Source organism: Panicum virgatum, chromosome 1N (assembly GCF_016808335.1).
Source record: "Panicum virgatum strain AP13 chromosome 1N, P.virgatum_v5, whole genome shotgun sequence".
NCBI classification, from domain to species: Eukaryota; Viridiplantae; Streptophyta; class Magnoliopsida; order Poales; family Poaceae; genus Panicum; species Panicum virgatum.
The window spans coordinates 46,107,024-46,166,542 of record NC_053145.1 but is presented as its reverse complement, the minus strand read 5'-3'; the positions used below and the strand labels follow the sequence as shown (position 1 = coordinate 46,166,542).

At 47.3% G+C, this 59,519-nt stretch overlaps 8 protein-coding genes across 10 annotated transcripts in view; 5 read left to right on the top strand and 3 right to left on the bottom strand.

The window, feature by feature from the left end:
- The first annotated feature begins 14,746 nt into the window (after window positions 1–14,746).
- On the top strand, window positions 14,747–17,266 carry LOC120656129 (probable protein kinase At2g41970). The gene is made up of 8 exons (XM_039934152.1): window positions 14,747–14,907; window positions 15,105–15,278; window positions 15,424–15,677; window positions 15,782–15,908; window positions 16,064–16,337; window positions 16,447–16,579; window positions 16,676–16,762; window positions 16,869–17,266. Exons 2-8 carry the CDS (start codon window positions 15,194–15,196, stop codon window positions 16,998–17,000), a joined length of 1,092 nt encoding a protein of 363 aa, XP_039790086.1. The 5' UTR covers window positions 14,747–14,907; window positions 15,105–15,193; the 3' UTR covers window positions 17,001–17,266.
- A 144-nt stretch (window positions 17,267–17,410) lies between these two features.
- LOC120656127 (pentatricopeptide repeat-containing protein At1g09900-like) lies at window positions 17,411–20,599 on the bottom strand. Of its 3 annotated transcripts, none has more exons than XM_039934149.1 (3): window positions 18,704–20,591; window positions 18,135–18,400; window positions 17,411–17,924 (listed from the first exon to the last, which is right to left on the bottom strand). In XM_039934149.1, the coding sequence occupies exon 1, from the start codon at window positions 20,528–20,530 to the stop codon at window positions 18,827–18,829; it is 1,704 nt and encodes a 567-aa protein (XP_039790083.1). In that variant the 5' UTR covers window positions 20,531–20,591; the 3' UTR covers window positions 17,411–17,924; window positions 18,135–18,400; window positions 18,704–18,826. The 3 variants fall into 3 exon arrangements, with proteins under 3 accessions (XP_039790083.1, XP_039790081.1, XP_039790082.1); XM_039934147.1 differs by having other exon boundaries at window positions 18,135–18,200; window positions 18,704–20,586; XM_039934148.1 differs by lacking the exon at window positions 18,135–18,400 and having other exon boundaries at window positions 18,704–20,599.
- Window positions 20,600–22,974: 2,375 nt separating this feature from the next.
- LOC120656128 (translation initiation factor IF-2-like) lies at window positions 22,975–23,738 on the top strand. The gene has a single exon (XM_039934150.1). It carries the CDS (start codon window positions 23,109–23,111, stop codon window positions 23,736–23,738), a length of 630 nt encoding a protein of 209 aa, XP_039790084.1. The 5' UTR covers window positions 22,975–23,108.
- Window positions 23,739–37,605: 13,867 nt separating this feature from the next.
- Window positions 37,606–39,368, top strand: LOC120656125 (zealexin A1 synthase-like). Its single transcript, XM_039934146.1, has 2 exons — window positions 37,606–38,521; window positions 38,603–39,368. The coding sequence occupies exons 1-2, from the start codon at window positions 37,622–37,624 to the stop codon at window positions 39,230–39,232; spliced, it is 1,530 nt and encodes a 509-aa protein (XP_039790080.1). The 5' UTR covers window positions 37,606–37,621; the 3' UTR covers window positions 39,233–39,368.
- Window positions 39,369–45,699: 6,331 nt separating this feature from the next.
- LOC120656124 lies at window positions 45,700–46,537 on the top strand. Its single transcript, XM_039934145.1, has one exon. It carries the CDS (start codon window positions 45,885–45,887, stop codon window positions 46,194–46,196), a length of 312 nt encoding a protein of 103 aa, XP_039790079.1. The 5' UTR covers window positions 45,700–45,884; the 3' UTR covers window positions 46,197–46,537.
- Window positions 46,538–51,595: 5,058 nt separating this feature from the next.
- On the bottom strand, window positions 51,596–54,122 carry LOC120656123 (probable nucleoside diphosphate kinase 5). The gene is made up of 5 exons (XM_039934144.1): window positions 53,957–54,122; window positions 53,230–53,454; window positions 52,578–52,685; window positions 52,203–52,312; window positions 51,596–52,124 (listed from the first exon to the last, which is right to left on the bottom strand). Exons 1-5 carry the CDS (start codon window positions 54,034–54,036, stop codon window positions 52,099–52,101), a joined length of 549 nt encoding a protein of 182 aa, XP_039790078.1. The 5' UTR covers window positions 54,037–54,122; the 3' UTR covers window positions 51,596–52,098.
- A 177-nt stretch (window positions 54,123–54,299) lies between these two features.
- On the top strand, window positions 54,300–55,969 carry LOC120656122 (trihelix transcription factor ASIL2-like). The gene has a single exon (XM_039934142.1). The coding sequence runs from the start codon at window positions 54,430–54,432 to the stop codon at window positions 55,597–55,599; it is 1,170 nt and encodes a 389-aa protein (XP_039790076.1). The 5' UTR covers window positions 54,300–54,429; the 3' UTR covers window positions 55,600–55,969.
- A 3,411-nt stretch (window positions 55,970–59,380) lies between these two features.
- Window positions 59,381–59,519, bottom strand: part of LOC120653580 (putative cyclin-F1-1) — a 1,140-nt gene continuing 1,001 nt past the window's right edge. Inside the window, exon 1 of the mRNA XM_039931294.1 lies at window positions 59,381–59,519. This exon is cut by the window's right edge and continues 1,001 nt beyond it. Coding sequence (XP_039787228.1) covers window positions 59,381–59,519 — 139 coding nt within the window.

Sequence of the window (59,519 nt, the reverse complement as noted above, 5' to 3'; positions counted from 1 at the left end):
GCATGGCCATCTATAGCTCCATCCTCGCTGTGACAAACCCCCTCGCACGCATCGCGACTCTACTAGGTGGGAGTGTGAAGGGTGGAGGAAGAGATAAGGAGGAGAGAGAAGACAGATGCACGAACAGAACCCAAAGAAAAAAGATATAGCTCATGAAATACAATGCTTATTTCTAGGGATAGGTGAAGGCGTCACCCGCAGTTTCATTTTCAGAGGCGGATTGGTTGCTATATATAGTAGCTCCGCTCTCTTTGTATGGTTACCTTTTGACCCGTTCCTAAAAAAATTGTTTCTATTAGTCATTTCTAGTAGTGTAATGATAATGCACCTATTAGAGAATTAGGAAAAGATAAAGGAAAAGTTAGAAGGGACGATGGAATAATGATGCCACAAGCTAGGACCAACAAATGTCGATTAGTAAACATTGATCATAGATGGTTCTGATGGTCGACGCGAAGGGAGTAGGATCATGCGTGCTAATTAACCCCAACTTGTAATAATCGCTCTTTTATATATTCAACTTGTGGAGGCCCTTTATAGGAGAAAATGTATTATATTAAGGTTGCACAACAGTTCAAGCTTCGACGCAACAAAAGCCAAATCATGATACACTAGTACATAATCGGCTAGCAGTCCGGCCGGTTTCACACCTGCAACTAAAGGATGTGTGCAAGATAAAAAAAAATCTTCGGCATCACCTAAGACTCAATCCTGAGAACTCATAGCTCGCGCATAGTTTTGTTGCCACCCTATCTACACAGCATATGTAACTTTAGTTATGTTGTTATGCTTTTTAACTAACCCGTGGATAATTCTTTAGTTCATATTAGTAATACCAACCGGGACTAAAGGTGACCCTTTAGATCTGATTTGTGTTACCAACCGGGACTAAAGGTTTGGACTTTCAGTCTTGGTTGGAGCATCCAACCGGAATTAAATGTCCATGCCCTCCCTCCTCAACCACCTAGCTTCCTCTTGATCTGGGTCTAAAACCTTCATTAGTCCTGACCCAACAGAAGCCGGAACTAATATTAAAGAAGCCGGAACTAATATTAAAGATCAAATACTAGTGATACTAAAATAATGTGCACACATACGACATGCGTGTAGTTGATCTCAAGTATTGACCAATCTTCTCCCAGTACTGCCATCAGCGTAGCACGACTAACTAAAATAACAACATAATATGCTACTAACTAAATAACATAATGTATCATAGGAAAGCCCTAGCTAGAAGCACCTTTCGGCGTGATAATCTTGAGTGCCTCCAGAGCGTATATGTGCAATGGGGACAACAACTAATTCATACCTTGACCCGGAGTCTCAAATTAAATGAATATAAATGCCAGTTCAATCTTGAATATGCTAATAATGAATAATGAACCTAGTAATTAATGAGTGGAATGAATTCTTCCATCATGCATGTGTCATCAATACATCATAGTTCTTCTCGTAAAAAATGAGAGAGTAATTTGGATTGCTAAACCGTGAAGTGGTTCATCTGAGGTTCCAAATATGCCACACGAGCTTCCGATGACTACGTGACTATCACATAGTATCACACTAGCAAACATTTATAAAAAATCTCCCCACATTATCTTATCTTCTCTTATTTGGTCTTTTCTCGCTTCCCCCCTTCTTCCTCGTTCACCTCTCCCTCTCCCCCTTTCTTTCTTCTCCAAGCTCGGACCAAGTCGTGCACCCTCTCTCTCTCTCTCTCTCTCTCTCTCCGTCCTAAGCAGTGGCGACCACGAGGGAGACGCAGCGACGACTACCTCGGTGTGTAGTCGTTGGGGAGGTGTAGCCTCCGCCGGTGTGGGCGAGGCACTGAGGCGGCCAGCGTGGGTTGCGGGCGTGGGGGTGTGGTGTGGCGGCAGCCTCCTGCCTCAAGAAGAGCACGGCATGAGCCCCTGTGGCAGGAGGCTGAGAGATCCTCCACGCGCGCTGCGCGTCGTTCCCCAGCACCACGACCAGCGGCAGGCTGGAGCGGGCCTTGTCCAAGTACGACGCTGCTTGAGGTGCGTCCCCACCCGTTGTAGGAGACGCAGGTGGGTGCCTTTTGGGACGCTCGCGTGCGACTCGCAACTGCGCCAGATTTGGGCGGACGCTGAGTCCGGGCTCCGGGTGTGGGGCCTCGACGAGGTGTTCAACGACTGGCCCGGCGACAACGCGCACACTGTGGGAAGGGGAGAGCCCACTAGTCCATGCCGGGGTGGCTTGCGCTTTGCGCTGCGGTGCCGCCGTCGCTGCTCGCCATCTAGGCCAAGCGGAATCATACGGCGCCTAGACCAAGCGAAAGCAGGTGGCGGCACAGCATAGGGTGCCTCGAGTGAGTGCGGTCGGGTGCACGGTAGCGGCGCTCATCAAGGTCGTGGAGGCCCAGATGTAGAGTGATTGAAAAGGGAGCAAGGGCAAGCCACCGGCCGGCGCCTAGGTCGGCAGCTCCTTGCCCCGGTTAGCAATAGCAAGAGCTGCCGCCTAGGTCTTCGCAGTAGGTGCAAGGATCGCGTCAGCAAGGCAACAAAGAGAGAGTGGAGATGAAAGGAATCGGATGCTCGTAGCGTAGTATATGGAGGGTGAATTTGGCAATTTAAAATCTTAACCTATGGCTCCAACTAGATTGCACAAAAACTCAAACTAAAACATGCTATCTAGATGTGCAACTATAGTTCATCTAGTGTGAAACCCTTATTCCAAAAGAGTTATGCAACCTATGGCCAATCCTAGCTTGATACTACTCTAAGAAAATAAAAGCATACAAATTGCAATATGAAATGCGAAAACGTAAAGAGGAGATGAGAGGAAGCAAACTCTCGACATGAAGATTTATCCCGTGGTATCGGTAGGCACTAAGCCACCCCTAGTCCACATTGTTGAAGCACTCTATCGAGAGTATTGCTTCTCGGCCACCAAGTCTCTTTTGAGACTCTTCTTGACTCGCCACAAAGGTTTGCCAAGTCACCATGGTCACTTGGCCCGAGTTCCACTAAGAATCTTCTCCACGAAGGATGGGGGTCTCCACGTTCCCCACACAAAATTGTCAATGCCGCTCCAGACTAAGCCGGAGGGTCGTACACGGGCCGGCGAGCCACCAAAACTCCAAGGAGCCGGTGCACCAAGTACAAGTGGTGGTTCTCTCCTAGAACCAAGGCACAAGGAACACAATCTTGCTCACTTACTCACTTAAGAGCTAGCCTAGCACTCTCACTCACAAAGCATGTGCTAAACCTAAGGATGTGATCAATTTGCACTTGGGTTGGCTTGGAGGTGTTCTTCAGTGTGTATGGGATCTCTCTGAACTCCAGCAACTTGAAAATGGCCAGGGTGAGGCGGTTATATAGGCCACCAACTCGAACTAGCCGTTTGTAGACATTGTCCCTTTTCTGCGTAGGGCATCGAAACTTCCGATGGGGGGCGTCAGAACATCCGGTCAGACTGTGCCCTAATGTAGCCATTGAGTCTTCTAACAGCTGACGTGGCACCATCGGAGCAATGCATCGGATCTTCCGATGGTGCATCGAAATTTCTGATGCTGAAGGACTGACTAATAGTGCACTGCAATGCTGACGTCATTGCTCCAGTGCAATGCTCCAACGGGCCACAGGAACATCCAGTGCTGAAGACTTAACTTCAGCGCACTTGACATCGTCTCTGAGTGATGCTCCGGTGCTTAGTTTGATGCTCCGGTGCTTAGTTTGATGCTTGTCTTGGGGACCATCGGAACTTCCGGTGGTACTTGATTTTCTTCACTTGACTCTGCAACGCACAGAGAACTAGCACCATGCTAGTGCGTCGAAACTTCCGGTGAAGAGTCATCGGATCTTCCGATGGCCACTGGAACTTCCGATGCTACTGAATTTCTTCTGTGTCTTCCTTGCGCTTGTCGAACTCGTCGTATCTGTCATTTGGACACCTCAGATATATTCTATCTCTGCTTTTTCTTTACTTTGACTTGAGTGTCTGATGATGATTTGGACATCTCAACGGCGAATTGAACATCTTAGTATGGTTTGGACTTCATCCAATGGACTAAAAATCCTACAAATATGAACTCGTAAGCTTGTTAGTTCCATTGATTGCGATGTCACTTGATCACCAAAATCACTCGAAATGATCTAAAAAGGGCTATGTTTGTTACAGACGAGGGGCGGGAAGAAGTGAACTAAAAGGTAAAAGATGATAGAAATTAGGGGATCATTTGTATCCTTTCACCATGGTGGCATGCCGCGTAATCACCGAACCCTTGCGTGGCATATCTGGGACCTGCAATCTGCGGAATAAATTTACGAACCTACTACCTCTGTCCTGAAATATAAGTCATTCCAATATTTTTGGAGAGTCAAAGTTTTTCAAGTTTGACTAAATTTTTGAAGAGTCATAACAATTTATGATATATTATAAAAATATATTTAATGGAGAATCTAATGGTACATATTTGATATTATAAGTGTTATTATTTTATTATATAAATTTGATCAAACTTATAAAAATTTGACTTCTTAAAAATATTGGAATATCTTATATTATATTTTAGGACGGAGTGAGTAAGATGCAATTTACTAGAAAAATCAGCGTGGACCAACTAACCAGCCCGTGCGAGCCTGGTGTCGTGCAGCCTGAAAGCAGTCCAGGCCTGCTTGCTCAAGCTTATCGCGCAAGTGCAGCAAAGTCCACCAAGCCCAAAAAGCCTAGAGGCTGCCGTTCCATTGTCCTGCGGTTTTTTTTATTTTTTTATTTTTATTTTCATTTTTTACAAAAATATATTTTCGTTTTCGAAATTTACAAAAATATGACCGGCAGCTCTCTCTCTCTTCACTGGGCGGCCGGGTATATTTCTGTAAATTTCGAAAATAAAAATATATTTTTGTAAAAAACGAAAATAAAAAAATAAAAAAACTGCCATTGTCCTTGCAAAACGGGCCCCGACTGGGAGGTTACAAGAGCCCACGTACGGATAAGGGTGGTAAAGGGCCCAACATTTTGAACTAGAAAATCTAAGGATCGGGCCCTAAAAGGGCCGGGCTCTAAACATATGTATTTTTGAACTAAAAATTTTAAGGGTCTTATTGGGCTGTGAAGAGGCCACTAGGGCCATGGCCCATTACCACCCCTACGTACGGACGTACCACAGTCCCCCCGGAAATTTTTATTGATCGCTCGAGCGAGCGGGCGGAGACCCCGGACTCCGCTCCCGTTGGGCTGAGCCGCTGCACGCATCGGTAGGCTAGATGGTTATCTAAATTAATTTTAGATTTTACGGTTCATTTCTTACGAGATCTTTAAAACTAGATCAAATTTGACAATATTTGTATGTACTTTTCTGTAAGTTTTTTTTGGCTTTGTTCCATAACATTTAACTTTTCTCAGAACATTTTCTATTTCTTATAATCGTGAAGATAGAACAATTTGTTTGTGAATGAGGAATAATTTATTTTTAAAAGGAGGATACTTATTCCATCTTCATAATAAAATTGTTCCATTATAACTTTATAAGACTTATCTAGGAACAATTTTGAAATGTGAAACTATTTATTTTTGAAAGAGGAACAATTGTTCCGTCTTCGCAATAAAATTGTCCAATATAAATATTATCCAAGTGTGGTCTTATTTTGAAGATTTCATTGTAAAACCACAGTGGTGCAATCGAATTTTGATTTGAATATACGGTTTGAAAAATATTTTTTTCCTTGTGGTTTTTTTTGGACCATGTGATGGACCATTCTTTCTTTTGTGATACCTTCACTGCTAGTCATACATGTGACTTCTAAATTCCATTCCATCATTAAAGGAATCCTGCGTGGGTTCATCGTGAACTTAGCTTAAGGCCAGTCTCAATTGGATTTCATGGAGAATTTTATGGCATTAAATATTATCAATTTTGCTGACATAGCAAGGAGAGAGAAAAATAGAGTTTCATAGAATGTGAGGTAAGTTTCATCACCATAAAACACATCTAGCATAGTTACTTAGTCCACAGTTTAAATAAATGTGTCATAAAATTACGCAACGAGACTGGCCTAATATAGAGTTCGTAGGCCAATCAGGGTTAAAAATACCATTGGGAACCGGTCCGGTTTGACGGTAACCGGTCAAACCGGTCCGGGCCGGTTCCGGTTCCGGCCGGTTTTAAACCGGCCCAAATTTAAAATTCAAATTTGAATTCCAAAAAATGAAAACTTCCCAAAAATTCCTAAAAATACTTCAAGTTGCGACAAATCTAATGGTGTCAAATTTTTTTCAAATATTCGTTCATTTAGTATACTTTGCGAGCATTTGAAGTTAAACAAAAAAAGCGTGCATATAAAAATATACAAATACAATGTAAAAGTCGTACAAAAGAGGGTTGAAGGGTTCATTTAGGCTAAAATATGTTATACAAATATTCATTTAGTATACTTTGCGGGCATTTGAATTTAAACAAATTTTTTTTTGAATTTAGCCGGTTACCACTCAAACCGACCTGTAACCGATTAAACCGGACCGATAAACCGGTCAAACCGGTCGGTAAGCCGTTCAGAACCGATTCAACATGCGATTTTGAATTTGATCGATTTTAACCGGTAACCGGTCAAACTGGTCCGGTAAACCGCGACCGGTGGGCGGCGGTTTCATCCGACCGGTCGGGGAAAAAAAACCCTGAGGCCAATAACCCAATATATCATCCGAGCCCTGCGGGCCCCCCGTGCTTTAGGGGGTGTTTCGGAACAGGGAGTTAAAAAAAGTCCCAGGGACTTTTTAGTATTTAGAAGTATTAAATAAAGGTTAATTATAAAACTAACTGCAGAACTTTGGGGCTAAACTGCGAGACGAATCTAATGATGTATCTTAATCTATGATTAGCGAATGGTTACTGTAGCATCACTGTAGTAAATTATGAATTAATTAGGCTCATTAGATTCGTCTCGTGAAAAAGCAATCAGCTGTCAAAAAACATTTATAAACAGATTTTATTTAATACTATAAAATAGTAAGATTCCTTTTGATGTGATAGGGACTTCTGAAAAAAATTTGGAACCAAACAAGGCCTTAGTGTTTGTTGGCTCATTTGAAGCTTGCAAAGCCTAAGTTTTTTTTTCGTTTCTTTCTTCACTTCCATTTCTCGTACTTTTTCATCCATTATGTGTTCTTCAGTCCTTCCTTGCAACCATCACTTTCTTCTGTCTTTTTATTTTGCTAATCAATTTAGTTTATATCTGTTCTATTTGTTTCTTCCTTCTTCTCTCTTATTTAGTGATTTAATTTTCTTTAATTTGCATGCATGTTCTTTATCTTATAATTCATGTTATTTTCTTTATTTATCATAATTAGATGTATACAAATTTATAATGGATAATTTGTAGAAAAGATCTACGACCTGTATGTATGCTTGCATGTGTTGCATGCAACTCATGCCTAGCGTTGTCGGTATTTTTTTTCTCTTTTGTTATTCTTTAGTTTTTGTTCATTTTCCTACATCCTTTTCTTTATTCTCTTACTTCCATTATTTTTTCTCCTAAGACTGTGTATATGTTTTTATTTCTATTTCCTTTATATTTATTTCTTTAATTTTTTATTCTTTCTTTAACTGATTTCTACTTCTTCCATAATTTATATCACTCATCTTAGATCTCAACAAATATATTCTTGATGGATTATTCATCTTAATTCGCAATGAGCACTACTACAAAAACTGATTAACAACGACTTTTTTAGGAGCTCTGAGGCGGGCACAAAAAATAACCGCCTCTGTTAATGCCCAACATTAATAGAGGCGGTTATTTCTTATTAACTGAGGCGGTTACGTACAGAAACCGCTTCTCAAAATGGATTAACAAAGACGATTACCTTTAACTCGACTGCCTCTGTTAATACCCCTATTTTCAGAGGTGGGCACATTATAGAGGTCCACCTCAGTTAATAGACTAGCCCAGTTAAAGCTCATATGAGCCCGATTTGCAAACTCTAACCCTACTCTCTCTGTCCCTCCCTCCCCTCTCGCGCAACAGCTACCCCTCTCTCCTTTCTCCCTCTCCATCTCCCTCCCCTCCCCCGCCGCCCCTCTCTCTCTCCCTTCGCAACGGCCCTCTCTCTCGCTCGGTGGCGGCGGCGGGAGCTGCGACCGCGTTCAGCGAGGGCGGCGGCTCGGATCCGCCAAGTAGGGGCCAGATTCGGCTTTCCCCGGCGACTGCGGCGGCTTGGATCGGCGAGCAAGGGCCAGATCAGCGCGACTAGGGGCTGGATCCAGCCTTCCCCGGCGGCGGCGGCTCGGATCCGCTGGCAGGAGGGGCAGGCATGCTCGTGGCGCGTGGCCGGACCGCGCTTGACGGCAGCGGCCGCGCTCAGGTTGGCCGCGGCGACGGCGGGTGGCGTCGGTGGCGCCAGCAACAGATGGGCTCAGCAGGCTCATCTTTTTTTTTTGTTTTTATTCGATTCTGCCTCTGAAAATACCTCATTTACAAAGGTGTTTATTTACAGGCAGTTGCCTTTGCCTGCATCTGAAAATGTTTTCAACCGCCTTTGAAAAGATTATTATAGTAGTGGAGAAAATAGTTTCAGTTAAATTTGCATGTGCATTAGTGCATTGCATATGCATATAACCTATGCTTGGGTTACAGGAGTAGTTTTTTCTTCTCTTTTCTTTTACTTATTCTTTTTATTCATTTTTCCTTTTATTTTCCTATTTGTTATTCTAAACCTGCATATACAAAATATTTTTACTTTCTTATTTTATTTGTACTTGTTTTCCTTTTGTATTCATATCATTAGTATTTGTTTTATGATTGTATGTTATTATATGTATGTATGTGTGTGTGTGTGTATGTATGAATGAATGAATGATTGGATTATACGCAATACAAACTATATATTTGCAATGAAGAAGGTTAAAGTATCAAAAAAATTCTTCACATTAAAGAATGATTAAAGTATAAATCTAAATACATAATTTCATAAAAAAATCTAAATACATAAATTTTGCCATGCTTCTAGATATATATTTGTATCTTGTTTTATATCTAGATACGTCGCCGGTCCTTAAACTTGTTCAGTCGTGTCATCCAGATCCATCAACTGTTAAACTACATATTTTAAGCGCCTAAACTTGTTTAGGGCGTCGTTATTGGTCCGAATGGGCCTTAGCCCAATCCACTAGCTGAGATGGCTATCCACGTGGGATCTGACGTGGATCGGGCCGTCCATATCACCAACGGTGCCGTCAACTGCCACCCGTCCGCCGTTTGCTCCGTCCTCACATCGTGTAGTCGCCGCCGCCGCCGCCGCCGGCGGTGCTACCGAATCCCCTTCCATCGCCCTTCCGATTCAGCCTCCTCCCTTCCGCATCCTTCCAATCTCTATCTTTATTCACCATCATCACCTCAATCTCCCTCCCGAGGTGACATATCGGCCACTGCTGGCACCAATTGCTTCTCTCATGCCATGGCACAGTGCTCTGATTCGTCGGCGTCGAGTCGCCGAATGGTAGAGCAGCAGCTCCCCATGCTTATGTGCTTGGAATACAACTAGATGAGGGTCGCAGACGAGTGCTTGAAGAAGAAAGGACACTCACCAGCTTTTGATGAACAGAGGTGTGCCATTGTTAAGCAGACAAACAGAGACGAGGAGGCTGGGTGCATCTGAAGTATGAGAGGATGCTGATAGCTCAGACCAATCTGTGTATGAACTAGTGCTTGGTGTGTTCTGTAAAGTGTGTAGTAGTATTTTGTGTATGTATTTGGATGACCAATCTATATGGTGTATGTTATAAAGCTTGAAATCTAGCAACCGGATGTGCCTGAATGCAGTAGTCGATGCAGCAGCTGCAAGTGCCTGAATGTGCATGAATTTAGAGTCAATGTAACAGATGGATGTTATCCACTTAGCCTATTAAATGAATTTGTAAACTGAACTGAAATGATGAGTTGACCATATAGACAATGCACTAAATTTGTAGTACATTTCTGCAACCGTAAATTGTGTTAGAGTTGACTATATTGACCATGAACTATTACAGATCAAAATGTGGAATGAGTATGCCTTATCATACAAGTAAGACTCTACAATTAACTATCTATATTGCATAACAGATCAAAAGGAAGTAAATTGATGTAGCTGTCTCGCACATCATGCCTTTTTCTTCACTAGCTTTTGTTTTTTTAGCAGGTGCATTTGTAGCCTTCTTGGGTGCCTTCCTCTTGTTTGCAGCAGCCTTGCCTTCTTTGGTGGCAGTAGTTAGTGGAGCTGGCCTTGCCATGGGTCTGTTGGAGCTGATGAACACTGAGTCTGGAACTGGACCCGGGTGCTGAGAGGGCAATGCTGATTGAGAAGCCTGAAATGGAAAAGAAATATCATGAATTAATAGCACTAAGGCAATATATGAAAATTTCTGAAGTGAGAGGTTATTTTACATGATCCATCATGTGCATCAGCATGGTTGAGGTTAATTGTGGGTACAATAGAGAGCTTGTCGAACCTTCTTGTGAAAACAATTGAGAACTTGAAGGAGCTCCTTGTGAAAACCACTGAGAAGTAGCAGGGTCTGCTTCAGGATGTGATTGTTCTTGGTTTACGACAGCTTCAGCAGCCACCATTTGAGGTTCATGTTCATCTGGCCTTAGTCCCATCTTCTTCAGCATGTATCCACCTGCATTGTGATGTTCTCCTTTACAGTAGCTGCAAGTAATTATCACTCCATGTTTCGACATTTTAGGCCCATTCTCCCCTTGGATTTCATATGGTTGTTTTCTTCTGGACTTTGGAGGCCTACCTACTTTCTTCTCATAGATAGGTGGAAGGATTGGAGGTCCATTAACCTTTTCCCAGGTGCTCATGTCCTTGCATGGCCAGATATTGTTGCCATAAGCTCTAGTGAATGATTCAACTGAGTAGCAAGGATGCAAGACACTCTCAGCTGATATTCTCTCATGCCTTAAGCATGAGATGGCATGCTTACATGGAATACCTGTCAGACCTCCGACAATCACAAATCTTAGCATTAATGTCCACAATGTACTGGAACTCTCTTTCTTGAACCTGGAATACTCCTTGACCAGATGGCATTGCATAGCACAAATTTGACCAATCTGCTTGCTTCTGCACTTTCTTTCTAATCTTGGGGCATACTTCTCCTACAAATTGTTCTGACAATTTCTTTTGCTTGGTATAATACCTACTCATCAATTATTTCTTAATCCTTTCAAACATACTAAGGATAGGTAATTCTCTAGCTTCCAATATGTATTTGTTGAACACTTCGCAACTGTTATTCAACAAAACATCGCATTTGGGGAATTCTGAGAAGAAATCCCTTACCCATGTATTAGGTGGCATTTTGTCCAACCAATCAAATGCATCCTTGTTTAGATCCTTCATCTTGTCCATGTTATCATTCCACCTTCTAACTGTAGTAGATCTTGCACAAGCCCACAACTGGTCCTTTAAGATTTGACCCTTGAAATGTTGCTGAACATTAGAGTAAAGATGCCTGACACAAAATCTGCGCTCCGAGTCTGGAAAAACTTGTTCCACGGCAGGAATGAGACCCTAGAAAAATTCACTACATCAGCTTATTTGATAAAATAATCTGGGAACAAGAAACCTCACAACTATAATAAGATCAGTAGGAATGAGAGCATACCTTCTGCTTATCTGTCATGATAGTCCATGGGAAGGTGTTGTCAATGCCCAAATCACTCTTCAGAGTTTGTAAGAACCACTTCCAGGTACATAGAGATTCAACCTCTACCACAGCCATTGCAATTGGGTATATGCAGTCATTAGGATCAATGCCAACTGCAGTCAAAAGAATTCCACCAAATTTGGTCTTTATGTGACACCCACCAAACAAATGAAGGGTCTGCAACCATTGAGAAATCCCCTCTTGCATGCGTCAAGTGAGATGTAGCATGTACTGAAATGACTATTAATTTGATTCAGATAGAATGAACTGCCTGGGTTGCTTCTCCTTATCTCATGCCCATAGTCCCATAGTTGGTTGAATTGTTCACTCTCATCTCCATATGTGGCCTTTAGTGCAATCCTTCTTGCTCTAGCCAGCTTGCTTCTTGAAGGTGTCAGGTTCAAATCTTTCTGTACTATTTTTGCAAAGTTGGACAATGTCATCTTATCATCACATCTAAATGTGTCCATATATTTCTCAGCCAACCACTTTGAGGTGCACCTTTTCAAGACCCACTCCTTCTGACAATTATGTTGTCCAAGATAGGTTTTCACCATGAATGTCTTTACTCTGGTATCCCATGAAGCATACAAATTCCATGGGCAACCATCAACACAATGTGCCTTGATCCTTTTCCTATCAATTTTAGGCATCTTGATCTCAACCCTATTCTTCACACTATATTCAGTTATTGCACATCTTAGGGTCTCAACTGACTCAAAAAATATGCCCACTTTAAATGTTGGGCTATCCATATCCTCTAGCCTTAAAGGCTTGAACTTGAGATTTACTTGACCCACCCTTAGGCCAGTCTTAGTGGGAGTGTCATAGCAGTGTCATGAACATTAAATTTGCTGACATTACAATGTTTTTATGAAGAGAAAGACTGAAGAGTGTCATGAAATGTGAGAGGAGTGTCATCACCATGACACTCCTTCGGCTCGATTACCTAGTTCATGGTCTTGGTAACCGTGTCGATGACACTCCCACTGAGACTGGCCTAACTTCATGTGGGAGTTGGAGCCCTTCCTCGTCAGTTGAAAGCTCCTCTCCATCATCATTAATTACTGATAATTCAGATACCCGCAGCCTGCTTCCTGTTGCCTTCTTTCCCTTTGCAATCTTCTTCCCTTTAGCCACCCCTTGATCTACTACATCATCATCGACATGGTCCACAAACAGATCATCGTCTCCATCCATAAACTCATAATCACTATCCGAAAAATCAGTATCATCCTCACTACCATCTCCTTTGTCAGTGCCTTTTTCTTCCACAACATGTGAGAAATCCTCATTCTGAATTGTTTTATCTCTTAATTTTCTGTAGAAATCAGGAAGATCCTCACCCTTCTTTTTCTTAATTTGTTGCACCTTCACAGGGCTCGATACCTTGGGTAGTTGTGCTACTGGGTTGGAGACAACATCATCCCACTGGACCCCTGCAACACAATCATTATGGTCGAAGTATACCACCAAATTCTTCACCCTATCCACAACTGAACACATCATATTAGTGTCCGAATCCGTAGATATTTACTCTCAGATCATCTAGAAGTTCCTTCCCTGGCAGCAACCAATACACCTTCAGCTTTGGAGTCTTTATGTAACCCAATTGCTCAATGAAGTCATCAAACCAAAGTGGTGACCAGGTGTCAACTTCACAATGATCAAACCGGTTGGTCTTCTCATTCACATATGTCCTCAAGTGACCAAAACTAACAAAAACTCCACCATGGTGAACCTCCACCGTGAACTCATCAGTACTGTAACCTACATTGCATAAGAACATCATTTACACAACATTAGTGTCTAAGCTACTTCAAATTTTAGCCAAATTTACAGATCTCGACATAATTTGACAACCGAAAATCCTAGCTAGTCAATGAACTTATCAACCGCATCTGCCTGAATGACCTCCCCATACTAATGTCTCCCCAAATCAGCGACATGATTAGCCGATCACCTCCCACGAAATCGAAATCAAAGCTTCAAACCCTAATGCAAACCCCCTAAATCCTTGTGAAATTGCCCCAAATCGGGCACCCTGCATCTCAACACATTGTGCCCAGCAATTGCCTAAAACAACTGCGATACATGAGTTGCAGTGGGATGAACTCACCATAAGCAGGTGCAGTTTCTCCCTTCCGCCGCAATATCGCCACCATCGTCGATCACGACTGCTGATGGATTGCCCAGCAGCACCAGCTTTCTTGCCCGTCCTTCCTACTTACTCAATTCACCAGGAATCGTCTCCGATCGTCGCCGCCGCCGCCGCGAGAATGAAGCCAAAGTGCGGAAAGGACGGAGCGAACGGCGGACGGGTGGCCGATGACGGCGTCGTTGGTGATATGAACGACTCGATCCACGTCGGATCCCATGTGGATAGCCATCTCAGCTAGTGGATTGGGCTAAGGCCCATTTGGACCAGTAATGACGCCCTAAACAAGTTTAGGCGCTTAAAATATATAGTTTGGGAGTCGAGGGACCTAGATGATACAACTGAACAAGTTTAAGGACCAGCGATGTATTTTACTCTAGAATTTACTCCCTCCATTCTCTATTGATAGTTCTATTTCGCCTTGACACAATGACCAAGGAAAAACAACCTTACTTGTCATCTAATTAATGTAACATAAGATTTTTTGCTAGTCCTCCAATGTCTTTGTTAAAAACTCCTCGTTACTGGTGCTATTTATTATTATGGTCCTTATCAATAGCAAATATGACTATTATTTGTGAATATTTAAGTTTTGGAAATAGGACTATCAAAAGAGAATGGAGGGAGTATATATCTAAATTTGTCAAAATAATATACAATTTGGAACTTTAGGTTTTCCATAGTGGGGCTAGTGAGTTATCATCACAGATTCCGTGGCAGGATATATAGCAGATTGACATCGTGATGGATTGTGCCTTGTCAATCCCGCTTGTGCGCGGTGCGCCCTCCGTCCTGCTAACAATAGCCGGGGGGCGCACACAAGAAATTAAAACGAGCTAGCTGTTTGTTGGATCGTGCGCCTGCCCTGGCCGGGAGGCGATCCATCGATCGATCCATCCGGCAGTTAAAACGGGCGGGGCGCCTCCTTTCCCGCGGAAAGAGGGAGCTCTCACCGCTCGCCACCACTAATCTTCCTTGCATCGTTCTCCTCCCTCCCCGCGGCCGGTCACCCACGCCACGCCGCTGCTCCCGCCGCGCGCACGCCCCCTCCACCCCTTCTCGCTCGTAGGTGCCGCCGGAGCTTGCTTTTGGGGAGGTAAGCGATGCGATGATGATCTGGCTTTGCATGCATGCCCGCATTACTGCTTTTCGATCTGAGGATCATCATCTGTCAGGAATCCATTGCATGCTGATCTTTCTTGTTCCTTAGAGAATCAATAAATTAGTTTGTGCTGTTCATCAATATAGTAAGAGAATGTTAATTATGCTGGGGCAAAACAAAAAACAATCCAGGTCGTGCGGCATGATCTGCTGACCGCCCCCAAATCAACCCCGCGCATCGTCGTCGTCCAGCCCGGCGAGGAGGAGGAGAGGAACCAGAAATGTCTTGCTGCGGAGGCGCCGAGGAGGACAGCTACGGTCCGCCGGCCAACCAGGCGGCTCCGCCACCCAATGCAAACGCCCCCGGTACGCCCTTCATGACTTCATCTCGACCGTGTAACGCACGCACGGCACGGGCAGTCGATCGACGAGCTCGATCGCGTCTCTGATCTCTGACCAGTGACCACCACCGTACCTCCCCCTTCTGAATCCATGTCCATGGATGATGCAGGCAACAGAGGCGCCCCGAGGGGCCCGGGAGCGCCCAGGCCCGGGGGCCCCGCCAAGCCCGTCAGCATCGACGTGCCCGCCATACCCTTCGACGAGCTCAAGAAGATCACCAACAACTTCAGCGACCGCGCCCTCATCGGCGAGGGCTCCTACGGCCGCGTCTACAACGCCACGCTCAGCGACGGCCGCGCCGCCGTCATCAAGAAGCTCGACCCCAGCGCCTCGCAGGACTCCGACTCCGACTTCGCCGCGCAGGTAACAATAACAACCCCACCATGCATCTTCCTATCCTACCTGATCATCAGCCTCCCTGTAATCCAATCCTGCTTGCCTGCCTCCATCGCCGCCGGCCGCCGCAGATAGCGATGGTCTCCAAGCTCAAGAACGAGTACTTCCTCGAGCTCCTCGGCTACTGCTTGGAGGATGGCAACCGCATGCTGGCCTACCAGTTCGCCACCATGGGTTCCTTGCATAACATCCTACACGGTGTGTGTCGCCGTCCCGTCCCCTTCCATTTTCAATCCATCTCTCTGACCTGAAGATCTGCTGCTGCTGCTGCTGCTGCGACGACGACAAGCATCTGGACAAGTCTATTCAGAAGATTTAATTTCGTTCTGCCATGAACAACTGTTCTGCTGCAGGGAAGAAAGGAGTTCAGGGCGCCGAGCCCGGGCCGGTCCTCAACTGGATGCAGCGAGTGAAGATAGCTTACGGCGCGGCGAGAGGGCTAGAGTACCTCCACGAGAAAGTCCAGCCGTCGATCGTCCATCGAGACATCCGGTCCAGCAACGTTCTTATCTTCGACGAGTTCAGCTCCAAGATTGCGGATTTCAACCTGACCAACCAGGGGACGGACACCGCTGCCCGGTTGCACTCCACTCGTGTGCTAGGGACGTTTGGGTACCATGCCCCAGAGTAAGAGCCCGGCAGAATGTCAGCTTCATCTTAATTTGCTTTTGTGGCATCAGCCTTACAACTGTACTCAGATTGGTGTCTGGATCATTTTTTTTTCCTTCTTATTCAGGTACGCTATGACGGGCCAAATCAACCAGAAGAGCGACGTCTACAGTTTTGGGGTGATTCTCCTAGAGCTACTGACAGGGAGGAAACCGGTCGATCACACCATGCCCAAAGGGCAGCAGAGTCTTGTTACTTGGGTAACATCACATCTTTTGTTCATCATCCCCTTCTTGAAACGCGCAAAGGTCAGTCTCCTGATGACACTTATGAAGTCTTGCTAATCATGTGAGCAGGCCACTCCAAGGTTGAGCGAAGACAAAGTGAAGCAGTGTGTTGACCCCAAGCTAAACAACGACTACCCTCCAAAGGCTGTCGCAAAGGTACGCAAGAAAAAACTTCTCAGGCATGGGTCATGATCTGTTTCCAGGAATGCCGTGCCGGATATGCTACAGGGGCGCGCTCACCTGATGGCTCTTCATGTTTCAGCTGGCAGCAGTTGCAGCGTTGTGCGTGCAGTATGAATCCGACTTCCGACCGAACATGACCATCGTCGTGAAGGCGATCCAGCCACTTCTAAATGCTCCTAAACCAGCCGCGCCAGCAGCGCCGCAATCCTGATCGATCAGATGAGAGTATTAGCCTGCGCATTGCTGATTCCTGATGAACTCGGTTTCTGATCGCAGATGTACGTTTCAGGAATCATGCATCCTTGCTCCATCAGTCCAGCGCCTATGCTTCTGTAAAAAGAACCACTAATCTACCAGTACTGCAGGATACATATATAGGGAATTTTGTAAGATGTTAATCTGATACACTGAATTCGTGTCCTTTTTTTGTATGTCTTCTGAGTTTGTGACATAACGTGTGCATTTTTTTTAAGTCAATGATGTTCCCAGCTAGAAAAATTGGCCACTGCAGACCTCCGAATCCTTTGTCACATAGTAGAATACTTAATAAGAGCCTGCTAAGTACCATCTGGTGTGGCGAATAATATGCGCAATTGTTTTTTTGTCACTCTTACAACTAGATATGTTTAATTCTTCTTTCCTGCTGAAAAATTTGACAAGCATTGCACGACTCACACTCTGATATGACACCATCTAAGTGATGACGGAGAGGAGTGAGAGCTTACAATGTTTCCAGATGAAATACAACCAGACAAGAATGAACTGAATCAAAGCGAGAGCCCATTGGCTGGTTTTCATAATATAACTACTGGGAGCTATTACAAAGTAGAAACTAGTCAGAAGGAGCAAACTCTATAACTTCAAAACTTGAGTATGCTTAACCAAACCTTTGGTTTGCAACTGGAAAAACTACTGCATCAGTTCATACAGTGGACATGCATGGTCTTGAAACTTAGAAGTTCATCAGTTGTTTGCGTAGTACTCCTAGTACGTTTCACATGCGATCAGATTACATCACTGACCAATGAGTAAGGCTCATGTTTACACTACCAAAAAAATGCTTAGGGTCAATGTTTGTGCACTTTCAGGTCGAATCCTTCTCCAAGAAAATTGTCTCTCACTGGCATTTTCAGCACTGCGATAAAATAAAAGGTAAAACCAGGTTAGCAGAATGGTGGAAAGGATAAAAATACATGAGATTTTCCTTATTAAAAGAAAATTTCAGTAGAAATATAAAAGTAATACATGCCGTAATGAAGGTTGCTCCTACATAACATAACAGGATTGACTATTGAGGCAGTGATTTGTTAACAACTTTGGATCATAACAGCAGAGGTGAACATACCATGCAATTCCCTCGATAGTAACAGTCAACAATAGAAACGAAAAAGTCCAGGTAAACTCCAAGTAACTGTCGCAGTACAATAGATGTCAAGGGCTGTTTTGCTCTATGCCAGTGAAATGCAATGGTACAGACACAATGTCACTATGTTGCAGTGGAAGAGAAGCTGAATCTGACAATTTAATATGCCTTCCATTCCAAGCAGGAAGAGCAGACACAGAGAGAGGTCCTGAATCACAATTCTGGATATTGGCTAATTTCCATAGTTCCTGAAACACCATGGGACATGGGGAAATCTGGACGATGCGTATTTATTCAATTGAGAACTTTTATATAATATCTTTGCAATACAGATTTGGATCCCTGGTAACAACCAGTAGCTCTTTGTGAAATGTCTTTTACTTAAATTGCATTTAAACATGAGTCAACCAACTTTCTAGTGTTGCACAGGTACCAACCATGCCAAAGATGATGACATGCACAAGAAACAAAAATAAATTGTGCCAGCAGTTTTCGAGTCTTTTGAAAAATAGAGTAGGATTTATGCTAAAAAATTGTAAAAAGGCACTCACATGTTAATACGAAAGTGGCATCAGTTAAGATATCGCAATTGTACTCTCAGAAAAGTCCCATGCCGAAGATGTGCAAAGCCGCAAACACATAATCTCGTGTTTATGTACACCAACTGATCATCACTATGTTGTTGCAGGTCCATCTAGCATTTTAATGGCTCCTTTCTTCATAAATTTCTTATTAACAACTCCTCTAGAACACAATTCACCCAGCAATTCTCTTGCCTCTTTTGCCAAGCCTTCATAAGCCAAGCCTTCAAGCAATATGGTGTAAGTCGATTCATTAGGCATGCAGCCATTCAATATCATGTAAGCAAACAGGTCAATAGCGTTGTGTGTTTCACGCCGTTTGCAGAGCCCAAGAAGAATAGCATTGTACAGCACTGCATTGGGCCTTATGCCCATATCTTGCACTTTACAAAATGTTGTGATCGCCTCCTCAATTCTATCTTCTCTACAGAGACCAGAAGCTATTGTTGAATAGGTAATGATGTCTGGTTGGAGCCCTTTGCTAATCATTTCATTCAATAGTTCTAGTGCTTCCTTTGTTTTGCCAGCCTTAGTAAGGCCATCAATGACTGTGTTGTAACTAATCAAAACTGGGCAACAGCCTTTGTCCTTGAGTTGATGAAGCAATTCAATAGCAACATCTACTTCCCCATTGCGGCAGAGAGCAGTAAGCAGAGTGTTGTACGTAACAATATCCGGGTAACAGCCCCTGGACACCATTAAATCCACGAAAGCCATTGCTCGATCCATCTTCTTTTGCTTGCAGAATGCATGAAGAAGTGGGTTGTAACTCAATGAATTAGGCGTGCATCCGTACTTGGGGATCTGCTCAAGAACTTCCATTGCTGGCTCAACCAATCCTCTACGGCACAAGAAACTGATGAGCATATTAAAAGTTACCACATTCGGAGGGCAACCCTTCTGGGCCATCTCAGCCATGACCTCCTCGGCGTCTTCCCACCGTTCTGCGGTGAATAAGCCCTTGAGCACAATGTTGTAGCTAATTGTGTTCGGCTCACAACCATATGACGGTAAGTTCTTCAAGAATTCCATTGCATCATCAACCCGGCCTTCCTGGCAGATACCGTTGACGACAACATTGTAGGTGACAAGGTCCGGGGCGCACCCCTTGGCGCGCATATCGTCGAGGAGCTTCATTGCCTGCTTGTACCCGCTCCTCTTGCAGGTGGCCTCGAGCAGGATGGTGTAGGTGACGACGTCGGGCACGCATCCGCGGCGGAGCATATCGTCGAGTACCGCGAGCGCGTTGCTGGTCCGGCCGCGGCCGCAGAGGCCGCGGATGAGCGTGTTGTAGGTGTACGCGTCGGGCTCCACGGGCATGCCCGCCACGAGCCTTCGCGCGGCGTCGAGCTGCCCGGCCCCGCAGTACCCCGCCACCATGGCGTTGTAGGCCATGACGTCGGGCACGCACGCGCCCAGCACGCGGCGCGCGTCAGCGGTGCGGCCCGACGCGCAGAGCTTCTTGATGAGCGCGGCGCAGGGCCCCGCCGCGGCGCGCGCGGGCGGGTCGTGCGCCGCGAGAGAGTCGACGAGGCGGAGCGCCTCGTCGAGGTTTCCGCGGCGGACGAGGGTGCGGAGGCGGTCGGTGGCGGAGGTGGCCGAGGCGGCGCGGCGCGGTGCGGCCGCGGCGGCGGCAGGGGATGCGGCGACCCGGGGGACGAGGTGGAGGTGAGGGGGCCTGTGGGCTGGGGGCTTGGGAGGTGAGGGGAGGGAAGGGTAGGGGTAGGAGGAGGGGAAGGTGAGGAGGGTGGCGGACATTGGAGACGGCGGTGCGGCCGGCGGAGGCGCGGCGGCCATCGGTGTCGGGCGACGCGGATGCGCAGCGTCGACGATAAGGTCAGGGCGTTGCGAGCTCTCCAGCTCCAAGAGACTGGTCGTTAGGGCGTGTTATAGGCCTTATTAGACGTTGTTAGTGGGCTTTGGTTTTAAAAGGGCCCATTGGGGTATATGGTCACGTAACACGAGATCCTGAATTTTGGAAGCCCAAGGCCTGCATATCAGACGATGGGCTTGGAAACTGCGCCATTTTTCATCCCAATTGGGCCTTCACTTACTCAAATATAGTTTTTGAAAAATTATAGTATACCTTAGGGTAAAGTCCCCGACTCTGAACTATAACAATCGTCCGATTTTCAATCCAAAACTACAAAATTAGATATCCTACACCATCCAACTATCCAAACCATGTAGATTACCCCCCTCGAGCCGAAATCACCCTGTTTCGGCTCGAGGGGGGTAATTTGTACGATTTGGATAATTGGCTCGTGCTGGATGTCCTGTTTTGTAGTTCCGAGTGGAAAAATATATGATCATGATAGTTCAGAGTTCAAAAGCGGGCTTTACCCTATATCTTATGGAGAAATCTATTTGACGCATATAGAGCGTAAGATCCCACGTGGCCTACTACAACCCTCGTAGAAATAAATTGGTTGTCATTGTTTGAACTTGAAAAAGTATGATAACTTTCTTTTGGTTAGTCTGATTTCAAATCCGCTGGCACCATTGTATCTTTCTCGATCAGATCTACAAAACTAGACCCATCATATATTTTAAAATATCTTTGACAAACTGGCAACTTATATTAATGTATAGTAGCATCTTATATGTTAAGTGTGTAGCAACCTATGAATGAACCAGATAATAAATTATGTATATAAAAATTAATTTTACATTCAATGGTGTTTACCTCTATGAAGTATCTTTATATGTTACCATATTATCTCTATATAAATTGTTAATCTATAAAATATGATATTGTCTATACCCAATCTTTATACATTAATACATTTATCCAAAGTTGTCGCTAGAAAAAATAGGCCTACAACATAAGTTGCTATATAGCATAAGTTTGATATGTTGCATCTATGTATGTTGTTAAGTTATATTTATAACACATAAATAATATGCTGATAATGATAGAATTATTAATTTAGAATTCATATTGGTGCATTTTAATACTTTATTATAATTATATAATTTAATTTCGGATTTATGGGTTACTTTAACTTTTAATAGAACATAATTGGAAAATTTATATGTAAATTTAGGGTTATTTGCATTATTTTTTTATAATGACATGGGTGGGTAATTTACATGAATATTTGAGGGTTACTTTAGATTTTTAATAATGACAGAGTTGGGTAATTTAGATTCATGTTTAGGGGGTTACTTTAGTTTATTTTTAGACAGAGGTGGGTAATTTATAGAAAAGATAACAAATTCAATAACTATTATGATCAGAGTTGTTGGATTGATGGTTGGACATTTCTAATTTTTATGAGAATTTTTAGGATTTTTTTATTTTTTAGAGTGTCCACCTAGGATCCTAGATGGCTTTATATGAAGCCTTCAAAGGAGCCTTCAATTAGTACAGATCTAATGACTATTATGATCAGAGTTGTTGGATTGATGTCTGGATGTTTCTAACTTTTATGAGAATTTCTAAGATTTTTCTATTTTTAAAGTGGCCACATAGGATCCTAGGTGGCTTCACGTGAAGCCTTCAAAGTGTCTACAACACTTAGGATTTTAGGTGGCTTCACGTGAAATCTTTAAAGGAGTCTCCAATTAGTATAGATTCAATGGCTATTATGATCAGAGTTATTGGATCTTTAAAGAAATCTCGAATTAGTAATAGTAAGATAAGATAAGATGTTCTTGTTCGCCGAAGACCAAGAGGCAGTCGGCTCTGCTGCATCTGTCCGATCAACTCAGTGGCGGAGGACCCCATGTGGCAAGGAGTGGCAGCTGCCATACCTTGGCCAAAATAATTCAATGGATACGAACTTATTTTCAATCTAAACAAAGTCATATTCATAACGTTTCTCTCTCAATTTCTTAGCGTTTATCTATCCCGCCATACCTAATTTTTTGGCTGCCCTCCGGCACTGGATCAACTTGAAGCATGAAACAATATTCGCTCTATTCGTTTAGTTTGTCAGCTAACTAGTCAGTAGTGCTTTTTTCTCAGATCAAATCAGTACCAATCACTAGTCAGGCAGTAATACTTTTTTCTACAACAAATCAGCACTAGCCACCCACGCCGAAGAGAGTGATTCATGCCAACTCGATTCGAGAAACGGAATTGGGCCGCAAGAAGTTGTTTGCTACATCTCCTTTCGTTTGTCAACGGCTTGTTTAGACCAGGGTCGAAGCTTGCTAACGCCTTTCAGCTTCCATTCTTGTACCATAAATTTGTCCGTTGGGCGTTGGAGGCAGCAGCAGCTGCCAGCGGGACAGAGGGCTCCGTCAGCAGGAGGGCACGTCGCCATCAGGACAGGGAGGGCGAACCCGCCAGCGCGGCGGCAGCCATTCATTCCCCGGACCAGCACGGCGAGGACAGCGCAGGGCTTCCCCACACGGCGCGTCGGGCGGGATGGCGACGGCGACGGCCGCCGCGCGCCACAAGCTGGCAGGGAAACCAGAACCGTGCTGCGCTGCTAATAACTCTACGCGTGTCAATGTCCTGCTTCCCCAAGAGCCCAGGCGGCCTCCAGCTCCCAGCCCAGCTGATGCCTGCCCCATGGCGCCGCGAGGCAGCGAATCCCCGCGCGCCCGCCGGGCCCTGACCGTCGCCGCCGCCCTCCTCGCCCAGCTGCTCCTCTCCTCGCTTCCCCTGACCGACGCTGCGGCCGGCTCGCCGTCTCCGGCCCCCGCGCCGGCGCCGCTCCCCCTCCCGCCCCCACCGCGCCAGCAGCAGCAGCACGCTGCGCCCGGGAGCGGCGACGAGCCCCGCTCCCCGCTGCCACCGGTGCCGGGACTCCCGGGAGCGAGCCGTCCCCCTCCTCGCGCGGGCCCTCCAGCCGAGAAGTCAGCGTGGCAGCGGCTCAACTTCGGCGAGAGGTTCGGGATCGCGCTCGCCGGCGTGGCCGTCGCAATGCAGGTGGCGCTCGGCGCGTTCCTGTGCGCGCGCGCGCGGCAGCTGCGCCGTGCGGCGGCCCCGGGCAAGGCCGAGGAGCAGGAGCTGGTGGAGGCGGCGGCTGCGTCGCCGCCGCCGCCGGCGTAACCGGCTGGTATGGATGCAAGCGGGGCAGTTTGCGGCTGACCGCCCCGCGTCCGCACAAGCCGCGAGTCCTATCACAGGCAAATGCGGCAGCCCGCATAGCGCCTCTTGATTTTGCGGGTTTTGCGGCAGCCCGTATGCATCCGCGATTCCGTGGCGATGACAGAGGGGTGTGCCCTGATGCTGCATTTGTTGATATCAACGGTGGCGAGGCTGGTGAGCGCTGTGGCCGCGAGCGTGCTGACCGCGCCGCCACGGCGAAGAGTGCGTCGACGGCACCATCCGTCACGAGCCCGACGCACGCGTCGTCGCCGTCCAGGGTAAGGAGCAAGAGTGCCCAGACCGCCGCCTCGTTCCCAGCCGCCACGTGCCGCAGCAGCACCGCCGCGTTGCCGGACTCGGTCCGTCTAGCGGCGCCGAACTTGGCAAGCCTCAGCAGCACCGGCACGGACGACGAGGACTGAATTGCCACCGCCGCCGCTTCTTGCCTCCCCTGCGCAAGCCCTTCAGAGGGGATGGAGGCGGCCACCGCTGAAGGCGCGACGGCAGCTATGAGGCGGCCCAACGCGTGGTTGGGGATGCGCGGGCCCCTTGCTTTTGTGAGAACCTGCTCAAGCAAGCACGATTGTCAGAATGTCAGTAGCTAGCAAGATTATTCTACTTTGGAATTGAGAGGCGGAGGGAACAGGGCATCACATTGTACTTTGGAATTCTCCAAATTGTTGGAATTGATCTCTCTGTTCTCTCTCTCACAACGGACGGAGGTAGGAGAAGCTAAGAAAAACAGTAGAAGCTAAGATGAACAGAAGAAGCAGCTTTGCATTGGCGACGAACGCCCCAGCCGCGCACACAGCCTGTATGTTGGCTGTTCTATTGATCAAATGGACTCGACTCAACTCTGCACACAAGGATTACATGACCACTTATAGGCCTTGGCGACACACAGCGCCCACGCCACCACACTCGAGCGAACTCGGCGCCCACGCACGCACGTCCTGGCGACCCGGCTTCTTCTCCTTCGTGAGCACCTAACTTCACGCAAGAACCGGTCACCGTCTTCATCCGCGAGCCCAAGTGGCGTCCCTTCCGCTTCTTCTGCAAGCCTCCAACTTGGTCATCCGAGCCGCACGCGCCGCACGTCGTGCTCACCATTCTGCTCGACTCGAACACGAGCACCTACTCGTGCACCAACAGACCCGGTACAGACTCGATCAAAAATCTAAACAAGCTAACTAACTCAAACGAGGAGAATGCACGCACACACGTGACCAGATCCTAACAACCTAAACAGAACGTAGCCATACCAATATTCTGGACTCAGACATACTCGTCGCACACACGACGGACTCGCCACGACCTCGACCTGACACGCCATGTACGTACACGACGTGGTTTATTTCCTAACAATCTCCCCCTAAACCACGACGCCGGACTCCCCCTAAACACGGCGCTGTACGCCGCTCAAAGCAGCGACGCCTCCTCGTCGGCTTTGGCGAGCAATGCCTCCTCTTTCTTCGGCTTGCGGCAATCCCGCGCGAAGTGGCCGCGAACGCCGCAGTTGAAGCACCTCCCGATCCCGGACTTCGCCTTGTGCCGCGCCTTCTATTCCGCCTCTGTGAGCAGAAGTTTCTCACCACCACCGTGACCACCGGACGGCGCCTGTCCACCGGTGATCTGAGCGCGCCGCCGCGACCGCTCGTCGAAGGCCTTCAGCCGCCCGAGCGCCTCCTCGAACGTCATTGTTGCGACGTCGTAGAACTGCTCGATTCCCGCCACCGCCGGGTACAGGTGATCGGGCACGGTGTCGAGCAGCTTCTTCACCATGGCGGCGTCGTCGAGCGTGGACCCGAGGCCGGCGAACTTCGCGGCCATGCCGCTGATCTTCCCGGCATAGTCGTCCAGCGCATCCCCGTCCACCATGCACAGCTTGTCGAAGTCCCCCTTGAGCGTGGCGAGGCGCGCCGTCTTGATACGATCGGCGCCGACGAACCTCGTCTTGAAGCTCTCCCAAACCTCCTTCGCCATCTTCTTCGTTGACACCTGCATGAGGATGTCCTCGGGCAGCGCCTGCAGTAGCTGCGCCCGTGCCGTCTTGTTCTTGTGCGCATCCACCACGCCATTGCCCGACGGTGACACAGCCTCCCAGAGGCCTTGCGCGTCGAGGATCGCCTCCACCTTGATCGCCCACGCCGTGTAGCCCGCTGGCGACAACACCGGGTAGGACATCGACACCAAGCTCCCCCCGGCGCCTTGCGGAACCAACACCATGTCTTCTTGCTTGAGGTAGTAGTGCATGATCTTGGGCATACAAGGCTCTGATACCAATTATTGGAATTGATCCCTTTGTTCTCTCTCACAACGAACGGAGGTAGGAGAAGCTAAGAAGAACAGTAGAAGCTAAGATGAACAGAAGAAACAGCTTTGCATTGGCGACGAACGCCCCAGCCGCGCACACGGCCTGTATGTTGGCTGTTCTATTGATCAAATGGACTCGACTCAACTCTGCACACAAGGATTACATGACCACTTATAGGCCTTGGCGACACACAGCGCCCACGCCACCACACTCGAGCGAACTCGGCGCCCACCCACGCACGTCCTGGCGACCCGGCTTCTTCTCCTTCGTGAGCATCTAACTTCACGCAAGAACCGGTCACCGTCTTCATCCGCGAGCCCAAGTGGCGTCCCTTCCGCTGCTTCTACAAGCCTCCGACTTGGTCATCCGAGCCGCACGCGCCGCACGTCGTGCTCACCATTCTGCTGGACCCGAACACGAGCACCTACTCGTGCACCAACAGACCCGGTATAGACTCGATCAAAAATCTAAACAAGCTAACTAACTCAAACGAGGAGAACGCATGCACACACGTGACTAGATCCTAACAACCTAAACAGAACGTAGCCATACCAACATTCTGGACTCAGACATACTCGTCGCACACACGACGGACTCGCCGCGACCTCGACCTGACACGCCATGTACGTACACGACGTGGTTTATTTCCTAACACAAATTTCTCTAGAGTTTTGCAAGGGGCGAGCTGCGAGAGAGTTTTGCAAGATTTCTGTAGGATGGCGAGCCGCCGCAGCTTTCGGTCGCTGCCATGGCTCCTCCTCCTGGAGTTTCTTGCCGACGTGGTGGCCGCGGTGGCGGTGCCCAAGCCGCTGATGCTTTGCATCGCCGAGCCACGGGGGGGGGGGGGGGGGGGGGGGGGGCGGCAAGGCCCGCCGGCGTGTCGCAGCCCGGGGGAGGCGGGAGGCCCGACCGGTCGGTGGCCGGCGCGGACGTCATCCTCATCGGGTTCACTGCGGCGGTCGTGGTCGTCGTCTTCTTGTATTAGTCAGGTCGTACGCGGTCGTTGCCACATGCGGGATGCGGCGCCGCCGGGCAGCGCGGGCAAACCCGCGTGCACCACTCCAGCTATGCGGACTCGCGGCGCGGGTTATGCGGGTTGGTGGCGCGGGTTGACCCAGCGGGCTCGCGGCAAAGCCCGCCCCGTTTGCATCCCAACCGGCTGGGGCGCCCGGCGTTGTGCCTACTGTACATCACTCACCGGGTTCGTTGTGTCTACTGTACTGTCCGGCGCCGGCGACTTATGTACAGTTCGCCGTCCTTGCCCGGCGTGACAGGTAGTGCTGAGATGTACACCGGTTGGGGAAGGTTTTCAGTCGACGGTCATCTCCACCGGTTTTGTTTTTGGTTTCCATCTGGCTCTGAGAAGCTCCATGGAAGGAAGGCAGCAGCAATGGATGATGCAAGGCTAGGGCAGCTCCAGTGTGTAGCACCTCCGCACGATCCTCTCCACCAACCAAGCGGGTCCTGCAGTTCTTCTCTCTCCTATGTGAAAAGCCCTAAGAAAAAAAACAGCTGTCGAAAATAATTTTCTATTTTTGACGCTGGGAGCAAAATAGAGCACCGGGTGCTAGCGTTTCATCGTTAGCATCATCTCCTCCAATGTATCCCACCATGTCTAACCTTTTCTCTCTCCTCCAAACACTCTGTAAAATGCAACGCTAGAGCTGCTCAGGATGATAAGGTTATGGCTAGAAACTTCTCTTTTCGATATTTATATAGAGTGCATTGCCATTGACTTCCATTTCGTTTGAGATCAAGTTACTCGGGCGCCGAGGGTCGACGGACAGGGAAGTGGCGGAGCAGGAAAGCTGCTCGGCGAAGCTAGTTTGGCACGGGGAAGGAGGGTTTAACCTTTGGTCCGGAATTCACAAATTCTTGTTTTGTTTCCTGACTTGAAAAAAAAATATTTTTTGGATTTAGAAAAATACATACCTTGAAATCTAATAGCTACCTGAAGTTTAGCATCTTGTACGGTGTCTCTCGCCGTGAGCCCTTGACGCTTCGACACGACGAGCACAGCGCGGGGCAAAGCATGGCACTCGGCGCTCGGCGCGGAGCAGGGGTGGCGCTCGGGCCGAGCCTAGTTGGCGCTCGCGCGCGGAGTAGGTGGATTTCCTGCGGCACTTGGGCAGAAGCGGAGAGGGCGGAGCTCGGTTCGGAGCGGCGGGGCGGAGCTCGACTGGAGCTCGAAGGGGACGGAGGGGTAGAGTTGGGGCGGGAGCGGTTGGAGCGGAGCTCCACCGGAAGTCGGGGCAGGGGCAGAGCGAGGGCGGGAGCAGGGATGCAGGGGCAAAGCGCGGTGCTCCACCGGAGCTCGGGGGCATGGGCGGAGCGTGGGGCCTCCGCGACAACGGCGCGGCGGACTGGAACAGAGGGCCTCCGCGACGGCGGCGTGGTGGAGGGCCTCGGCGGTGGCGTGCCGGCAGATCGGGCGCGGAGGATGGATGGGCAGCAGGTGGTGGCAGAGGAAGAAGACATAGCTGACACGTGGGACCCACAAACGGATGCAGACAGTCAAATTATTCTGTTATCTCATCCCTTCAACCAAACAAGAAATAGAGCCACTCCATCCCTCCAACCAAACAGATGTATAAGAGCCATTCGATTTTAAAAAATAGGGACGGAACCACTCCATTCAACCTCGCTCTCCAACTAAACACACTCTCAGTGTGGCATTAGTAGGAACTAGGAAGGCTGCCCTCGCACTGACATGGCTGACTTGATCAGCACGATGGAGCGTCCATTGGGAGGGATTTTACTGGCTTCGGTTTCACATATTTGCACAGATCGAGATATTATAACGTGGAATCATTTTTTAAGCTAGGTTAAAAGTGAACCTCTAAATGTATTTTTTCGTTTTGGAAAAACTCACATTTAGTCACCGACACTAATCTGATCCATATTGTCGATCGCCGGCCACCGCTCGGCAAACCCAGTCGGCACCCACCATAAAATCGAACCCCTAGCAACGCCAACTTTAGTATGCAAAACGACAAGTTGGCCATGGGGCCCATGCTGTATTGCTGTCGCCCTTGAGCTCCGCCTCACTCTTCCGTCCCATGACTCCTAGAGTCACTGTTCCATGAAGAACGGAGATCAGTTAAGAATAACGCTGAAGAACCAAAATCCCTTCTGGTACCCTTCGGAATGAAGTTTTCATCGGGGACAAAATTCTTGTGTCCTGAACGGGGCCTCCCTGCTTTCCCTACTCGTTCATGTGTGTAATCCGCGAAGTTTATCCGACAGCAAAATTTCCTGAAGCCTGTAGCATCTATGTGATGTTTCAGTTTCATGGGTGAATGTTCGCAAAAAAAAAAAATGTTACACCCATCTTTTTTTTTTAATTTAGGCTGTTTTGTTAACGGAAGATTTACTTGTGAAATGACTGCATAAACTTTGATTGCTATATATGTGCAGGATGTTTTTTTTTCTTGAGTTCTGTAAGCTTAGCGTTCATGTCTTCTCTTGAGGAATTCTGTTAAGCGGCACTTTCAGTTTTAGTAGCAGTATAGCGCTGAGATTCTTATATCTTTCACAACTACCAAAATTATCAGACATGAAAACCCTCATAATAGCCAGGTGCAGACTGCACATCCAGAGTTTTTCCTCCAACAAACCGGTGCATTTCACTACGGATCTCACAAATTGGAAGCTGCTCCGTCAGTCCATTTTATTTTTGCAGCAAACATTCGTTGTCAGCAGGATGGGCCACGTACATACATAACCTGAATCATATTTCGGTAGATCTTTGTAACGAATATTTGGATCAAGTGAAATGTAAACTCCGTTATCCTCTGTTCTAGCTAGCTACTTGCAGCTGCTCCCGAATTGTTGCACTTGCTGCGGCCATCAGCTCCTGAAACGAGACGAAGCCGTCCCCCCTGCAAGTGGAACTGGTGCGCGACCTTGCACATGTTCTCCAAGAGCTCCCTATTGGAAATATGCGTTTAAAATAGATTAAATTTTAATTTGAGGCAAATTCTATAAAACGATGCTACTACTATTTCAGATCAGATAGAGTATAAATCAGTTAAAAGATTAACTCAGGTTAATTTCAGCTCGTTTTGCTCCGTTTGTTTTTCGATCGGAAATACATAGCACTAGTATTATTTGTGTAATTTACTTCAAATGGAAATCTGATTTATTTAAACACATATTTTGAATAAGATGAACGTCAAATTGCATTGGTTCTCAATCGATGAGTTCTTGACATGCCTGTGAACAACGAGCACACCTGAGCTGACAAACTTGTTTCCAAGCAAGTCCGGGTATTTGAGAGTATTGGTGTCATGACTTTAAATTGCTAAAGCAGAGGTTGCGAAAGGCAAATTGAGCAATGATCCGTTCTTAATTTGGTAAGAACATGCGATGAATGCGCTTTATTATACAAAAAAATCCATAGGAAAAAAGCCCTATTACTACAATGGTACTCCACCTCCCATCTGCGCTTCGGTATCTATACTTTAAACATCGAAAACAATTGAAAACATTTTTCACTTATATCGGGCTCACTCCTCACGCTGGACCCTTCTGTCAGAATCAAGGAGGTGGGAAGAGGTGCAGACACATCAAAATCGTGAGTTGGAAGATATTTCTACGAAAAATCGAATTCTTTTCTCACCTGCGCTTCCCTTACCAAAGCCATACCCGCGATCCCTCCATTCGCGTCGCTACTCCTCCTGATGTCGATGGCCTCCAACTTCGACTGAACAAGAAGAACAAGAGGATACACGAGCCTCCCATGCTACTGATCCACAGGCGCAGGAGGAAACGAAGCGGCGAACCCCACGACAGCAAGCAACAGCAATGCTCATCTCTATCCACACCATATCCACACACCACGCCCCGCAACAAGATCTTGAATGGCGGATGACCGTGGGTGAGTACCGCTAGCAGAGATTCGAGGAAACCCCCGTTTAGATATTCGGCCAGCAGTGGCGGAGTCACGGGTATGTCAAGTGGGCCATGGCATACCCTGTCGGCCAGCCCAGTCTGCTCCAGCACATGTGAGTAAAAGAGAGAGAACTACGTATGTGAAGTTGAATTGTTCCTCCCGAGGCCGCGATCACCGCCGCCCGCTCCTTTGGCCTTTGGCCTGCGGCCTGCTGCCTTGCCGTGTAGGACTACTGCCGTTTGCCGTTGTGGTGCATGCTCGTACGTTTTCTGTGAGTTGTCTCCCGGCGCCTAGGAGTCTAGTAACAACAACATTATAGAAAGATTGATACTGATCAATTTTCCCTTGCCAATATGTCTGCTTTTATCTTGGGCCACTTACTGCTTACATAATCAAAACTGCATCTATAATGTTTCTTAGAATTAATTTTGATTTTCTTATAATTAATCATTAGTAATGCTAATTCTGCACCTTGCGTATAATGTTTGTAGAATTAATGAATTACGAAGTGGAAGGACATTGCACATACTTCAACTGATGTTGACATTGTAGACATGTAAGCTAAGGTCCTTTTATGCACATTTCGGACAAATATATATGTTCCCTTGATTGTTGAATTTAAGACTTGATAATTTTTTTTACTCTTGCATTAAAAGTTATGTCAAATGTTGAAATTTTTTTATCGAATTATATATGGATGATGCCATTTTTATTTGTCAGTTATACTTAATTGTATATGGAAAATTTCTCTGCGGCATACCCTGTGGTACAATCCTAGATCCGCCACTGTTGGCCAGTGGTGTAAAGCACGCAAGGATCTCCCTTACGGAAGCAAGTTGGGACGGTGGTGTTTAGACAGGTTCAGGCCGCCCGGAGATACCCTACATCCTGTGTGTTGTGATTGGTTCTTGCTGATGCCTAGTTGGAGAGCCCAAGCCCAGAATGTATGAATCAGGTCTCGAAAGAGGGATCCCTTACATGTCCTGTGATCTTCTATTTATAGACTACAACTACTTTCTCTGCTATTCTCTAACTCGTATGAACACCCTTTTTGCATGGTGGGCGCCGTCTTCCAGGCTGCCCTGCCCTTGTCAGATGGGCAGGCGGCTTGTCGGGCCCGCTGTAGCAGGCCTTGGGGGGGCCCATCGGTGTCAGGGGTGCTCTAGGGCGGCCTCGGGGCGCCCGAGGCGTCCCGGGGTGGCCGTAGAAACTGGCGGGTGGACCCTACATCCCGGGGTGATCCGATGTTGTCTGACGTATCCTCGTGCCCCGGGGTGTCCCAAGGGACATCAGGGGTGGTCCGAGGCGGCCGCGTGGCGGTTCCAGGGTTACCCCGCGGACCCTCATGGTCCGGAGTGACCCTCATGGCCGGGAGATGGCCGGGGCCACCCTGGGTTTACCGCGACGGTGGGCGCGGTAAATGGCGGTGGCTCCCGGTCAACGTCCATCTTCAAGTTGACGGGACGGGTAGATCAGAGATAATCTATCCGCCGCCTGTCTTCTTATCGACTGTGCGACTGTCATCCCCTTAATCATGATGTTCTTACGGGGAAGCTGTGCGCTCCCTCGGGCTCCGCACCGAAGCCAATCCTGGCGGCTGGGCGCTGTAACTCCGGGATTCCCGCATGGTAAAGATCTTTTTACCAGACGAGTGTTTTCGAGGAGAAGAAAAAGGCCTTCCCGGGGTTCACGTACCAGGCCGGGCCCGGCCTGTTCCACGCGTTCGTCCATCCCGTGCTCGGATGACGTCGCCGGCTGACGCAGCTGGTGGGCCTCCTTCCCTTAACCGTGCATTTGTCCGGAGTTATGGGTATCTTGTTCTCATTACGCTGACAGCGGAGCTCGTCGCCTCATCTCCCCAACGCTCGGCCATCATCCATGGTGGACACGACCGCAACGTCGGGCGGAGGTGGGTGAAGCCGCGATGATATCGATTCACACCCTCCCGCGTAGGATGGCCTGAATGTGGCGGTGGCTGTGGACCGCGACCGCCCAGGGGAGCCCTAGCATCGTTGGAGGCCGGATCCGGCAGATTCGATTGATACCCCTTGCTAGGTAAGTCAGTCGTTCTCGATCTGAACACGATGTGATTTGTGACCGATGGATTTCATTCTTGTATTGGTGTGGCCGTACAGTGGGGGAGGACTTGAAATGGCGTCTTAGCTTGTAGGCCTGTACAGGTCTAGAGCAATCTCTATTCTCAACTGAAATAATAATTCTGTCTTAATTAACGATGATACAGTGCATGTGTTTCCTGTCGACCATATAAGGATCGCTGGTTTGCAGGTGTATTCGACCTTGAATGTATGGCCTTTACTTTCTTCAAATCGCTTGTATATAGTTCTGAACATTTGGTTCACATGCATTACAATGTGTACTCAGATTTATTCATCACCAACCAGCAAATCCTGCACCCATGATCACAACGTCAGTCCCGTACCTTCAATTTTCTAATTTTTGAACAGATTGTGGTCAGATTAAATATTTGCTAAAATCAAACCTTCACCACCTTAAAATTTTATCGCAGTTTGCAGATGGGGCGGGTTGTGGACACCCGCAAGACCGCAATGGTGGCCACAAACTAATCACACGGGTTAGTGGCTGTCCACTAATTTTACTGTCCGGCTCGCTAGTATTAGGTGGCCTTTGCATGAGATACTCTCTCCGTTCAAAAAAAAAATGTAAATCTCGCTTCTCAAGAAGTCAAACATTTTTAATTTTGACTCAATTTATACAAAAAAAAAATAACTAACATTTGGGTTTCCAAATTGATGTAGTATACAAATATTCCGCTCGCTTTGATAACCGACCAATAAAGGCGACGTTGCATGGAACGCAAGCAAGCGCCTACTAGGCTTGGAACCCATAAACGAAAGGGAGGCATTGCTGATGCAGTGATGCTTGCGGCGTGATGGTAGATCTCGTCACAGTTCAGTTTTCTGAGAGAACAAGAAGCTAATGGATGGAAGCCTTTGGGATTTTCCGAGCACATAGATGATTGCTTGCTCTGATACTTTTATACAGTTTAACATGTACCGACTTAGGTGCTACCGTGATTTGGTAACACGGTAATACCTAATCCAGTTGAAACACTAGGTATGTTCTCGATGATGCATGTGTTGTTTCTAAATGGCACAACATGATTCTCGATTTTTCTTATATCCGCCAGAATGTCTTCCAGCAACTTCTTTTATTTTCATGTGTAGGGAATATGAATTTTACTCAAATTTTATTAGTTTCATTCTCGCCGAAAATCCGGCCTTGTTTAGATCATTCTCGCCGAAAATCCGGCCTTGTTTAGATCCCCAAAGTTTACACCCAAAAACAGCATATCAAATGATTGGACACATGCATGAAGTATTAAATAAAATCTATTTACAAAACTTTTTTGCACGGATGGGTGAATCTAATGAGCCTGCTTAATCCATAATTTGCAACAGTGATGTTACAGTAACCATCCACTGCCTCTGTCTTGCCCTGCGCGGCCTCGTGTGCGCTGCCATGTTCGGGGCAGGTACATGCAATGTCACGTAGGATTTTTGGTGATGTGAAGGACACTACTGAAAAAAAAGGTTTTTAGGGGTGGGTGAAATATCATTTTTAGGGGCGGACACCACACCCGTCCCTGCTTTCCGTAGCTAAAAATAGCTGTTTGCAGGGACGGGTGCGGCGTCCGCCTCTAAAAATATATTTCTAGGGGCGGGTCACCCCATCAACAGTCCCTAGAAATCGATTTCTTTTCTAGGGACGGTTCACCCCATTACCCGCCGCTGCTAATCGATTAAAAAATAAAAAAAGGTCCAGCGCGCAACTCCCAGGCGAGCGCCGCCGCCCGCCGCGCGTGTCGCCGCCCGCGCACCGCCGCAGCTCCAGCCCCCGTCGCGAGCCCCCGCCTTCGCGCCGCTTGGCCGCCGGAGGGGCGCGCGCCGCCACGCGTCACCGCTGCCGCAGCCGCGCGACACCACCGCCGCAGCTCCAGCCCCTGCCGCGTCCGCTCGATGCCCGCCGCCGCCTCCGCCCGTGCGCCGCCGCCGGTGGCCGCCGCGCAGGCCGCTCCTGGCCGCCGCCTACCGCGAGCCGCGCGTCGCGCGCCGCCGCTGCCGCCGCGCTGGATCTGGCCGCCGCGCGCCGCTGGCTTGGATCTGGCCGCTGGCCGCCGTGAGCATGGCCCCCGCCCGCCGCCCACCACGCCGCCACGCCGTTGCGCCGTGAGCGTATAACGCGTCGCCCTTGTTCCGCGCACCGCCGTTGAGCTCCGCGGCCACGGGCCGCTGTTCCGCGTGCTGCCGCTGCGGGCACCGCCGCTCTGCGCGCCGCCGTCGAGTCCCGCGGCCACGGCGGCGCTGCAGAGGTGGGGAGTAAGCGCGTGGGAGAGAAGAGATGGGGAGAAGAAAAGAAGAGAGAGACTGCAGCGCATGTGCTGCCGCAGAGATAAGGGAGATAGACTCATTTATTGTTACCCGCATCATCTTTTCAATTTTTTTTAGGACCGGGTCACGCGGTCACCCGCCCCTGGAAATAACGCTCCATTTTCAGGGGGCGGGTGACGCCATCGTCTGTCCCTACAAATATATTTTTAGGGGCGGGCCAACTGCTACAGTACCCTCACGTTTTTTGTAGGAGCGGGTTATTTTTTGATCCGTCCCTAGAAAAAAATCGGAATGTTTCTACAAATCGTTTTTGTAGTAGTGGGAGAAAGAGTGAGGTGAGAGAAACAGGTGGTTGCTTCACGAAACAACCGCCTTGTAGACTAAAATTTATAGTATATTGGTATGAGACTACTTACAACCATTGTATGAGTTGTTGTTATAATACAACTCAAAATATTTTTTTATTTCATTCACAAATAAAAGAATGTGGTATAGCTATGAGATAACTAAAAATATAAATTATTGTAGAAGTTGTCTAGTAAGTCGTCTCAAAATATGTGTCACTGCATGAGACTGCTTTTAAGACGACATCGATGTACTTATCCTCAGGAATTGTTTCGATTTGAACGAGAGGTCCAGCTGGAGCGTAAGTTTCTTTACGTGCGGGACGGATTCCTATGCAATACAGCTCAACCCTTTGAACCGGCCGGTCCAATTTACTCGGTGCATCATTTTTTAGTTCTCCCACCTCGAGATCACGTTACTCTACGACCAGAATAGCTTGTGCTACAGAGTATAGAATCCTCATTGACTCCGTGCGCGCGATGGCATGTGCTGAAAACTGCGCGTCAAAGCATGTGTGAGGAAAAAACAAACTAAGCTGATCGAGCAGCCGTCGTGTTTTCCACCACCATAACAATTGCCTTATCTGATGATGTAATGGGATGTCCTATAAATATAATCAAGCCAATACCGGCCGGCGCCATGCATGTCGAACAGAACTAGCTAGTGTCCTGGTTAGGATGCGTTGGTTTGAGCCTATCAAGCGCCTCCTGAGCCTCAGGTTACTAGCTCAAATCTCCATGAATTCAAATAAAATTTGATTCACAGATCTGTGACTACTGTTGACGTCTTTTGGGATCAACACACAAACGCTCTCGAACTGCGGCGCGAGGAGGAGCTCGCTGCAGTACCTCCTGCTTGGACCGGTCAGACCGGTTTCATGCACCGGTCAGACCGATCGCTGCCAGACAGATTGACGATGAACCTACAAACCTTAGCTCGGGAAGACCCGTTAGGCAGGCGCACGCAGGGTTGTTCTAGAGTCGGCAAGCGACCTAGAACGACCTTAATCGATGTAGAGACGAAGGAGGAACAACAAATAATAGATTGGAAAAGCTAGGGTAAGAAAAGTAAAAAAGATAAAAGTTTTTGTATTTGATCGATTGGATAAACCCTCAATCGGCCGTGACCCTTTATATTTATTGGGTAGGGAGGATTTTTCCCGCAAAAAATCTATTTTACAGATCTAAATCTATAAAATTCCCTAATTAATCAGATTCCAGATAGACCGGTCTGACCGGTCGAGTTGGCGGACCAGCTACAAGGCACATATCGGTCAGACCGCCCGCGAGCACCGGTCAGACTGGTCTGTCTAGCTTGTGCCAATTTTGATCATCAACTACAAGATCCAGCAGATCCAGAAAAAAATTATGAAAATATGAAGTAACAGTCAAGAATGAAAAATCACCCGTAAATCATCCGAAAATGTATAAAAGAAAAAACGCGTATTGACCTGATATGAACACGAGATTGAGTTTGCATCTAGGCTGCCAGTGCGGACGTGCAGTAAACTAATAAGCAGCCACGACTCAGTACTTCTCATGCCGTGGAGAAGTCGTCCAATACACGTGAGAAAGATGATGCGGATCAGGGACAATCTTGTTTTCTCATTTAAATTATTCACGAGTCAGGCGTGGCACGACTTTGTATATCGTGGTATCATCAGCTTGGAAAAAGCAATCACTTTTATTAGCTAGTCCAATACTACACAAGTCAAAGATGCGAACCAGGGTCAACTGAGCTCCGCGCGCGCGATAGGATGGCACTGCTCGTCAAAGCACGTGTGAGCAAAAAATCAAAGTAAGCTGATGATCGAGCGGCCATAACAATTGGCTGATGATGTACTGAGATATATGTCCTATATAAATCAAGCCAATATCGGCGCCATGAATGTCAAACGCAGTGTACTAGAAAGCCGGCAACCATGGAGGACAAGCTGCTCCTCGCCGTCGCCGCCGCCGTGGTGCTCATCGTCCTCTCCTGGAGGCTCATCATCAGGCCTTCCCTCGCCGCCAAGCCGAAGCTCAACCTGCCTCCCGGCCCGTGGATGCTGCCGGTGATTGGCAGCCTCCACCACCTCGTCAGCAGCCCGCTGCTCTTCCGGGTCCTGCGCGGGCTCGCCAAGAAGCACGGCCCCCTCATGACGCTCCGTTTCGGCGAGGTGCCCGCGCTGGTGGCATCGTCGATGGAGGCCGCGCAGGCGATCCTGAAGGTGAACGACACCCGCTTCGCCGACCGGTTCGCCCCGGCCACCAGCGCGACGATCACCTACGGGGCCACCAACCTGATACTCTCGCCCTACGGCGAGCGGTGGCGCCAGCTCCGCAAGATCGTCGTGCAGGAGATGCTCACCACCACCCGGGTGCAGTCCTTCAAGCACATCCGCCAGGAGGAGGTGGCGCGGTTTCTGCAGGGCATGGCCGCGGCCGCCGCCAACGGCACCGCGGTGGACTTCTCCACGGCTGTCTCCAAGCTCGTCAATGACACCTTCCTGAGGGAGTGCGTCGGCAGCCGGTGCAAGTACCAGGACGAGTTCCTCGATGCCGTCCACACGGCGTCTCAACTGGCGTCGGGGATAACCATCGCCGACCTCTACCCGTCTTCCAGGATCATGCAGATGCTCGGCACGGCGCCACGCAAGGGTCTCGCGTGCCGCCAAAGGATCGATCGCATACTCAGGCAGATCATCCAGGAGGCCAAGGAAGCCATGGAGTGCGACGACAAGACAGCCCATGAGAGCTTCGTTAGCCTGCTGCTCAGGCTCCAGAAGGACGGAAGCATGCCCATCCCGCTCACAAACGAAACCATCATTGCTCTCATGTTTGTAAGTTTTATTTCTCACTCTATCGCCACCTTCCCTTCCTCATCCAGCCGGAACTAATCAAGCTACAAATGTTTCTTCTAGGACATGTTAGCTGCGGGCAGCGACACCTCCTCGACCATACTGAACTGGGCCATGACAGAGCTGATCCGGTCGCCAACTGCGATGGCCAGGGCACAGGCTGAGGTGCGACAAGCCTTCAAAGGGAAGAGCATCATCACCGATGATGACATGGCCAAGTCAGGGATCAGCTACCTCAAGCTAGTGTTCAAAGAAACCCTAAGGCTGCATCCTACTTCACCACTCCTTATCCCACGTCAGTGTCGAGAGACCTGCCAGGTCATGGGTTACGATATCCCCAAGGGTACGGCCGTGTTTGTGAACGTATGGGCAATTGGTAGGGACCCTTCGTACTGGGAGGATGCCGAAGACTTTAAACCAGAACGGTTTGAGACTAATAACCTAGATTTTCGAGGGACAAATTTTGAGTTCATCCCATTTGGTGCTGGCCGTCGTATGTGTCCAGGTATTAACCTTGGGCTGGCCAACATAGAGCTCGCACTAGCAAGCCTTCTCTACCACTTTGATTGGAAACTTCCTAAGGGCATGGAGCCTAAGGATGTCGACATGAGGGAGGTTGTAGGAATGGTTGCAAGTAAGGAAACTAGCCTTACTGTGCACCCAATTACTTTCATTCCTCCAGCGGTGGTGTAAATTAAGGTACTCATACATAAAATGGTGTGTGGACAAGTATGGCAAGAATCGTGCATGGGTGTAGAAATCAATTGTGAGACCTGTATACCCAATCTATATTATGTATGTGTCATGCAATAAACTATATGTTGCCTCTTGTCTTGGAAGTTCATTTTTTTTGGGATAAGTCTATTTTACAACCTCGAACTAGTCAAGAAGTCCGTTTTTCAAACTCCAACTACGAAACCGGGTAACCTAGGCCTTCGAACTGGCAAAACTGTCCGAATCACCCCCTCGAGCACTGTACCAAGCTGTTTTGAGGGTGGTTTTGCTACAGTAGCATTTTCGAATTTCTAGAATTTCACACCTCTCTCAATTAAATAAGAAAGAAAGCATAGTTAATATTGTCTAAAAATCATGATATTTTTTTGGGAGGTAGATAAAAAGACAAGGAATTTATTTTGGCTAGATGTGATATATTAAACATAATGAAATTTGAATTATAAAATTTTAAAAATAGGTAGAATTCAAAATTTCTTGAAGTTTTGGGTTAGCTAAACCTTTGATAAAAATGAAATAAAAATATGATAATTCATAATTTTTTATTTAGTTTAATAAGGTATTTTTTATTGGCCCAAGTTTTTATGAAAGTTTTTGAATTACTTCGCAATGCTCAAATTTGAATCAAATTTGATTCCTCAAATTTTAATTTATGAATTTTCTATAGAACTTGGGCCAATAAAAAGTACCTAACTAAACTAAATAAAAAATTATGAATTATCATATTTTTAATGCATTTTTATTATAGGTTTAGCTGACCTAAAAATTCAAGGAATTTTGAATTCTACCTATTTTTAAAATTTTATAATTCAAATTCCTTTATGTCTATTGTAGTACATCTAGCCAAAATAGATTCCTTGTCTTTTGATCTACCTCCCAAAAAAATATCATGATTTTTAGACAATATTAACTATGCTTTCTTTATTATTTAATTGAGAGAGGTGTGAAATTCCAGAAATTCTTAAATTTTACTGTAGCAAAACCGCCTTTGGCTGAGCCAGGGTTGTTTTTCAAACGGTTTCGTTAGTTGGAGGTGTAGGATGTCCGGTTTCGTAGTTCAAGGGCCAAAATCGGACTAGCGTGATAGTTCAAGGTTGAAAAACAGACTTTTTCCTTTTTTTTTACCCTAAAACTATCGTCATAACATGCTTTTGACAATGGAACTCCTACTACTAAAAAATTGGGCTTTTTCCATGGCTAAAAAGCATGGCAATATGGTCAAAGTCGTGGCACTACATACATATCGCAATAAAATCGTTGCAACTAGTAGGCTCTAAAGGTTTTCCCACATTTTTTATTGCTGCAATAGATATTAATATTGCCCTGGGAATCTGAAAGGAATCGGGTGCTTGTAGCCTAAGAGGGGGAATGTGTGAATTAGGCAAACTAAAAATCTTAACCTCAAGCTCCAACTATTTGCACATAAAATAAACTAAGTCATACTATCTAGATGTGCAACTAGTGTTCTTCTAGTGTGAAAACCCTCATCCCAAAAGAGTTATGCAACTTATAGCCAATCCTATCAAGATTCAACTCTAGAAAGTAAAGGCACACAAAAATTACAATAAGTAATGCGGAAGCTTAAAGGGGATGAGAGAAAGCAAACTCTTTGACACGAGAATTTATCATGTGGTTCGGTTAGCCACAAAGGCACACCTACATCCACGTTGTTGAAGCACTCACAAAGAGTATTGCTTCTCGGCCACCAAGTCTCTTCCGTGAACACAATCACGGTCACCTTGGCCCCGGATTCCACTAAGGAGCTTCACCAAGAAGGGTGGGGTCTCCACGTCCCCCGCACAAAGATGTCGTCGCCGTTCCACACCAAGCCGGAGGGTCGATGACGATGCCGGCGAGTCACCAAGACTCCAAGGATGGCCGGCTCACCGAGTACATGTGGTGGTTCTCTCATAGAACCAAGGCACAAGGCACAACCTTGCTCACTCACTCACTCAAGAGCTAATCTAGCACTAACACTCACAAAGCATGTGTTAAACCTAAAGATGTGATCAATAAGCACTTTGGTTGGTTTGGAGGTGTGGAGAATGTGTGTGGGACTTCTCTGAACTCCAGCAAACTTCAAAAGAAAAAGTCTATATCACCCCCTCACCTATTGGGGGTGGACTACATAACCCCCAACCTATAAAATGGTCTATATCACCCCCTAAATTTTCCAAAACCGGTCAAATTACCCCCTAAAGCAGTTTTGAAAAATCTTAGTAAATCACAGAAAAATCATAAAATAGAAAATCCAATTGTGTTAGACTCCAAACGAGTAGATCTACACAGTGAACATATAATATGATATACTTTCATACGTTTTTTACAGCTATGAAGAAAAGCACAGATCTAAAGCTACAGCAAAAAAATATACTAAAGCATACCATATTATATATTCACCATGTAGATCTACTCATTTGGAGTCTAAAACAATTAGATTTTCCATTTTATGATTTTTTTGTGATTTACTATAATTTTTCAAAACTGTTTTAGCGGGTAATTTGACAGGTTTTGGAAAGTTCAGGGGGTGATATAAACTGTTTTATAGGTTGGGGGTTATGTATTCCACCCTCCATAGGTGAGGGGGTGATATAGACTTTTTCCAACTTCAAATGACCGGGGGAACCCATATATATAGCCCTCCAACTTGAACTAGCCATTTAGAGTCGTTGATCTTTTTCCTGCGTAGGGCGTCGTATAATCCGACCAGGTAGCGTCGGATAATCCGGTCACTCACAGACTAAGTGTAGGCATTAGGTCTTCAAACTGCTGATGTAGCACGGGTCGGATGGTCCGACGAGTTAGTCCGACGGGCGTCGGATCATCCGGTCCTGAGGGAAATTCTTGTTCTGAACCCGCACTGCTGACGTCATCTATCCTACGTGTTAGTCCGACGGTCTTCATTCCTTGCGTCGGATCATCCGGTGCTGAAGGCTTGATTTGAATTCCAAGACAACGTCTCTGATTATTGATCCGACCATTACTCTGACGCTCCCAATTCCTCACGTCGGATCATCCGATCCTGAAGCAAATTTTCCAACTCGAAAAACAAGCTCTCTGGTGAATCACCCGACGCTTAGTCCGACCTGGTCTTCAAGGCGTCGGATTAACCGAGTGCTTTGATCGGATAGTCCGACCCTGGGGTATTCGGATTATCCCAGCCAGCTGCTATTTTCTGTTTTCTTGTTGCACTTGTCCAACTTGTCGCAGCGGTCATTTGGACACTCCAAATATATTCTCTCTGTTTTTTCACTGCGACTTGATATCTCCGCGGTGGGTTGGACGCCTCGTCTCGACGGTACATTGGACGTCTCGTCTCAATGGTGCATTGGACATCTCGTCTCGACGGCGCATTGGACGTCTCGGATATGACTTGGACTCTATCCAAGGGACCTAAAAAATCCTACAAATACGATCTTGCAAACAAATACGATCTTGCAAACTCATTAGTCCCATTGATTGCATTGTCATACGATCACTAAAATCACTTGAAATGGCCTAAATGGTGTCATGTTCGTTACAGAATCGACAAGAGTTACAACAAATATGACCAGACAATAAAAGTGGTCTAGCTATGGCTTTAGTTAATAGTGGGAACCAGCTGGTTTTGCTTGATGTATTTTTTATCAATATAAGTTAGAAACTAAAAACTATAAAAATTACTGATTGTTGGAATCATGCCTAGGAGTGTGTGGTGGGAGAATCAGCAGCACCGTGCCACCTCTATTAGCGTTGTTAAATAGGAGAAAAATATATATTCAAACAGCAATTTTAATGATATACTATAATGATGCACTTTAATTATATATATATCCAAGGGCGCTGCTCCCCCATCGCCGGATTGGAGTTGAAAGAGAAAGGGAGCGAGAGAGAGAGAAAAAATCCTAACGGATATGGCAAAATGAAAAGAGACGTGATCCGACAATATGTCCCCAGGGGCCCATCATGTACAGGGAGCAGGCTTGGGGAGGCGGTAACAGCTGGTCGCGTGTGTAGCCGTTCGACCGTAAGATGGAGAACGTCCGGTCGACTGTAGAGTTAACTTCCGGCCCCGCAACCCCGTTCCTGTGTAAAATAAAGGTCTCCTTTGCTCAACGTACAAAAACAAGGAACTTTTATATCCACTCTAGGCTGAAGTTTTCGTGGAAACGACTAAATGAGCCCGAGGTGTGCTCGCGCGGCGGAGAAAGCGAAGAGCGCGGAGGCGTGAGCGTGGTGCGAAAAGCCAGAAGAGCCAACGAGCAGATTCGGGTGGCCATCATCCGATCATCGACCCCGGCAGCGTCGGCGTCCATCCAGCTATAATGCTCTCCATACCGGCCGGGTTGCCGTGGCGTCTCAGCCCAGGCCGGTCTCGAGAGTCAAGAGCATCCGGCCGTACGTCGTCGCTGTATTGGGCTGCAGCTGTTTGAGCCCGGCAGCCCAGATCTTTAGGGAAAAAAAAGACCCTTTTACATCCGTGGATTTTGGGATGAATCTGTGTTTTCTCTCTAAACATCAAAATCGTCCACTTGGACTCCTCCTACTCACGATACCGAACATATCGCCTTCCTGGGTGGTTTCCCTAAGTCGTTTTACTTCTTTTCTTTTATATTTATATTTTGGTTGCATCTTTAAAAAAAATCCTAGTAAATCATATAAAATTCATAAAAAGGAAAATACAATTTTGTTGGACTTCAAATCAGAAGATCTATGTATTGGACATATTATATACTATATTTTGTTACAAAGTTTTGCTATAGCTTTAGATATATATTTCTCAATAATTAATTCATAGCTATAGTTTCCATCATCCAATTAATATGAAATTTTTATGATGGGCTAACCATTATATTCTTGAGCTGTAATAAAAATTTCATGATCATTGGATCAATCATGCCTGAGTTATAGATTTGTCTATGTAAACCTAGATAAATAGGTATATATATATATATCTGAGCTGTAATAACGATTAATGATCACTGGATGCTCAGGTACTTGCTGGATGGTAGCGGCTGCAGCCATGTTTGGCGAATGTTCTCGCACTTTTTTTCACTGGCCCCTGCTGTATCTGTGTTTTTTTTTTCTTTTTGTTTAACCTCATTTTATTCTGCCGGTACTTTTGCGAATTGCGAGATTCTGCAACTCCGGGAAACTTTGTTCTACTGCGCGTCCGAAAGCAAATCAAGAACAGAGACCAGGATTGTCACTTGTTCAGACTTCAGGTGGAGTAGTAAATCTTCCTCCTTTAGATAATAAGATGATGATCTCTCAGAATTCAGACTTTCACCAACCAACCACACTTGGCTTCCTGCTCTACGCAGTGTGGAGGACCAGTCCACTACCACACTAGTAACCGAAGGAAGTTTGGCTACGCCCGCCGGCTAGCTGCTTTTTGGTTCTCTAGTTGACTCGACCACGATCCGGCCGGGCCAGCCGGTTGCCCTATCAATCAAATCGAGTAAAACGTGTGCTCTACTGCTTCGTCAATGGTAGGTAGCAGATGTTCTTCGTTGAGAAACGTCGAGTCACAGACAAGTAGCTAGGGGATTCCAAACGCAGCTTTCGGCGGCAGCAGCAACATCAGTGCGGCGTCGGTGTCCAGCTCCGGAATACGGTTGATGCTCGGCACCCCGATGAAAGAGGGCAGGCAGGCAAGTGCGTAGGGAACCCAAGGAGGAGAGAAAGCTGGGAACTCAATCTCTACTGTACTAATATTTGCTCAAAAAATCTAATGACATCAACATTGGATAAGAAATTAAGAATAAAGTAATTATCGCTCCAAGACATATCTTAACAAAATAAAATAAAGTTTTGCTATGCATCGTCCTCCCGGCATTTCCTAGTTAGGGAAGCCCGAATCAGCTAGTTAGAAGTATATCTATAGGGAGATGAGAGAACTGGATGTGTGAAACTTGTGTCAAGACTCAAGAGAGGTGCAGAAAGGAGAAAATCGATAGTTAAATCTAACTTTCTAGATATATAAATTCTACTATGCGTCTAGATATACAATATATATCTAGATAATATATATAAGTTAAAATGGATTATGATTTGAAATGGATGCACTACCTACATGCCAGTGGTGTTTTATTTTACTATCTGTACCATAGTATACAAGTCTTGTTTAGATGCATAAAGTTTTTGGGTGTAAAGTACTGTAGCACTTTTATTTTTATTTAGTAATTAACATCCGATCATGGATTAACTAGGCTCAAAAGATTCGTCTCGCAAATTATAGACAAATTGTGTAATTAGTTATTTTGTTTAGCTATATTTAATATTTCATGCATGCGTTCAAAGATTTGATGTGATGGAAAATTTTGTAAAGTTTTGAAATTTTGAAGGCAACTAAACAAGAGCACAGTAGAAGGGAATGAATCATTGGCATGCACAAACCCCCTTGACATGCAAGTTTCCCGGCGTCACTCGTATAAGTGCGTTTGGAGGCTTCCATGGTCCAGCCACCAGCCCCCGGTATCTCACACAGTCACACTCTCCCAACGCCACACCCTGATGACGAGCCAAAGACAAAAGGGGTAGACGAGGACGAAGGGAACATAGCAGGAGAGCGAGGGGCACGAGCGAGGCCCGAGGGAGACAGCGGCCGACCGGCCGCCCGGCAATCAAGAGGATGGGGGACGCCGAGCCGAGGCGCCGGCTGCGGTGGTGGCGCGGTCTCGGGCGCCGGCACCGGCGCCGGAGGCTCCCGGTCGTCCGGCTCGGCGGCGGGCGCGGGCGGGGGATCCTGCGGAGGCTCCGGCTGCGCTGGCTGACGGCGCGGTGGGTCCGGCGCGTGGCGCGCAGGCTGGCCGCGATCTACCTGGCGGCGCTGGCGGGCCCGCCCGCGCCGCCCGGCGCGGCGTCGTCGACCTGCCCGCCGTGGCTCGGCCTGGAGCCGTGCTTCGCCACGCCCTTCGTGGCGAGCACGAGGCCGTGCTGGTGACCGGTGAGCCGCCGCCGCGGACGGTCTTCTCAAGGCTGCGCCGGCGGCGTCGCAGCTCGGCCGTCGGTCCACGGTACGGTGGCGCCGCTAGCTAGCACCAGATGACTACTGCGACTGCCCTACGGAGGAGACACCGAAAGAAGACGACGTGAAGCTTTGGTGAAACAAACGGCGGTCAGAGATGCACGCATAGATATGACTCCTTTCCTTCTCAGTTTCTGCTTGTTCTTGTTCTTCTTTTTGTAAGCAAAGAAACAGTAATTTCTAATTTCTTCGTCTTAAATTTGAATTCTATCCACCGGCAATATAATACAATCTAATCTTAATCTGTGGGTTGATCACTTGATTGAATGGTGCCTCGATCGGTTTCTTGCATCAAAATCGATTTTTTTCTCCATACCTCGATCTGAAGCTCAGTCGTTGATCGCTGAGATAGGGGGGAAAAAGCAACGTGCGGGCAAGCGGACAACGAGGGGACTGTCGTTAGTAATTAAAGCCGAATGAACCTGAAGTGACAGGCGTCAAATCAAAAGATGTCGTGACGTCAAAAGTAATACAGCGACACAAAGTAAAAAAAAAGTAAAGGAAAGGAAAACGAAAAAATAAACCATTAACCATCCACCTGTGATCTGGATTCTGGACAAGACCTTAATACCATGCTGCATGCCTAGCTATATATGCGGCTATATATATTGTGTTTAGTTCTTGAAAATTTTTAGATTTAAGCACTTTAGCACTTTCGTTGTTATTTGACAATTAATGTTCAATCATAGATTAAGTAGGTTTAAAAGATTCATCTCGTCATTTACAGTTGAACTGTGTAATTAATTATTTTTTAACTGTATTTAATGCTTCATGCATGTGTCCGAAGATTCGATATGACGGGTACTGTAGAAAAAATTTTGGGAACTAAACAGGGCCTACAATGTTGTGAAAAAATCACGAACTGTGGGTAAAAATACCGGCCTGAAACCAATCTGTCATTGGGAACAAAGGAATGTCGCAGATCCCCAACTCCCAAGGATAAAAAAAAAATCATGCATGGTGGCTTTCTTCAATCGACAATGCATGCAGTGCGTTGGCCATTTGCAGAGACAAGGCAAGAGGCTGCGCTAGCTCCACTACTCCACAGCGTCGTCTGTCGTTAGCAGCACGCATAAGCAGGCTGGAAAACCGCGGATCCCCCTGAACCCTGAACATGCTACCCGGCACTGGTCTCGAGCACCAGATGCGTAGCCAGACATGGTTACTGCCATGGCAAGCCATCACCGCTCGCTGCCGCGCTCATTCTTTCCATTCCGATCCGATCCGCAGCTGGAAACCCGTGCCCACGCCTACATGATTGACGAGGCGATTCCAAGTGTTGGAGAGCACACTTGGGGGGCTGCCCGTACCATGGCCATGGATCCGACTCCGAGCCCCGATCCAGTTGTAGACCTGTTTGTGCCCATGCATGAGGCCATGAGCTCTAGCGTAGTTCAAGTTCCAACTGGGTCTGCATCTCGAGGATGACGCAGGGAGCGCGGCAGGCACGCGAGAGCAATGCCTCTGGCATCCCATCTCAATTCTGCCCTGCAAAGACCTCGGTCTCCAGCTCCTGCTTTGACTCCAATCATGCATGGAGCAAGTGGTCTTTCTGCTCTCGCGCGCGGGCACCATCGCGACCTTTTAAATGCCTGAATGTGCCAACAACTGACAGTGTTGTTTCACCAAATCAAAGCATGCATGTATGCTAGTGCGTGATTTCGCGGCAAGCATTGTGTTCAATTCACTCGGTTTTGTTTCCTCTGAAACTGGAAGCAGCAACATCTATCCCTTCTTTTTATCGTGAGAAAGAGTAGCCAAAGGATGAACATGCCGCCATCGAACAAGTCTCCAACAACTCGCCCTCGAAAGCAGGCCCCCCATACCTCGGCAGTCGGCAGATGGGAACTTCCCTCTTCATTGACAGAAAGTGCACAGAGACCGCGCAGCAACTTAACACCAGACGAGTCCAGCACTACCCACAGCAGCGGTGCAGACATGGTCAAGTCAGGCTCACAACCATGCATGTACTACTGCAAGATGGCATGATCACAGGGGTGTAATTCTTTCTGTAATCGAATTGCTACAGAAGAATTTTGTCAGGTTACTGAATCTTAGTTTTGGGTCGTCCAATGCAGAATACTAGGGCGCTATGGATTAAGAATTTCTCAACACAGATCACAGGGTCCAGTGTGCGGAACTGAAATGTAAGATGAAAGACCGGAGCTATAACCAAATCAAATGAATGTAAATTTCTATTTGGGTTGCGGACTAAGAAGCGCATTTCTGAATGATGACTAAGCATTGTTTCTTAGAGAAATCAACCTATTATCAAGGATATATATAGGTGTTGTCAGTAAGTAACTGAGGCGCCATCAACTCAGCATATAGCCCTTCCAGTGTACAGGTCGCTCAAAGGAATTATGACAGATAACATCAAAGGTCCAGTAAGGAGATAAGACTAAGCCATTACAATTAATGCGTCAAAGGCCATTTCTCTCAGATTGCGAATCTATCAACCAACTTCCTGTGCCATGATTTCCTCTTTTCGAAACCATCAATTGATGATTAAGATATTGCCCTGGCTAACATGCATCCTAAGCGTACCGCAATGCTAGCATCATAATCCAACAGCTTTTAACACCCTCGTGGATCAAATAACTGCAAGCTAATAAGCGAAATACTGAAGAGAGCATGGAACATTAGAAAAGGGGGGAAAATCAGGGCAGAGCAAGCGACTGGCAAAAACATTGAATAGAACCATAATAGGAAACATTTATATCTTTCAAGAACAATTGTAACATTAGAAAACACCTGCCTTTCTTATTTCTGCCTCTGAAACACACGTGACTTGAGCAGAGAGTTCATCCCTTTTTTTCAAAGAACCATAGTTCATCATTTTTTCAGTATTATACTCAAAATCCATAACAAAGTCAAACCATGAACAATGATATATGAATCCTGTCAGTGTTATCTACTTTGCCTAAGTGATCATTACCATTCCACCAATTAAAACAACATTTTCTCAATAGATTACATACACAAAGACAACAGGGGGAACTGTCACATTAGAGTTCCCCAACAAATATGCGTTTGCAAGCACATTGAAGAACAATGTTTTCTGCCGAGGTAACAATGCTAAGAAAAACAAGATGGTGGGGACACACCATAATGACCCATACAACCTACTAAGTGATCATATTGCAGGCTTTCGTAGAACTGCTGATGTGGCCCAGACTTTTTTTTGCCTGAGCCTGTTTTTCATTAAGAGAAAAGTAATTACAGATACAATATTGATGCGTCACTCTTGTTCTAGCGCATATGCTTGCTTATATCTCTCATCTTTCTTGAGCTCTTTAATTGCATCCGCCTCTTTCTTTGCCCACAAACTGTCTAACTTCTCCAAGAAATTATTGGCTCTTTTCTGGTCTGGTCTCATTGTGGGAGTATTGCTCCTCAAGGGCCCTAGTCAGAACATTGCAACAATACATCGCCCAAATTTAGTGGACTGTTTCACTCTGCCAACAAAATTAATGTAGTATCTGTTTCCATCCACCCTATCGGGAAAATTAGATCCATGCCACTAAAAGATGCGCATTTTAGAAATTTACCATCAAACTTCCTCTGTTCAGTTTAATAGCATCGAAAGTTTACATCCTTTAGAAATATACCACTCCGTCACCCCTCTTCCGTTTTCTCGGTGAACCATCGTTAACTCGACAATCTTTCCCCACCGCAGTGACTCGTTCTCAATCCCGAGCAGTTCCATGCCAGTCGCTCCCTCCTAGCGCCGACACCGGCAGTCTAGCCCGAGAATGGATGCCCCCTACTTCCGTCCCTGCTCCCACTTCGCCAGAGGCGGCGCCGGCAGCTTGAGGCGCGCCCTGCGAATGCGGCGTCTGTGCCGGCTGCATGGCAGCTCGAGGCGTGCCACGCGCCTGCAGCGTCTGCGCCAACCGCCCCGACGGCCGCCGCCCCAGTAGCTGGAGCCGGCCACGCGGCAGCTCGTGGTGCACGCGGTGTAAGCGGCGTCTGCACTTTCCGGGAGACTGCAGCCGCCCCAGGAGCATCCGCCGCCGCCGCCCTAGGGAGCAAGCTCGGGCCGCACGGCAGCTCGCAGCATCCGCGCCGAACGCCTTGACGGCCGCTGCCCAAAGGAAGGCGCGGGCCGCGCGGCAGCTCACAGCGCTCGTGGCGAACGCGGCATCTGCCGGTCTGCGCCGACCGCCCCAGGAGCAGGCGCAGACCGCGCGGCAGCTCGCGGCGCACGTGGCCCCAGCAAAGCGATCGTCGCACGTAGCTTCAAGCGCCGCCCCAGCCTGAAGCCCTCCAGCGCCGCCACTGTCCCAGGCCCCATCCACCACTGCTGCCGCCATGAACCACGCTGTGTAGTGCTGGTGCTCCACTGGGCTGCTGCACTCCGCCGTCGTCCTTGAATAGGCTCGAGGAATCGAACCCCGACGAGGAGATGATGTCCATGGCATCCGTCTGCGGCGTGTCAGGCTCAGGCGACATGGTGGATCCATCAATGTTGTTGCCTTCGAAGCAGCTGCAGCGGGGAAAGATTGTGAGTTAACGGTGGTTCACCGAGAAGACGGAAGAAATGTGACGGAGTGGTAAATTTCTTAACCATGAAAACTTTCGATGCTATTAAACTGAACCGAGGAAGTTTGATGGTAAATTTCTACAACACGCATCTTTGAGTGGTATGGATCCAATTTTCCCAAACTCCAAATGCACGAGGGGAACTCAATCCAGACTTTTACCACAGCAGATCATTCAGAATACAAAGTATATGTATAAGGTAACAAGTTGAAATCATAATTCAGGCCTTCATTTGTGTTGTGAATGCATATTTACAGTTTAATCTAGTGTACGAAAGTTTAATCTATAAATTTGAAACCTAGTCACTAGAGCATGCTAGCACAAGGTCCTTAGGTAGTTAAACACACTATCATGATCATGTTGCTTAAACGATATCACACTAGCAAGATCAAAACCTAAACAAAAGATCACACTACCATGCAAGTGACTAGGTTCTATATTTCATAAGCACAGATGGTACCACCGTGTTATTCACTGGAAGTGGCAAATTCACGAAGGATTAGTGTTTGCAGTCCTAATATTGCAATTTTATAATAAAAAAGTTTTTTTTGGTTCATTTCGTGGGCAGGGATTGGAGTTTAATTTGACCAGCTACCGTTCCAGTGTTTCAAATCATAAATCCATTTCTTTATTTGAATAAAAAATTGCACGATTCCAAATACAAAATTGAAGTATTGGTACATAGTATATATATAACGATATGAACCAGGCATCGCAGTATTGTACATCCGTTCATTCAGTAAATTGGACGTGAAATGCTAGCATGCTCGTTTAAAAATTTACTTTGTATTATAAATTATCTTGCGACTACAACTAGTTCTCTATAAATTTCTGAACCCAAACATCCGCTCTTTGGCTAATTTGGCAATTCTCTTCTCCCATTTCATGCATGGATCCTATTCCTACTGCATCTCGAAACAAAAGACTGCCAAGTGCCAGTTCCTGGTAAACAAGTATCAATTCTAAGATCTAATTGCGTCCAGAGCAGTCAAACATATGTTTCATTGTAACACAGCAATTACTTGGACAGTAATGGTTAAGTGAAACTTTCGGCCAAGTGATTAGTGAAGGTTTCTGTTAAACCATCGTAATCTTCAGCAATCACAATCTGCAGATCAATTCTTTCAGAACTCTGTATATTAAGTTACCATGTCAAGAATTGTAATGTGCTATCAGAGTAGACTTGTCTGATTCACCCAAGTTTTCATCAACTATGAGTTCATAAGAGTCATCAAGTTTCAATTTACTGCCTTGACTGATTCCAGTCTAGTGTCTATAGCTCATCATGTTCCACAGTTTCTGCATTATCAAAGAATAAGGTCAGAATTTTTATGGAGTGGTCTTCAGAATTATGAAACAAGTATTGAAGAAAACAACCAGAATCGCCATCTCCAAAGAAAAATGAAATCTCTCTGGCTGCAGATTCCGGTGAATCTGAACCATGCACACAGTTTTTCTCCGAGTCCAACCCACACATTGCTCTAATGCTGAAATTAAAAGGAATAGCGTTGGTGATGGCTAAAAATAATGAAAAGTGAGCATAATAATGAAATAAAAAATGAGATAAAAATATTCAAGTACATTACTCTCTAAGTATCTTAAAAGATGGAGTATGGGTTAGTGCAAAATGCATCCCTGATGACAATTGCTAATAATTGTTTCCCTTTTCCATCAATGACTAACAATATAATAGAGGTCATATGAAGTATTTTAACTGGAAAAAAGAATAAGAGAAAGAGTGCAATGTTTAACCTGTTTGGATGAGTAGTTTTAGCCTTTCTTGCATCAGTTGGCCCAATCAAAGCACGCCATTGTGCAATGGCATCAGGTCTTTCCAGAACCATAGCAAGAACTGGGCCACTTAATATTGCCAACATAAAAGAAATCATGTTACAAACTGTTAGCATCAGTATTAGCCTCAGAGGACATAATGCAAATGTGCAAGTAACATCGAACAAAATTTGCAATCTGCGAACAAAAAGGTTCATGCTGATTCAGATTTAACATGCTTACGAGCCCACTGAGCCATGGGGCTCAAAACCTGAAGGCTGCACCTTCATTGCATAATTACTCATGGCCATGGGGCTTCCAAATAGGACAACAAGCAGCTTGACATGTTCATATTTCGAAAATGGAATAGTCTGCTTTTTTATATATACAAATTCAGTTACCAAAAGACCTATTTAGCTAAGGGTTTGGTGTCGGAAGAAACTACAAAATAACATGTTGTCCCATGTGAATATGTGATATCATTACACTGAATGAGGAATCAACTAGACAAACTAGACAACACAAGGAACAGAGTAGTTGTTCTAGTCTTCTAGATGACTTGAGGCTGCAGCATAGACAAAATAAGCATTATGCAAGAAATATAAGAGACAAGTCTTTCAAACAGCATTGATACCTCGTTATATACTTGACTAGGCTGTCAAAGAAGCTTCTCCCAGAATGCTCCGCATAGAAGAGAGATGCCCTCTCAGCATCAAGCTGGACCTGGGTCTCTTTGACAATATGAAATCCAGAATCCAAGATGGCCGCCTTGATCTTTTCAGTGTAGTTCCCAGACAAACCATCCGGCTTGATCATCGCAAGGGTTCTCTCCCTCTCGACAGCTCCACAGCTGCAGCACCTATAAGTTGACAGCACACCAAAATCCCACATCACTTGCAACCCTATATATAACATCACATTTACAGCGGAGTCTCAGCTTATACAAGCCTTTCAGCATTGTGTAGAGCCACTTCCTTTGTGGCTTTGTACAGCTACATCAAACAACGCACCCAAAAAAGCGGGCCTCGAGTAAGAGCTACTTTGATTGATCCAGAATTACCAGTTATCTATCTTCAATTCAGGAATCACTGAGCATATAGTTAGGTCCACGGCCACCTAAGCATGCCCGGCATCGGTATGTCCAAAACGGGTCCAAATTAAAGGATGTCCCGCTTCACTAGGCCGAGACTTTCTCAGATCTCTCGAAGCAAGCATGCTAGCGTAGCAAATCTAACATTTTTAGGGCAAGGAAAGGTTGAGCAGCTAGCTACTTTCAGCAGCCTGGACGGGTCGCTTGGAGCAAATTGTAAGCCACCAAACCATTCAGCAGAGAAGTGGTAGAACAAGCAAGCGCGACTTACCCGTAGAGGAAGAGGAGGATGAGTGGAGCCATCAAGCGACTGACAAGCGCGCGCGCTGCCGGCGAGGTGGCTCCGGCCATCTGCGGCGGCGCGGCAGAGCGGAGACAGCGAGCCGGCGGTGCGCTCACTCGGTCTGAAGTCTGCTGGATGGTTCAGTTCAGCCGACACAGATGTTGGCTCCGTTTCACGGGCCGTGGGCCGAGCCCTGTTGAAGGAAGTGGGAAAGGCCCGTCTCGACTTCTAGGTCCGGCCCGGCCCGTAGAGGCCCAACAAGGCGCAGCTGCGCCGGCCATCCCGCTCCGCCCAGGCGAGAGGCGACGACTCGCTCCTCCCATCGCCGCCGGACGCGACGGCCACAACACCGGAGAAAATAATCGGGAACAATTCCGGATTCCCCCATCCGGGAAGAGAGAAATATCCCCAAACCCTCGGGCCCCTCGCCCCGCCGCCGCCGGCCGCCCAGATCTCCGGCCATGGACGAGGACGGCGCGGCCTCCCCGTCGCCCTCGCCCTCCCCGTCGCGCTCCCCGTCGCCGCTTCCGGTCGCCGGCCCCGTCACGGTGGCCGCCGCGCCGCCCGGCCACGTCGCCGTCGCCATCCCGCTCTGCAGGCCCTCGCCCTCCTCCGGCGGCGGGCGGGAGGACGCCTGGAGCGACGGCGCCACCTCCACGCTGATCGACGCCTGGGGGGAGCGCTTCGTGGCGCTGGGCCGGGGCAGCCTCCGCCACCCGCAGTGGCAGGAGGTCGCCGAGGTCGTCTCCTCCCGCGACGGCTACTCCAAGGGGCCCAGGTCCGACATCCAGTGCAAGAACCGCATCGACACGCTCAAGAAGAAGTACAAGGTCGAGAAGGCCAAGCGCGCCTCCTCCTGGCCCTACTTCGACCGCCTCGACGAGCTGCTCGCCCCCGTGTACAAGCCCAATTCCTCCTCCTCCTCGGCGGCCCGGAGCGCGCCGCTGCCCATGGTGCCGCCGCGCATCAACTTCCCGCAGCGCACCCGGACGCCGCTGCAGCCCCCGGCGGGCGCCAAGCGGAGGATGCCGTCGCCGCCGCCCCAGGCGTCCGCGTCGTCCGACTCCTCCGACGGGTTCCCGCCGGAGCCGCTCTCCGCGTTGGCCAACGGGAAGAGGCAGCGCCTAGAGGAGCCCACCCCGGCCGCCGCCGCCGCGAACGGCGCGGAGAGCAGCAGCAGCCGCCGCGTGCAGGGCCTGCGCGACCTGGCGCAGGCGATCCGGCGGCTCGGGGAGGTGTACCAGCGCGTCGAGAGCGCCAAGAGGGAGCAGGAGCTCCGGATGGAGCAGGAGCGATTGGAGGCCGCGCGGGAGCTGGAGGAGCAGCGGGTGGAGTTCTTCCTAAAGATGCAGATGGAGCTCTCCAAGGCCACCGGCTCCGGCAGTGCCGCGCCCGTGGCCATCCCCATCCCTGCTCCCGCGCCCGTGGCCACCCGGAGAACGGGCATGACCGCGGAGGTCGCCACCAGCAGCAATCACCGAGTCCGGTACCGCATCAAAGGTAGCATGCACCACCAAGCTGCGCAGCAGCCACATTACCAGAACAATGCCGCCTCAGGTGGCAACGGCAGTGACTCAGACAACAAGGAAGCCGAGGAAGATGCCGAAGACGAAGAGGAAGAGAGCCAGTAATGGCTGGCTCTCCTCTCCGATCCTCTCTAGCAACGGTAATTCAACTCTACAGGGGTCTCTGCCCACATGGAAGCGGGGCAGAGATTAACAATTTGCGTTAGCAAATGTTATTGCTCTAGTAGAAAGCTCGACCCATGTAGGCTGGTCTGGAGCCAAGAAACTGGGTGGTAGTGGTGGTGCTAGCAACAAGCACCTGATAGTGGGGTGAGTCAGTGAGTGTGTAACTTGTACCTGCCTGTTTGTGCTCGCGATTGTCATCTGTTGTCAAGAAATTACCATGTCATTGAATGTAACATGTTTATTTGTGTTGCAAGAATAGCTGTACCTGTGTTTATTCTTTGGAATGGATATTGGTGTCATGGGGAGGATATGTTCAGTGCTCGCTTTCCTTGTTTGAGCTGCGGGCTGTGGCTTTGTTGTCATCATGCGATGGAGGTTGTCAAGCATGATTGAGCTGGTTATCTGTTATCTGCGCTTTTCTGTGAACTTGAATAGTTCATCAATGTCCGATGCAGCAGGAACTGATGAGCTGAGATTCATCATTCATGTCAAGGCAAAGTGGTGAGTACTTTTGTCAGATGATGACACACAAAACAGATGTGCACAAACATACACGCTCGCTAACCCGTTGATTGAATAATAGAGAAGAAGCTCTTGATCGCAGAAACACACACACACGCTCACTCTCTTCCTCAGCTGTCTTTCCACCCTAATTAAATTTTTTAGAGTAAAATGCACGGGCGGTCCTCAAACTTGTCTTGTTGTGTCATCCCAGTCCACGAACTCCCAAATCGTGCCATTACGGTCCCCAAACGCTGTTTGGGGCTCATTAGAGGTCCATAATGGGTCTTTGACGTGGATCAAGCCATCCGAGTCACTAAAAAAATTGCAAAAAAGCCCCCGCCTCCCATCGTCCTTTCATTCCTGGCCATTCCCGATTTGTTCTTCTTCAGTTCATCCTCTTTCTTCAGCTGCTCCTTCCTCTTCAGGTCTTCCACCACCAACTCATACTCCTCCCACTTGTAGAATTGGCAGCCAGAGCCACGCTGCACAACAAGCACAAATCAAGCGCCAAATCGGCTGCTGACGAGCTCGACATCCCTGACATGGCGACCTGGGAGCGGCGGTGGCGGAGGCAGTAGCGAGCAGCAGAAAGGAGAAAGGGAGCGGCAGTCGGGAATGGCCAGGAATGAAAGGACGATGGGAAGGCGGGGGCTTTTTTTGCAATTTTTTTTGGTGACTTGGATGGCTTGATCCACGTCAAAGACCCGTTATGGACCTCTAATGAGCCCCAAACAACGTTTAGGGACCGTAATGGCACGATTTGGGAGTTCGTGGACCGGGATGACACAGCGAGACAAGTTTGAGGACCGCCCGTGCATTTTACTCAATTTTTTATGACCTTGTTTCTAACTAGTTCCTACAGTTCTCTTCGTTATTGTAATATATTTACCACAGTAACAGCCTCCCAAGTGTATTTAAGTTAAAAAAAACAGATGTGCACACGGTCCGGTGAAAAGGGTATGCTTGGTTGATAAATAAGTTTACTACATGTTTTGCCTAAGGCTACGAACATCTCCAGCAGTCTTCCAATAAACATCCCAATATGGTGTTATTCGGATATTCCAATATCTCCCCAATAATCTCATCCCAACACAACTAACATATTGGGATAGCAAAATTTCTCGAATTATTGAGACAACCAAATAATTATTGGGGGGAGAAGTACAGGGTAACTACTAGAGCATATTTTTTTCACGAAATTGACAGTTTATTGGGATTGGGAAAAAAGGCACCTTTTTTGAACAATTAACCACCTAACCTTAGATTAACTTTGTCGAGAAATCTCAATGTATGACATGTTGACCAAGCGACTTAGAAGTTAGGGAGACTAAAGCTCTATTTGTTTGAGTTTCTAGGTACTTTTGGACCCCTAGAGTTTGAGATGTTCAAAAATCAAATATTCACAGAAGCCAAAAGCTGAAAAGCACGTGACAAGGTACTTCTAGTGTCTGGATTTTTGGAGATATTTGATTTTTAAAGATCACAAAAGCTAATGTTCTAAAAGTGTCCAGAAAAGTTAATGACCTTAAAGTTTCCACAAGCCCAAATTATAAGTTATGATAGCAACCAAGAATCGAGTAAGAAAACTGTGATTGCCTAAAATGAGTTGTGGCGATCTAGTAAACCAAACATGCCAATAAAACACAAGCTTCCGTATGCTCTGCTGCTTTACTGCTGTATATTGGGCTTTGGGGTTAAATTCGGCAGCATCTTATTATACATGAACGCAGGGTGACCCAGTAGTTGCTCAGGACAATAATTTCACACTTAACATTGTGGACGAAAGCATTGTGACTAATCAGTGTAACCAGTAAATGTTCCATTTATTTTTAAAAAAGCCTCAGGAGTATGTTTTCACCATCAGCTTCTCTTACAGTATATCATCACTAAACAAAATCATTGTAGTATTAATAAAAAGATATGTAAAAAATCTATGGATTCAACTTTATTTCATACACAAAGCATTCGTATTGATTGTTAATCGAAGTCTATAAAGTTTGTCTTTTTGAAGTCGTAATCCATCCTATAAGAAGAAATGAAGGGAGGAGCAAGCAGCTCGGCTCTACTGTGCTTTGTCTTCGGCAGAAACGGATAGAGAGAAGGGGTGCTATGGTTGCTGTAACTCTAAATGCTTTTGTGGTCGACTGATATTGTCAAAGTAAAGTCACTTGGAAGTATCATTGGTCGGCGAACAACAACATGTTTTTGTCATAGGAGTAACAAATTGTGGTGTTTAAATGTGTCTCATGTAAAATCTCATCCTCTCCCCCCTCTTTTGTACTCTATAGACCTTCTAAGGTCCCTCATGTACTTGGTGCCATGCACCTTCCATTACCAGCTTGCTAGAATTTGTGGTAAATCAATTCTGGGGACTCTGAATGCATGGTTCTATCTTCTGAATCCTCTGGTTCAGATTCCTGATACGCCAAAGATTACCATCACTATTCGATCATGACTACATCATAATAGATACGTATGCCAAAGGGCCTCTAGCTGACTTGGTTAGGGGAACCCAGCGGCACTCCTCAGGTTCTGGGTTCGACTCCCCGTGGGAGCGAATATTTCAGGTTGAGGTTAAAAAATCCCCTCGCCTGCCCCATGTCCAAAGCACGTGTATGGTCCGGCCTAACTCACGAGGCGACAGACCCCGTGTATGGGTGGGTGCAGGGGTTTGGGGGTTTTTTCAACCTGTGTGAGAAGGTCTTCTTCTTAATACAATGCCGTGGGGGAGGTCCTTCCCCCCACAGGTCGAGTTTTTTTAATAGATACGTATATTACAAGTTGCATATATAAGACAAAAAAAACATAGTTCCAAATTTCCAAAACTGTTTCGTTAAATGCTTCTCCCAGAATTGCTTTTCGTAGCAGAAAATTGGGCACCATTTAGGCCTTTATTGACTAGTAGCGTACAATACCATTACAGTGCACACCTTTGAGCAAACATCTCCAACCCAAGATAATTACCAAATCAGATCATATCATTAGTTGTCGGAGTAATCTAATATAGTGCCATCATTTACAGCAACAAAACTGAGTTCCAATAATGCATTATACGTCCAGTATGAGCACTACAAACCGAACAAATTAAACAAAACTAAGGCTCAGGAAATCCACTGCATCTAACTCCCGATGTACATGTGAACATTGGATAATCCTAGCTGCTATACCGACACTGAAACCTTTCTGCCATTGAGCAGCAGCACACATCTTGTACAGGTCACCGCATGCCCATCAGCATGGACGGCGGAGGCAAGGAGTATCTGAGCCGAGTGGTGAGCTCCCAGTCCTCCATCATCTCCTCGCATCCTGGCCACGCCTGCAGGTTGTCGTGCAGGTCGTGGATCGCCTCCATGCAC

Excerpts from the sequence above, each read along its gene's own strand:
- LOC120656129 (XM_039934152.1), top strand. The coding sequence starts at position 15,194 with ATGTCTTGCTGCGGAGGCGCCGAGGAGGACAGCTACGGTCCGCCGGCC. Across the intron at positions 15,279-15,423 it reads ACCCAATGCAAACGCCCCCG|GCAACAGAGGCGCCCCGAGG; the intron begins GTACGCCCTTCA and ends TGGATGATGCAG. Across the intron at positions 15,909-16,063 it reads CTTGCATAACATCCTACACG|GGAAGAAAGGAGTTCAGGGC; the intron begins GTGTGTGTCGCC and ends GTTCTGCTGCAG.
- LOC120656127 (XM_039934148.1), bottom strand. The coding sequence starts at position 20,530 with ATGGCCGCCGCGCCTCCGCCGGCCGCACCGCCGTCTCCAATGTCCGCC.
- LOC120656128 (XM_039934150.1), top strand. The coding sequence starts at position 23,109 with ATGGCGACGGCGACGGCCGCCGCGCGCCACAAGCTGGCAGGGAAACCA.
- LOC120656125 (XM_039934146.1), top strand. The coding sequence starts at position 37,622 with ATGGAGGACAAGCTGCTCCTCGCCGTCGCCGCCGCCGTGGTGCTCATC. Across the intron at positions 38,522-38,602 it reads CCATCATTGCTCTCATGTTT|GACATGTTAGCTGCGGGCAG; the intron begins GTAAGTTTTATT and ends TGTTTCTTCTAG.
- LOC120656124 (XM_039934145.1), top strand. The coding sequence starts at position 45,885 with ATGGGGGACGCCGAGCCGAGGCGCCGGCTGCGGTGGTGGCGCGGTCTC.
- LOC120656123 (XM_039934144.1), bottom strand. The coding sequence starts at position 54,036 with ATGGCCGGAGCCACCTCGCCGGCAGCGCGCGCGCTTGTCAGTCGCTTG. Across the intron at positions 53,455-53,956 it reads ATCCTCCTCTTCCTCTACGG|GTGCTGCAGCTGTGGAGCTG; the intron begins GTAAGTCGCGCT and ends GTCAACTTATAG. Across the intron at positions 52,313-52,577 it reads AAAACTACTCATCCAAACAG|CATTAGAGCAATGTGTGGGT; the intron begins GTTAAACATTGC and ends TTTTAATTTCAG.
- LOC120656122 (XM_039934142.1), top strand. The coding sequence starts at position 54,430 with ATGGACGAGGACGGCGCGGCCTCCCCGTCGCCCTCGCCCTCCCCGTCG.